General features: G+C 35.0%; 6 protein-coding genes across 8 annotated transcripts; all 6 read right to left on the bottom strand.

Annotated features, from left to right (window-relative positions):
- Positions 1-1,095: 1,095 nt before the first annotated feature.
- Positions 1,096-5,659, bottom strand: LOC132697164 (glucose dehydrogenase [FAD, quinone]-like). Its single transcript, XM_060662458.1, has 7 exons — positions 5,469-5,659; positions 2,788-3,003; positions 2,473-2,735; positions 1,977-2,419; positions 1,735-1,914; positions 1,351-1,675; positions 1,096-1,302 (listed from the first exon to the last, which is right to left on the bottom strand). The coding sequence occupies exons 1-7, from the start codon at positions 5,647-5,649 to the stop codon at positions 1,096-1,098; spliced, it is 1,815 nt and encodes a 604-aa protein (XP_060518441.1). The 5' UTR covers positions 5,650-5,659.
- Positions 5,660-8,068: 2,409 nt separating this feature from the next.
- On the bottom strand, positions 8,069-12,968 carry LOC132697163 (glucose dehydrogenase [FAD, quinone]-like). The gene is made up of 7 exons (XM_060662457.1): positions 12,774-12,968; positions 9,762-9,977; positions 9,447-9,709; positions 8,951-9,393; positions 8,708-8,887; positions 8,324-8,648; positions 8,069-8,275 (listed from the first exon to the last, which is right to left on the bottom strand). The coding sequence occupies exons 1-7, from the start codon at positions 12,952-12,954 to the stop codon at positions 8,069-8,071; spliced, it is 1,815 nt and encodes a 604-aa protein (XP_060518440.1). The 5' UTR covers positions 12,955-12,968.
- Positions 12,969-15,855: 2,887 nt separating this feature from the next.
- LOC132696942 (glucose dehydrogenase [FAD, quinone]-like) lies at positions 15,856-23,895 on the bottom strand. The gene is made up of 7 exons (XM_060662099.1): positions 23,715-23,895; positions 19,348-19,563; positions 19,027-19,289; positions 18,524-18,966; positions 18,042-18,227; positions 16,138-16,462; positions 15,856-16,082 (listed from the first exon to the last, which is right to left on the bottom strand). The coding sequence occupies exons 1-7, from the start codon at positions 23,878-23,880 to the stop codon at positions 15,867-15,869; spliced, it is 1,815 nt and encodes a 604-aa protein (XP_060518082.1). The 5' UTR covers positions 23,881-23,895; the 3' UTR covers positions 15,856-15,866.
- Positions 23,896-25,503: 1,608 nt separating this feature from the next.
- Positions 25,504-32,598, bottom strand: LOC132697162 (glucose dehydrogenase [FAD, quinone]-like). The gene is made up of 7 exons (XM_060662456.1): positions 32,430-32,598; positions 29,678-29,893; positions 29,357-29,619; positions 28,843-29,285; positions 28,452-28,631; positions 25,905-26,229; positions 25,504-25,852 (listed from the first exon to the last, which is right to left on the bottom strand). The coding sequence occupies exons 1-7, from the start codon at positions 32,596-32,598 to the stop codon at positions 25,637-25,639; spliced, it is 1,812 nt and encodes a 603-aa protein (XP_060518439.1). The 3' UTR covers positions 25,504-25,636.
- Positions 32,599-32,990: 392 nt separating this feature from the next.
- Positions 32,991-38,164, bottom strand: LOC132696866 (glucose dehydrogenase [FAD, quinone]-like). Its single transcript, XM_060661958.1, has 8 exons — positions 38,099-38,164; positions 37,775-37,982; positions 36,942-37,157; positions 36,618-36,880; positions 36,123-36,565; positions 33,808-33,987; positions 33,425-33,749; positions 32,991-33,366 (listed from the first exon to the last, which is right to left on the bottom strand). The coding sequence occupies exons 2-8, from the start codon at positions 37,950-37,952 to the stop codon at positions 33,157-33,159; spliced, it is 1,815 nt and encodes a 604-aa protein (XP_060517941.1). The 5' UTR covers positions 37,953-37,982; positions 38,099-38,164; the 3' UTR covers positions 32,991-33,156.
- A 7,781-nt stretch (positions 38,165-45,945) lies between these two features.
- On the bottom strand, positions 45,946-70,910 carry LOC132696623 (uncharacterized). Of its 3 annotated transcripts, none has more exons than XM_060661561.1 (13): positions 70,836-70,910; positions 62,542-63,970; positions 56,318-56,403; positions 56,053-56,265; positions 55,835-55,999; positions 53,077-53,146; positions 49,879-49,967; positions 49,683-49,818; positions 48,873-49,037; positions 48,657-48,809; positions 47,158-47,310; positions 46,503-46,674; positions 45,946-46,443 (listed from the first exon to the last, which is right to left on the bottom strand). In XM_060661561.1, exons 2-13 carry the CDS (start codon positions 63,949-63,951, stop codon positions 46,202-46,204), a joined length of 3,054 nt encoding a protein of 1,017 aa, XP_060517544.1. In that variant the 5' UTR covers positions 63,952-63,970; positions 70,836-70,910; the 3' UTR covers positions 45,946-46,201. The 3 variants fall into 3 exon arrangements, with proteins under 3 accessions (XP_060517544.1, XP_060517543.1, XP_060517542.1); XM_060661560.1 differs by lacking the exon at positions 70,836-70,910 and adding an exon at positions 70,666-70,769; XM_060661559.1 differs by lacking the exon at positions 70,836-70,910 and adding an exon at positions 70,666-70,766 and having other exon boundaries at positions 62,542-64,042.
- Positions 70,911-71,267: the final 357 nt, after the last annotated feature.

Here is a 71,267-nt window from a genome sequence, read left to right as displayed (position 1 = left end):
AAGAACAGACTTGTTAACGCCGTGTTTGTTGTTGTCCGAGTAATTAGATGTATCGAATCTGTCCAAATTCTCTCTCATGTCATAGTAGAAATTTTCGTAAAAAATTGAGGCTGTCGGTATCAGTGTAGGCTTTGTCAGCGTATTCGGCTTTTAGCTGTAAAAATGCAAAATCCGGCGTAGATAGGCTTATCATATACTTTAGTACTCTACATTTTTCCGTATGGCGCCATTTTTAAAATTAGGTCTCGCGACTAACGCTTCTGCCCTCAACCTTTCACCAATATTGTCCCGATGGGAAACGAGCCCCACGTACACCCTTTTGTCGACGTTTTCCATCAATTTTAAAACACTGCATTATTCATAAGTTGGAAAAAATCTTTTTTCGGATCCGATCGAGCTTCAAACCATTTCTTATAACTTGTAGCAGATTTCTATAATGCAATACATAATTACGTTTGTTGTTTAAATCTGGAATAAGTTTATTGTTAACCAAGAAAAATGTTATTCGTAACAGTAAAAAGATAAAAGTGATGGGTGTTTCTATCAACCTTATAATTTCATTGATACTCTCAAAACGCAAGGTGATCTTGCTCTTTTTGCTCACCTCTGTAAAAATTGTAATCGTATTCCTCTTCTGATTATCCCTGTCCTTTTTGCTCCTTCCCTTTGGAGGTAGTGGGTTATACCTACTTCTTTCATCGGGAGTTTGAATTCTACAGCCAAATTATAACGGATGTTGGGATAATACTTCAGTTTTAACTAATAGAGTTCCTGATAAATATTAGTATAGTGCCGTTTCCACAGCCTACATATGACGTCTTCGACAACGCTTCCAAAGTTTTTTTAGATGGCACTGCCCTATCAGGAATTCTATCAGAGTATCCTTATTCGGTATTGACATCTCTCGGCGAGATATTCGTCTTTGGAAATTCCATATCGTATCGACATGGAATAATTACAAATTTTAATACTCAAAAATAGTGAACCTCCTTAGCGAAAGACCTGATTAAGGGAGCAATTGAACACAGCATTTTTCATAAACTTCTTTAATGCAGAAGCTAGACCAAAATTATTCAACAAAAATATATAATTGACTTAGATGTTATAATCCTGTTTTATTAAATCGGCCGCTTTTTCTGCTACCATAATTGTAGGAGCGTTCGTGTGTCCCGATATCATAACCGGCATCACTCCAGCATCGACAACCCTCAATCCTCCAATACCGTGGACCTTTAACTTAGCATCCACCACTGAATCAACGGTAGAATTCCCCATGCGTGTTGTTCCCACCGAATGGTACGTCTGAAATCAGGACGGTCTATTCCAATATCATATCAAGTGATCACTTACTGCGGCGGCGAAGTTTTTAATCGCGCAGTACCACCAATCGTCAGAGAACCGTTCGAACTGTCCATCGCACGGTTCCGCGGGAGGATGGTCCATCCAAGCATGGAACTCTCGAAAGGCTTTTGTTTCGTTCAGCCGTTGTACATATTTGAAACCTTTCAGAAAGGTTTCGATGTCTTGTCCTTGAGCGTCGCTTAGGTAGTTTGGGTCGATCAATGGTCTATCGATGGGATCCTTAGATCGCAGCCGCAGCGTTCCTTTGGAAATCGGGTTCAATAAACATACGTAAACTCTAATGTCGTGCACTACATCCAGATCTTGTGAAAGACTGTAATATCACATTATCACTTAATATAAGCAGTAGCAATAAAGAATTTATAATTTTACTTGCTATTCAATGTAGGCGCATCAACAATGGTATAGATTTCAATATCTGGTCTAGAGGAAGTCGTCTCATCGGGATTTACGAAAGCCACGATATCAGAAATAGCTGTTAAGGGTCGTTCGTTGTCGAGGTAGAGTTGTAGTTGCTCCCTCAGCGATATATTGTAAAATGTGTGGTTGGTTCTATATAAAAAATATGAAAACATTCAACACCATGGAACATGTTTTTGTTAGTTGTATGCTACCTGAATATTAAACTGAAATATGTAACCTGGTCCTGGAAAGTATTCCCTACTGGTAAATCTTCGACCACTTCAATGCCCAAGTCATTTAAATGATCGCTCGGTCCTATTCCGGACAACATCAAAATCTGCGGCGAACCGATCACGCCAGCTGAGAGAATCACTTCTTTCGTTGCAGCGCTAAAGAAACGCTTTCCATTTTTCACAAACTCCAATCCGTACACCGTTTTAGTAGAGTTGTCGACGTATAGCTTAGTGACGAAACTACGCAAACTGACCGCTAGGTTGGTTCGCTCCAGTACAGGGTCTAGGAAAGCTCTGGCAGTGCTCGCTCTCTGGTTATTGTTTAAGCTGTACTGTAGTTTGGAGACTCCAAGCTGTCGTTTTCCATTGTAGTCTACTTTTTCCACTCCAAGTTCAGCGAACGCCTCGAAGAAAAGTTCGTCCTGAAATTATTATGCAGAATATCATATCGAATACACTAATTTCTAAAACTCACAAATCCAGGCGTCTGCTCAGTAACATTGACGACCAAGGGACCATCGCGACCATGGTAATCCTCATCATCGACTTCAAACGCAACGTTTTCAGACTTTTTAAAGTAGGGCAGTACTTCTTCGTAAGACCATCCCGGATTTCCCAATTCCGCCCATTGGTCGAAATTTAGCGGATTACCTCTGGTATAAAACAATCCATTAATGGAGCTTGATCCACCGATCACCTTTCCTGCGTGATGCCTGCAGCGATTGCCAGTTCCATATCCTAGAGCGATGCTATCTCTAATTCAATACATTTTTCGAAATGTTGGAGTTACCTTGGCACACATTGTCCTGTGGAGTAGTTAAATGTCCCCAGTTCATGTCAGAAGTAGGTAAATAATTTATCATTCCTGGAATTATGTTGAAGTCGTTGTCATCACCTCCGGCCTCCAATAATAGAACGTTCCACTCGTTAATTTCTGAAAGGCGACTTGCTAAAACTGCCCCCGCCGAACCACCTCCAACTACTATGAAGTCGTAAGTTCCATAATCTAGAACAAATGTGTAAATTGTTTCGATGTATGTAAAACATATTTCTACAGGGTAAACCCAACATCCAATAATTTATTCATTGTATGTTGTTAATTTATTTATTTAATATCCATTTGACAAAATAATTAATTGGGTAGGTAAAATTACCATGTTAACATTAACAAAAAATGAAAGTAAAAATACCGAATATGTACCAATAAAGTAAAGACCAACACTCTCAAGAACAACCATATAAAGAAATTTTTTCTTTATAAAAAAAACAAAACAGCACCAAAAAAAACAGTGCTGAAAATAATTACCTGAACCGCAATTGACATGTATATCACTACAAATGCAATTAAAAATATCCATTGATGAAAAGAGTTTAATTATAACCAAAAAGTTTGTGGAGGGAGTTGGTGGGTGGAAAATTGGAGATGTTTCGACTGCATTCGAAGTAACGAGAAAACCCGGTAGGCGAAAACAAATTAGAGCCTCCTATCAGAGATCTACCCAAATTATATAAAAATGTAACTAATGCATAGTTCCTACGATTACTTAAAGGCGGTAATTCGAATCGCCTTAGTATAGAACAATATGATCAAAGCGGGGTACACTTAAATTTGAAAATGTCAAAAATTTACTTTGAATTACTATTTTACTGAGCGTTTTGAAAATCACTTGTCACTAGATGGAAAACAAGGTGTTAAAAAGGCATATGAATGTTTAATAAGTAGAGAGTATTCATTAAACAAAAATCTGTAAAAGTAACAATTTCCTCGATACAGGATATTAACAGTGAATTAAAATGATTTTCAATATCACCGTGTAGACAATAGGAGATAATATGTGATAAGAAGATATTCCCTTCATCAAAATCAGATTGTTTGGGTGCTTTGGGTACGCTGACACGGAATCTAGAAGAAAATGAACTCAATATAATAATCAGCACTGCCGCCCCTCCATAGAGACCCGCCAGTTAGGTGGCTGATGAATTTTCGTTGTCGATGCATGTCATGGGTCTGTGCTCGTGTAGTAGTGTTGGATGGACAGGGGATGTAAGGGGGAGTTGAAAGTAAAAATCGGTCCCTCCTTCCCACTATGCCGTTGGAAGATTATTTAGATAGTTGCAGTCAAAGTCCCTAGAGTATTGTCATATTAATTGCCAATTGTCTTATTTAATTTCCGAAATATGAAATAAATGAAAAAGAATGGAACTAAAATTTAGTATTGTATTTCTAATATTTATAAGATTCTATTTAATAAAGGGTAGACAGTAATCAGTAAAAGTCCATACTTTTTCTTTTGTGGCTCAGATTCGATGAAACAAGAAAACGCGGTCATGTTCGTATAGAGGCGACAACATCGTAACCTTCAAAATATTTTAATATATAAAATATTGAATTGAAAATAAATATCTTATCGATGATGATTATTATTATTATGAATCAAATAAAATCTGTATTACCAAAAAAGCAGAAAATATAAATATGTAAAAAAGAACTAATTTTTTTGTATCCATTTTTGAAATAATATTCATAACTTTACTTCGGTTTAATTACCAGACACACAGATTACAGATTTAACAGTGATGAGGTGAGTGATAAGTTTATCTGAAATTACGTAACAATACTCGAGGAAATATTTTGCCCTAGAAAATGTGTTAAAAACTGATTGGGGCAATTTTCAAAGGATAAATCGATTTATTAAAAAATGGTTATTGGTGGTCTGCAATATGTAGAAATGACAATTTCAAGGTAATCGTCTACTTAGTAGCTCTTTTAATAATTTCAATTTCTCTCATTGCCTAGGATTTTATGCAAACAAATTCGCACCGACTACAATAAATTCGAAAAACTAAAATGAATAAGAAAATATTTTTCAACGCAGAATTAATTTTTTTTTCATTTCTCTTAGCTAAGTCACCCTATAGCCTTTTCTATAAAAAATAACGTGATAGTTCTTTTATACCCAAAGTAACAAACCATACTTGTTTGATTGAATTGAATTTTGATAGAAAATACGAAATAGCAAGAAAACCAGTGAAAATAGGCATGGAAATGCACATAGAAATAAATTGTCCATCACTTTTGCATCTCTGTATATAATATATAAGTATATAATTTGTTGATAAATTCTTGGCATTAAGTATCGGGAGACCTGAAGAAATTTATTGTGAAGTTCATAAATGGAAGAAATATGCAGGGTATTCGAATGGAGTGTGAGATACTTATTAAATTCGCTGTATAAAAGCGGCTATTTTTATTTCTCGGTAAAATAAATTCTTATTGAAATGTACAAGCCTACCCTGAATATATAAATATAAAATGGGCGATGCAAATTCTTCTGGTTATTTATTGAGGCTGATATGAACCATATCTTTGATTTTCTTAGTCGCTTGGCATAGTATATGGAAAAATAATGTGGCTATTGCCGCACAATTTGTAATCTTAAGAAATGAAAAAATTGTAAAATTGTTACTTACCGTGGATTACCGTATCGGTGATATTAAGTAATTCGCTATTGTCCCTCGGCACGGTATAATTCTGCGAATAGGTAATATTATCCACAACCATCTCGTAATAATCATCAAAGCTGGCATAGTCGCCGAAGTCTGCGGCTACCAGCCGCATTAAGTACACCAAAAATCCTAACCTGGAGATCATGCTAACCTGGTGGTTTTTTCGATATTCTAAGCAACTAAGTAACCGAACTTGCCTTTAAATCAAAATATTTCACTCTTATCTCACGATCCTAATTTTATCAGAATTTTATTTTTCTTAGGTCTCAGCAGACTAAGTACATTTTTTTGTATGTTTTTAGAGTGGTATCACTGTTATGAGACAGTCATTAAAGGAAAAAACTTACCAGTACCACTTGAAGTTTGAGTGTCTAATATTATGTAATTATGTTCTTAAAACACTTTTAAAATTACATAGAACTTCGTTATTTTGAAATTATCTCTAACCTAAATCGCCGTTAAGTTGACAAAATCCGTATGGTACAACATCCAGCTCTGGCACTGAAGCAATTTAACAAAGTAAAAATACACGGATGAGTTTGACAACTTGCTTGATACTTTTTTAATTTTTCAAAGAAACTTCCACAGGCTACTGTAATACTTTTTATAAAACTTCTGGACTCATCCTGCATCGGTTTTTGTTGAGTAGAACTTACTAACGTTTCGCCAATCATCCTGTTGGCTTCTTCAGAGCTTGACTGAAACTCAAACTCTGCAAAAGCCATTTCCACAGTCCTCTCTCTCTCTCTCTCTCTCTCTCATATCGCTATCAATGCCTTCTCTCCAACTCCTTCTTGCTCTTCCTCTCTTCGTTCTTCCCGCTGCTTTCCAAGTGAGTACTTGTTTTGGGAGTCGCCACTATTCCATACCACCTAGCTGTTTTGTTCTTATTTCGTCTGTTATTGTGTGGCTCACTCTCATGATTGAGCGAATTGTTTTGTTTAGGGTTTTTTCGAGTCTCGATTTTCCTGCCGCTCTCCTCCAGAAATCCGTCTCTGTTGCTTATAGTGTTCTCACGGTCTTTTCTTTGAGTTGCCAAACTTCACAACTATATGTGACTATGTTTTTTATAATGGAATTATATAATGAATGCTTATTGCGTCTTGTGATTTTTTGGTCCCACAGGATGCTATTTAGCATAGCAATAGTTTTTCTGCCTTGAGTATTCCGGTCTCTGATTGTGCAGTCTAGGGTTCGACCGTCTGATATATTCATTCCCAGGTATTTGTAGCTTTGGTAAGATTTCATGACTCGTCCGTTTTCTAGGTCAAGTTCTTCGTCTTTGAGATGTTCGGTTCTAGCCCCATTTCTTGTACTCTTCAATTAGCTTTCGAGTCATGTATTCTATATCGTCGTTGTCTTGGGCCAATTGTTGACTTTGACTTTAATGTAAGATACAGATTTTATTAGGTTGGCGTTTAGATTTGTTCGATCTAGTGCCTGCCATAGTTTTGATAATGGTATGCCATCGTACGCTTTCTTTAAATCCATGTATTTTCCGAAAAAGGGTGGCATTTTCTCAATAATTTGGGTGACACAGAAGAGAAGGTCAACACTACATCTCCCTGTTCCAAAACCCGCTTGTTCTTCTAGTTCGCTGTCTGTTTCTCTGAAAAATTAACTTTACTTTTGATTTTGAACAGATCGTCCTAAATCTCACAAGATGCTGAAAAGATAAAGGCAGCTTTGGCTTTGGCTTTGTCACCGTATTTAGCTTTTAGCAGTAAAAAAGTCGTATATGAGAGTCTTGGATATGTCCACATGCAAAATCCGGTTTAGATAGGCTTACCATATACGTCTTTAGTACTCTCCATTTGGAGAGCGATTATATTTTCGCCAAATATGGCGACATTTTCAAAATTAGGTCTCGCGATTAACGCTTCTGTCCCCAACCTTCTACCAATATTTTCCCAATGGGAAACGAACCGCACGTCCACCCATAAGTTTGAAAAAAAATCTTTTTCGAAGTTATTTTTAGCTTACAAAATTACGTTTGTTGTTTAAATTTGGAAGACGTTTTCTGTTAACCAACAAAATAAATATAAAACATTTAATCCAGTAAAAAGTAAATAGCATTTCATTTCATTGACACTCTCGAAACCCAAGGTTCTTATGATTGTCCCTGTCTTTTTTGAGGTCCCTTTAGAGGTAGAGGGTTATACCTACTTCTTTCATGGAGAGTTTGAATACTATCGCCAAATGACAAGGGATGTTAGGATAATAGTTCAGCTTATATAGTATATAGTAGTAGTATATAGTATATATAGTAGTATAGTGCAGTTTCCACAGCCTACAAATGACGTCTTCGAAAACGCTTCCAATGTTTTTTTACATGGCACTGCCCTGTCAGGATTTCTATCAGCGTAGCCTTATTCAGAATCGACATCTCGCGGCGAGATATTCGTCTTTGCAAATTCCATATCATATCGACAATCAATAATTGCAAAATTTAACCTTCATAGATAGCGAAGCTTCTTAAGGGAGCAATTTAACACAGCATTTTTCATAAACTTCTTTAATGCAGAAGCTAGACCAAAATTATTCAACAAAAATATATAAATGACTTAGACGTTATAATCCTGTTTAATTAAATCGGCCGCTTTTTCTGCTACCATAATTGTAGGAGCGTTCGTGTGTCCCGATATCATAACCGGCATCACTCCAGCATCGACAACCCTCAATCCTCCAATACCGTGGACCTTTAACTTAGCATCCACCACTGAATCAACGGTAGAATTCCCCATGCGTGTTGTTCCCACCGAATGGTACGTCTGAAATCAGGACGGTCTATTCCAATATCATATCAAGTGATCACTTACTGCGGCGGCGAAGTTTTTAATCGCGCAGTACCACCAATCGTCAGAGAACCGTTCGAACTGTCCATCGCACGGTTCGGCTGGAGGATGATCTATCCAAGCTTGGAAGTCTCGAAAGGCTTTTGTTTCGTTCAGCCGTTGAACATATTTGAAACCTTTCAAATAGGTTTCGACGTCTTGTCCTTGAGGGTCGCCTAGGTAGTTTGGATCGATCAATGGTCTGTCGATGGGATCGTTAGATCGCAGCCGCAGCGTTCCTTTGGAGATCGGGTTCAGTAAGCATACGAAAACTGTGATGTCGTGTACTATGTCAGGATCTTGTGAAAGACTGTAACATTACATTATCGCTTAATAAAGTGGGAACAATAGAAAATTTGATATTTTTACTTGGTATTCAATGTAGGCGAAGTCACAACGGTGTAGATTTCGATCTCTGGGAGAGAGGAAGTCGTTTCATCGGGATTTATGAAAGCCACGATATCAGAGACTGCTGTTAAGGGTCGTTGATTATCGAGGTAGAGTTTTAGTTGCTCCCTCAGCGATATATTGTAAAATGTGTGGTTGGTTCTATATAAAAAATATGAAAACATTCAACACCATGGGACATGTTGTTGTTAGGTTGTATGCTACCTGAATGTGAAACTGAAATATGTAACCTGGTCCTGGAAAGTATTCCCTACTGGTAAATCTTCGACCACTTCAATGCCCAAATCATTTAAATGATCGCTCGGTCCTATTCCGGACAACATCAAAATCTGCGGCGAACCGATCACGCCAGCTGAGAGAATCACTTCTTTCGTTGCAGTGCTAACGAAACGCTTTCCATTTTTCACAAACTCCACTCCGTACGCCGTTTTAGTAGAACTGTCGACGTATAGCTTAGTGACGAAACTACGCAAACTGACCGCTAGGTTAGTTCGCTCCAGTACAGGGTCTAGGAACGCTCTAGCAGTGCTCGCTCTCTGGTTATTGTTTAGGGTGTACTGTACTTTCGAGACTCCTAGCTGTTGTTTTCCATTGTAGTCGACTTTTTCTACTCCAAGTTCAGCGAACGCCTCGAAGAAAAGTTCGTCCTGAAATTATTATGCAAAATATCTTTTCGAATACACTAATTTTTGAAACTCACTAATCCAGGCGTCTGGTCAGTAACATTGACGGCCAAGGGACCATCCCGGCCATGGTAATCTTCATCATCGACTTCAAACCCGACGTTTTCAGACTTTTTAAAGTAGGGCAGTACTTCTTCGTAAGACCATCCCGGATTTCCCAATTCCGCCCATTGGTCGAAATTTAACGGGTTACCTCTGGTATAAAACAATCCATTAATGGAGCTTGATCCACCGATCACCTTTCCTGCGTGATGCCTGCAGCGATTGCCAGTTCCATATCCTAGAGCGATGCTATTTCTAATTCAATACATTTTTCGAAATGTTGGAGTTACCTTGGCACACCTTGTCCTGTGAAGTAGTTAAATGTCCCCAGTTCATGTCAGAAGTAGGTAAATAATTTATCATTCCTGGAATTATGTTGAAGTCGTTGTCATCACCTCCGGCCTCCAATAATAGAACGTTCCACTCGTTAATTTCTGAAAGGCGACTTGCTAAAACTGCCCCAGCTGAACCACCTCCAACTATTATGAAGTCGTAAGTTCCATAATCTATAACAAGTGTGTAAAGGGTTTCGATGTATGTAGAACATATTGCTACCCTCATTAGCGCCCCTCTCAAACAATATATAAGCAGGTACAGAGTAAAATACGAGCCAGTTTCAGTCAAGCTCCGAAGAAGCCAAGAGGATGGCAAAACGTCAGCAATTTCGACTAAGCAAAACCCGCCGCAGGAAAAATCCAGTTTTATAAAAAGCAAGAAATTTTTTTTAATGAAAAAAAAACAAAACAGAACCAAAAAAAACAGTGCTGAAAATAATCACCTGAACCGCAATTGATTGATGTATCAGTACAAATACAATTAAAAATATTCATCGATGGAAAGAATGGAATTCTAGCCAAAAAGTTTGTGGGGGGAGTTGGTAGGTGGAAAATTGGAGATGTTTCGACTGCATTCGAAGCAACGAGAAAACCTGTTATGGGAAGACAAATTACATAAAAATGTAACTAATGCATAATTCCTACGATTACTTAAAGGCGGTAATTCGAATCGCCTTAATATATAACATTATGATCAAAGCGCGGATGCTTTGGGTACGCTGCAACAGAATTTAAAAGAAAAAGAAAATGAAACCAATATAATAATCAGCCCTCCATAGAGACCCGGCAGTTAAGTGGTCTATCAATTTTCGTTGTCGATGCATGTCAAGGGTCTGTGCTGTGGTAGTGTGGGAAGGACAGGGGACGTAAGGAAGGTAAAGTTAGGTAAGTTGGGAGGTTAAGGTGGAACGAATAGCAATGAGGTCGCCGTGAGGTTAAGGTATTTGTGCGTTGCAGTAATTATACGTTTACAAATTTACTCATAAATACCTCAAAGTAAAAAAAAACGAATTGTAATGGAATTAAAATGATTGCGCACTTTTAATTACTATCCAGGAAATTAAAAATAGAGATCCGATAATAGGTGTATAATTTAGCACACTATATTATATTCAAGGGATGGGTTGATTCCAGTAAAAACTGTCAGACAAAGGTACCTTCAATTAACGGAATCCGCATCGCCATAATTTATTTCAAACTGTTATCTGCGAAGAATATTAAGTGCCCTATCCTTCCCTACCAGGTACAAACACATATTTGTTACAAGTTGAAATTAAAAATCCGTCCCTCATACTTCCTACTATACCGTTGGAAGATTATTTGGATAATTGCAGTCAGAGTACCTCGAGTATTGTCATATTAATTGCCAATGGTCTAATTAAAATTGTGAAAATTGAAATAAATCAAACAGCGTGGAACTAAAAGTTGGTCTTTTATTTATAATATTTGTTTTTATCATATCGAATTACATTGATTGAATTTTAGCAAGTACCATAAAATTTCGAGTTTACCACTTTAAAAATCTTTTTTTTTTATGAAGGACGATTGCTTTTGCACTTTATGTGTTAAATAGTTCAGCTCATCAATTAACAAAATATTTTTCAGGCCCCTCATTTTAAAAGTAATGTTTTAAAGTTTGGTTTTGTGTTGAAGGAAGGAAGGAAAAATTACTAATTACTCAAATTTACCGAAATCAAAAAAACGCGGTCAGGTTCGTATAGACACGACAACACCGTAACCTTCAAAATATTTTAATTTATAAAATATTGAATTGAAAATAATTATCTTATCGATGATGATTATTATTATTAAGAATCAAATTAAATCTGCATAACTAAAAGATCAGATTCATATAAGAAAATTTAAATATATAAAAAAGAACTAATTTTTTGTATCTATTTTTGAATTAATATTCATAATTTTACTTCGGTTTAATTACCAGACGCGCAGATTGCAGATTTAACAGTGATGAGGTAAGTGATAAGTTTATCTCAAATTTCGTAACAACACTCGAGGAAATATTTTGCCCTTGAAAATATATTTGTTAAAAACTGATTGGGGCAATTTTCAAAGCAGATATCGATTTATTAAAAAACTGTTATTGGTGGTATTGAGTATGTAGGAATGACAATGTCAAGGTAATCGTCTAGCTAATAGCCTTTTTAATAATTTCCCTGAACAGCAACAAATATATCTTCCTTCGCAATCATTACAATAAATTCCAAAACGCGAAATGGATAACAAAATATTTTTCAACCCAAAATTAAAATTATTCGATCATATTGTGTATGGTACGTATACAGAATGTCCAAAATTTGATTATAGATGATATGATTTTCAAAGTTTTTTATTTCTTTTAGATAAGTCATACATATTTTCAACCGTTTTTTAAAACAAATAACATGATAGTTCTTTTATACCAATGTAGTGGAAAATGCAATGGCTTTAACTCTTTTAAAGTAACAAACTATACTGTTTGACTGAGTTGAATTTTGATAGAAAATACGAAATAGCAAGAAAACCAGTGAACATAGGCATGGAAATGCACATAGAAATAAATTGTCCATCACTTTTGCATCTCTCTATATAATATATAAGTATATAATTTGTTGATAAATTCTTGGCATTAAGTATCGGGAGACCTGAAGGAATCTATTGTGAAGTTCATAAATGGAAGAAATATGCAGGGTATTCGAATGGAGTGTGAGATACTTATTAAATTCGCTGTATAAAAGCGGCTATTTTTATTTCTTGGTAAAATAAATTCTTATTGAAATATACAAGCCTACCCTGAATATATAAATATAAAATGGGCGATGCAAATTCTTCTGGTTATTTATTGAGGCTGATATGAACCATATCTATGACTTTCTTAGTCGCTTGGCATTGTATATGGAAAAATAATGTGGCTATTGCCGCACAATTTGTAATTTTAAGAAATGAAAAAATTGTAAAATTGTTACTTACCGTGGATTACCGTATCGGTGATATTAAGTAATTCGCTATTGTTCCTCGGCACGGTATAATTCTGCGAATAGGTAATATTATCCACAACCATCTCGTAATAATCATCAAAGCTGGCATAGTCGCCGAAGTCTCCGGCTACCAGCCGCATTAAGTACACCAAAAATCCCAACCTGGAGATCATGCTGACCTGGTAGTTTTTTCGATATTCTAAGCAACTAAGCACCCGAACTTGCCTTTAAATAAAATTATTTCATTCTTATCTAACGATCCTAATTTTATCAGAATTTTATTTTTCTTAGCTCTCAGCAGACTAAGTACATTTTTTTGTATGTTTTTAGAGTAATATCACTTTTATGAGACAGTCATTAAAAGAAAAAGCTATCACTTACCAGTACCACTTGGAGTTTGAGTGTCTAATCTTATGTGATTATGTTTATAAAATGCTTTTAAAATTACATAGAACTTCGTTATTTTGAAATTATCTCTAACCTAAATCACCAAGCTCCAGCTCAGCAAAATTTTACAGCTCACAATTAACGCAATTTTAATAAAGCTAACAGGTATTGTGCTATTAGCGGACGAGCTTGTTGTAATGATTGACATGGATATAAACCTTTTAAAGAACTGCAATGTTACTGATGAATTTGACAACTTGCTTGATACTTTTTTAATTTTTCAAAGAAACTTCCACAGGCTGCTGTAATACTTTTTATAAAACTTCTGGACTCCTCCTACGTCGGTTTTTGTTGAGTAAAACTTGCTAACGTTTCGCCAATCATCCTGTTGGTTTCTTTAGAGCTTGACTGAAACTCAAGCTCTGCAGAAGCCAACAGGAAGATTGGCGAAACATTTGTAAGACTAAACAACAACCGACGCAGGAGGAATCCAGAAAATTCGTAAATAGTATTACTGTGGCCTGTGGAAGTTATTCTCAGTCTCCATTACTCCCTGTCATTCCACAGGTCTTCCTCCAGTCCTCTCTCTCTCTCATCTCGCTATCAATGCCTTCTCTCCAACTCCTTCCTGCTCTTCCTCTCTTCCTTCTTCCCGCTGCCATCCAAGTGAGTACTTGTTTTGGGAGTCGCCGCTCTTCCATCCTTTGAACATGTCCATACCACCTTAGTTGTTTTGTTTTTATTCCGTCCGTTATTACGTGGCTCACTCTCATGATTGCGCGCATTGTTTCGCTTGGGGGTTTTTCGTGTCTCGATCTTCCTGCCGCTCTCCTCCAGAAATGCGTATCTATTGCCCATAGTGTTCTCACGGTCTTTTCTTTGAGTTGCCAAACTTCACAACTATATGTGACTATGCTTTTTATAATGGAATTATGTAATAAATGCTTGTTGCGTTTTGTGATTTTTTGGTCCCACAAGATGCTATTTAGCATAGCAATAGTTTTTCTGCCTTGAGTATTCACAACCAGGAGATGTATTTCCCGACCAAAGACTGACATTTTCTCAATAACTTGGTTGACACAGAAGAGATGGTCAACCGTAGATCTTCCTGTTCTAAAACTCGCTGGTTCTTCTGCTTCGCTGTCTGTTTCTCTGAAAAATTAACTTGCTCTACACTTTCGATTTTGAACAGATCTTCCTAAATCTCACAGGATGTTCAAAAGCTAAAGCCAGCTTGATTGACATTATCATTTTGTCTAATATTGGTCTTTTAATTAATTTAAAAATTCCACAAATACCAGAAAGGTTCGTTAAGTAAGCCTAAGTAAGTCTAAAGCGTCTTGGTAGAGAACGCTTCAATGCTAACCTACTCGATATGGACTGAGATTAGGTTTTTTATGAGGTAAAAGTGACGAGGGTAATGCCTTTTGATTCCTTTGTTCCTATTTGCGCCTAAACGGTTAACGAAACCTAAATCAACAATTTACAGATACTTTAAAACTAATGAAGTATCATCCCAACAGACTTCTTTCTAAATATAAACAATCCAAAAATTTACAAGATTAGGAAGCTTATAAAGAAATTAGAAACTTATTTCCTTTTGCGGTACGACAATAAAATAAGCCTATATTGACTTCACTAATCTCACGGAGGCTTAAAAAAATATGACGCACTCTTGATCATTTAAATCTGTACAAAATATCAAAGAACTCCAATGAGATGCCTTAGAAATCCAAACTTAATTAAAGTTTTATGTGTTATTTAAGTGCAACGTGTTCAAATAAAGAATTTGAGTTGGCATTGGTAGGTAATGATGACGTAGCCTGGACCCTAAATGGTGGATTATCTCTTTTTAATTCTCGATGATGTTCTGCTGGTTGCTGATAAAGGAGAATCGACAGACCTTTGTTCCTTTTTACATTGAGCAGTGTAACATACCTCAGTACGCTGATTACACAGAAATTATATGCAAGTTTCCCAAGATCTTAGGCTGTTGAAGTTATAGAAAAGTTAAATGGAAGTTTAGAAAAGTCGGCCATTATTTACTTCGAACCTTTTAAAGTTTGGGCTGGTAAACCCTGGTATTTCAATCAACATGTTTTTCAAATTATGCAAAAAGGTTTTTGAAAAGCTGAAAGAATTACGTTGGCTTAACGTCGCCGGTAGACAAAAACTTAAGTTAGCGCAATGCTCAAAACTGGATACACGGAATATTTGACGGAATTACGACCCGGAGTACTGGTGGTAATCGTCGTATACGTTTCAACAATATTTATGAGATACCGAAAATGCAGAAAGCTATGTCTATTCAATTCATTTTCTTGTGTGCCCGCTAAGTTGCTAAACCGATACCACGAGCTAAGCCTATTCGGAAACTCATCGATACCGTCTTTTAAACAACATTTTAAAAAGAAACTGTTAATGTAGATTAGCCGTGTCAATTTTATTGTTTTAAATATTGTTCTATTTTTTTTGCAGTTCAGTATTACTTTGTTATTGTTAGCTTATTTACTTAGTTATTTATGATATTTGTTGTAAAATTTGCCTTATTATAAGTTAATTTATGGAATTTTTTTTGCTCGGTTGAGTTAGCAGCCCAGCTGCCCTTTGTCGAGTGAAAAAAAGTAACGTTTTTTTTTTAATTGTTTATTTATTTTCTCCACTGACGAATGATTTACAATCAATCATCTATGACAGGTCATGAAGTGGGTAACCCGTAATCTTGTTTTATCAAATCGGCCGTTTTTTCTGCGATCATTATTGTAGGTGCGTTCGTGTGCCCAGATACAATAACCGGCATTATTCCCGCATCCACAACTCTCAGGCTTTTAATGCCGTGGACTTTGAGTCTAGAGTCCACCACTGAAGAATTTGTAGAATTTCCCATACGGGTCGTTCCCATCGAATGGTACGTCTGAAATGAATCAAAAAGGGGTACTGTATACTAGACACGTTAACACTCCACTAACTGCAGATCCGAAGTTCTTGATGGCGCAGTACCACCAATCGTCGGAGTATCTCTCAAATTGTCCATCGCAAGGTTCGGCTGGTGGGTGTTCAACCCAAGCTCGGTACTCCTGAAACGTCTTGGTTTCGTTAAGTTTAAATATGTATTTCATCCCTTTCAACAGAGTGGAAATGTCTCGTCCATTTGGATCGTTTAAATAATTTGGATCGACCAATGGTCGATCGATGGGGCTGTTCGATTGCAACCTCAACGTTCCTTGCGAGATCGGGTTTAGTAGACATACGACAACGTTAATGTCGTGTAGAACTTCTAGATCTGGTGAAATACTGAAATGTAATACAATTTTCCGTAGAAGTAAACTAATTTTAGGCATATACAGAGTGAATATCCTATTTATTAAAAGTTCTTTTCTAAAATTAAGTTCCTTAGAATCTAGCAACATTGGAATTTTAAACAGAAATGAATGTCTAAAAAAATATTTGTACGAGACGGAAATTGTAAATTTTTCATTTCAGATTCTTATTTCAAAATAAAAAAAATTAGGTAAATATTATTTTAAGTAAGCTTGTTCTACGAAAAGGTCTACTTATTAAGTAACACCTATACATGTTTTGCCATTTTTCAACTCATGCAAAATTCTAGGATTATTGGTAGACAATAACATGCGCCTCATAGAGCTAGTCTACAAACTAACAGCAGAGTGAAATTCCTCTATAGCAACAGACATTTATTTAAAGAAACTCGTAAACCGCTTTATGAAACACCCGTCCTTTCCTATTTTAGTCCAATTAATATTAATATTATTTCTCTATATTGATTCTATAGTCTTCGATGAACCCAGTGGGAGCTTCATATCCTTTTGCTCAACAAACCACCCTCAAAAGTGTCCTCATGGCGCTTTTCAGGGTTTTGCTGCTTAACCGTAACTTTCTATCTTCTCCATTAAATTCTACATAAAATTGTCATATAAGTTCTAAAAGAGTGAGCAAAAAAAGAACACAACTGATACAAATGATCTTTTTATAGCTGTGATTTTGTACTTTAAACTCATTTTCACACCACCCTTGAAGTACATTCGAGTTCAAGTTTCTCCTCAAGGCACGAATTAATCGACGACACCGACGGCATTTAAACAACTCTGTCGATATCTATTTTTGCAGCCACAAAAAGAAGGGGTTTGTTAAAACTGCTACAAGCAGAAATAATTTCCGAGGAAGACACCCCAATTAGTGATTCGCATAAGAATTTGTTGATTAATCTTTCCAATAAAGATCGTTTTACCCAAATGATGAACATATGAGGATTTTAATCAGTTATACTCAATATTGGAAGGAAATATTGAGGAAAGGGAGTAAATTTTCGACGACTTGGACTTGGAAATGACTTGGCATTTTTTTAATTTGTTCTTGCTTTAAGTGGCTGCCATACTTGTTCTGCCTTTTTTGGGAAAGAAAATTACCTGGGAAATTTACACTTGCCTTATACAGGGCACCCCCAAAATGAGTTCTTTATATCACTATCGGTTTATTTCGGATTTGTATTTGGTTTCGTAGTTCAGTAACATTTTCTTAAAATCTTATAAATTTTTTATTCTAATAAGTCTAATTTTACTGTACAGTCTACCCAAAAATATTTAAATTCGTTATTCATTCATAACATGCTCAATATGCAGTGGGTTTGAGGATTGAATTATTCCTATGGCATTGCCTCCATTCGTCTGTTTAATTTATAACTTAATCTTCTTTTTCATTGATTTGTGAATGCACGTATCTTTCTCTCATATTTTATTTAGTTTAACTACTTAAATATAATATTATTTTATTAATGTGATCCATGACGAGGATCTTAATAAATATTTTTCTCGACTTAAATATTGCTTCCCTCAAATATTCATCATAATCTTACCTGTCATTCAATGTCGGTGCTGTTACGCCCATCATGATCTCGATTTCTGGCAGAGTAGGAGTTGTCTCTTCTGGATTAACGAAAGCCAGGATATCAGTTAGTCCTGTTGCTGTCAGCGGTCGTTTGTTTTGTAAGTAAAGTTGCAATTGCTCCTTGAAGGATACGTTAAAATATGTCCTGTTTGTTCTGGGAAAAAATGGCAACAGAAAGGAATTTCAACGAATTTGAAAAAGTAATCTGCAAAATTTGGGAGTTTTGGTTAGTTTCATCGCTGGATCAAATCTTTAGACGTTTCTACTGAGCCCTAATATTTGACTTAGTTAGCTTCTGTCACTAGGACTGAGTGAAAAAAAAAAGATCAAACCAAAAACAATACTTTTCCAAGAACTTTTATTCTTTTTATTTACTCTACAAATTCGAATCCCTCCACCATTTACTCGAGCAATGGAAACTACAGTGGCAAAGCCAACATCGAGCCTTACTTGAATTTTAAAACGGTGTACATAACTTGATCCTGAAGTCCTATTCCGACGGGCAAGCTTTTCACGACATTAATTCCCAATTCATTCAAATGATCCTTTGGTCCGATCCCAGATAACATCAGAATTTGCGGCGAACTCATCACGCCAGCCGATAGAATCACCTCTTTCCTTGCCTTACTGATAAAACGCTTTCCACCTTTAACAAACTCCACGCCGTACGCGCTCTTGGAAAAGTCGTTGATCAGGATTTTTGTTACGAAACTCCGCAGGCTGACTGCTAGGTTAGCCCTACGCAATACGGGATCTAGGAATGCTCTGGCAGTGCTGGCCCTTTTATTATAATTTATAGTGAACTGGGTCGAACCTACGCCTAGCTGTCGTTTCCCGTTGTAGTCAATGTTGTGAACTCCTAGTTCAGCAAACGCTTCAAAGAGCGCCGGTAGCTGCAAAGTGTTTTTTTCATCTAAAATTTCCGCATCAAATTATAACTTTGGATAACATACCAATTCAGGTGTCTCGGACGTGTAATCAACGGACAATGGACCTCCAACTCCGTGGAAACCGTCCTCCCCCACTCCAGCCGCCGCGTTTTCGGATTTTTTAAAGTAGGGCAGTACTTCTTCGTAAGACCATCCCGGATTGCCGAGTTCCGCCCATTGATCGAAGTTTAAAGCGTTACCTCTATTATATATCAGAGCATTAATGGAACTGGAACCGCCAATTACTTTTCCAGCATGATGCAGGCAACGATTCCCCGTGCCATATCCTGGAATCATCGTTTCGTCAGTTAGATATCTCAGTACGAGGAGCTAGCGGTGTTGTACCTAGACACAGGCTAGTCTGAGGAGTGGTGGAAAAGGCCCAGTTCATGTCAGAATTCCATAAATAATTCCACATTGCCGGAATAATACTGAAATCGCTGTCATTTCCACCAGCCTCTAACAGCAAGACGTTCCATTGGTTTATTTCCGACAGGCGACTCGCCAAAACTGCCCCTGCCGAACCTCCCCCAACTATTATGAAGTCGTATGTTCCATAATCTGAAATCGAAAGGTGGCATCGTTATTTTTAGAAAGTTTTTTTTTTTCAAACAATAAGCGGAAGGAGATGACATGAGTTCAAAAGACCTTGGAAGATGAATTTTGTAATGATGCAAAATCTTAAGAGGTTTTGCTTCCCTGGTAAAGCGCACTCACTCAAACTCGCTTGTTCCCCTAACTGTTAGGTGTTTGTATTTTTGTAAACTAGAGAACCTAAATAGTGGTATTTGCTATAAAGCTGGTAAAGACTTCTAGATGACATTTTTCAACAACAACAAAACTAATTCTGTAGGCGATGTAAAAAGACGTCTGACAAAATACATTCCCTGATGTCATGGAGATCGCGAATGTTGTTCCCGTTCCTAATGCTTCAAATCTTACTCAATTTCACACTGTCAGCATCCTTCCAATATTTTCAAAAGTTCTTGAAATAATCTTCTAGATGATAAACACTTGATTTTTTCATCAATACGCCGACTATACTCATATTTATTATTCGTTTCCTACCAATACTGTACACAAAGTGGTGAATAAGATTAATGAAGACTTGGGACTTATATCAAACGTCTCCAAAGCACATAGATTGTTACTTAATGGGAGGAAAGTCAATCCATTTTATTTGGTGCTAATAGAGATAATGTCCTCCTGTTTATAGTACATTTGAACAATACTGCGTGACTGATTGTGTAGATTTATTTTTGACATGAGATATTCGATTCTTGTTTCTTTACTTGGAACCTTGGAAACTGGTTCTAAACTATTACTAACATGTTATTTATTTTATCTCATATTGCTTACTGTGACATAATTTTTTGGTCCGTTTTGTTGAAAGCAATTAGAAAAAGTTACTTGTCTTAGACTTGTCTATGGTGTGCTCAAATATGACCATTTTGCAACCGACTTACGTTAAGCGTTTACGTTTGGCAACTCTGTGGGTGTCCTGAATATCTTGCAAAAAATATGTTACACAGCGTCTTCAATTAAAACTAAAAAGCCATCATTTGAACCAAGCTTGCACTAGAACTCTAAATTTTCCATAATGCTATTCCAATTATTTATGTTTCTCCGAAACTTTTAGCCTTGTCCTTCCAGTTAATTAGTTATATATTTTTAGTAGTATTATGGGGTTTCTTTACATTGAGGTGCTTGTATAATGGCAGTCTCAGCACTCATTAAGTAGTAATATTTTCAGAACTACCATTTAACTAAATACAGACATTTTTATTTATTTATTTTCTTCAGAATATCAAATCAAAAACTAAAAAAAATCATTTTTTCTACTTTTGGTAGTTTCTCAAAGCATTCACCACCAAACTGTGTATAGAAGTAGTAGCTTAATGGTATTTTATACAATGAGATTTTTAAAGGAAACATTGCGTTTTGCTCCCTAGATTTTTTTACGACCGTCGCTAAAAGCGCGAATGCACTGATGATTGCGGACGTGCGTAGAGTAGGAAATAGAACAAAATTGTTAAGTTTATTTTATATTTATATTTTTTTTTCCGTAGCGTCACAACCCTTCGTGGGTCTTAGCTGCATCTACGACTCGTCTCCATCTGTCCCTGTCCAACACAACCTCCTTCCAGTTCCGTACTCCCAAGATTTTTACATCATCTTCGATATTGTCCCTCCATCTGAGCCTTGGTCTTCCTAAGGGTCTCTTTCCTGCTGGGTTTTCTTCCCATATCCTCTTTACAAGACGTTCATTCGGCGATCTCTGCACGTGTCCAGCCCACCTGAGCCTTTGTGCTTTTATTTCGTTTACTAAACTCGGTCTTTTGTACATGTCGTTAAGCTCCGCATTCGTTCTTATTCGATATTGACCCGTTCTCTCATCTATTGTTGGTCCAAAGATTTTCCGCAACATCCTTCGTTCAAAGCGTCTTAACACTAGTTCGTTCTGCTTTGTCATTGTCCATGTTTCCGAGCCATACATTACGATTGGCTTGATTACTGCCGAATATATCCGTAGTTTTGAGTTCCTAGATATCAGTCGGGACTTAAACAGGTTCTGCAAGGCGAAAAAACATTTATTGCCCTTTTGTATTCTTGCTTTTATTTCGCTGGTGATATCGTTATCCGAAGTTATAACTGCTCCTAGGTACTGAAATTGGTTTACGCATTCAAAATTGTGGGTGTCCATGGTTATGTTCTGTCCTATTCTGCCCCTTCCTGCTCTCCGTCCGGCCCACATATATTTGGTCTTGTCCTCGTTGATCATGAGTCCTACCTTCTTGGTCTCCTTCTCTATGTTCATGAACATTTCTTTTGTTTTAATCGTACTGCTTCCTACCGTATCAATGTCATCGGCATATGCCAAAATCATTTCTGGGCCCTTATTTGTAAATATTTCCAAGCCAATATTCGCTTCTTTGATGGCCATGTCTAGCACTATGTTGAAAAGCAATGGTGAAAGTCCATCGCCCTGTTTTAGGCCATTGTTAATGGAGAAAGCCTCGGTGTTGTTCTTTCCTACCCTAACTTTGGCTTTAGAGTTTTCTATGCACATCTTGGTTAGCCTTATGATCTTTTTTGGTACCCCTATGCCTTCCAACGCTTGCCAGACACTTTCACTGGTGATGCTATCATATGCTTAGCGGAAATCTACGAACAGTTGGTGAACCTCTCTGTTAAACTCCCAGCTTTTCTCTAGGAGCTGTCTTATGGTGAATATTTGATCTGTTGTTGATCTCTTGGGTCGAAACCCGCATTGGTAGTCCCCTAAGTTGTCTTCTGCGTATGGGGATATGCGTCCTCTTAGTACATTTGACAGAACCTTGTATGTTATATTTAGCAAGGTTATTCCTCTATAGTTTTTACAGGCCATCCGGTCTCCTTTCTTATGAATGGGGACCACTCCTTTGGTAGGGCTTCTGTTTTCCATATGTTTTTCAACAGCTCTAGTATGGCAGTATCTAGATGTTCCCCTCCATATTTTATGCATTCCGCCGTAATGGAGTCCTCACCCGGGGCCTTGTTATTCTTTAATTGGTTTATTGCCCTTTTAATCTCCTCTAGCGTGGGTTCTGGCACGTGCTCCTCCGCACTTTGGTATACCTTCTTCGTGTTCCCTATGTTTAACAGGTTTTCAAAGAATTGTTTCCATGCTTGCATTACTTCTTTTATATCCGTTATGAGCTCGTTGTTTTCATTTCTTAAAATGTTGGTCTTTGGTGTGTAACCTTTCCTTATACTTTTCACTTGATTGAAAAAGTTCCGGCTGTTTGTTAGCCCAGCTTCCTTTTCTACATTCTCTATTGTTTTGTTGTAAGCTTCTCTTTTTTTCCTTCTTATCTTTCTTTTTGCCTCCGCTCTGAGGTCGTTGAATCTTTGGACGTTTCCGTCACTTGGACACTGCAACATTTGTTGTGTTCTCGCCTAAGGCTCTTTGTGCAGCGTTGATTACTGATGTTCTGATCTGTTTCCAGTGCTCCTCTACATCCGACGCCTCTTGGGTGACATTTTTCTGTAGTTGTGTATTTATATTATAAGAAAATAAATATAATGACCTTAGTATCGTCTTACAAAATTACTATTAAAACGAATCTGTAAAAAATTGCATTTTTTAATGTGTAAGGGTCAACGTTCTTGGAGTGTCCAAACAAGTTTATCGAGACGTTTAAGATAATTTAAAGAATCTGTGCAATCACTTTTATATAAAATTCGGAGTTTTAACAATAGAGAATAATTTAGGCGTACGCATCTTAATCCAGTCAATAGAGATTTCCATTTGACAAACATACCACATACCAGATTATTTGTTTGTACAAATTCCATTCGCAGCTGCCACTTGTTAATTTTTTATTAACAATTAAGCGAGAACTATTGAAAAAATCACAGTGCTGTAAAGGGATAAAAGGTGGTAGAAAATCAAAATGTCTCTCGAATGATTTGACAATTTTTAAAGTATTATCTATTTAATAAAATTGCAAACATTATTACGCCGTATTTAATTTACTGCAATGAAAACAACTCATTAGCAATTAGCAATTCATCTAAGTTGACATATTTGCGGCCCTCTTCTCCAAAATATAAACTACTCCAGATATTTGAGGAAAATGGGCAAGTAATAAAAGCTTATTTTCTCGAGACTACCATATATCGTTGCAGATAAACCTTCATAAAGTAATTATCATGGAAATCAGACTTACCATATATTACAGAATCGGTCACATTGACCAATTCGCTATTATCTTGTGGCACTACATATTGCTGCGAGTATGTAATGTTATCCACGATCATATTATAATATTCGTCAAAGCCATAATTCGCGTAGGTGGTGGATAATAAAAATAGCAGGAAATACGATGAGTCCATTACACTACCACTACTGCAGAGATGACGGCAAATCGCCTACGCACACTGATGAATTTAATTTTGGCCAAATTTTAAATGCGTTATCTCGTCGACTAAAATTTATCAGTTCTAAACCAGTGGCCGACAACTAACCTTTCGTACAAAATTTTAGCATGTCAATCAAATTGTCTTCTGCTTATCATTATTGAAAAAAGATATATTTTCCTGAAGGGGTTTTTTTAAAAGAGATTTTAAACTCACACCCTTCGAATCGCTTTTAAAATATCCTTTGATGATTGGGATGAGGGCCACTCGAAAATCACCAAAATGTCCTAAATTTGAGGGAATTGTTTTTTTCAGAAGGCATAATACATATAATAACAAGGGCTTTATTGCAACAAATTTATTTACAAATAATTGTATAGTAATATCAAAACATCCACGTCATGTAAATATGAATGTAATTGTAAAAACCAAGGCCAAGATCACAACAAATTACAAGAAATTAAGTTTTATTTTTAACGCAGCTTTGCAATAGTTGAAAGAAATGCGAAATTTTCACGTTTTATCACGAGAGTTGGATAGTGTACTTTCTTAAACGCCTTAAGTTGTTCAATTTTTTTTTCTAATTACAAGTATTGTGCCATTCAAGTAATTCGTCCATATTTTTTGAGTTTGAATTTTGTTTAAACTTGTCAAATGTGTTCCATTTTGCATACACAGTGCTCGGAAAGTGATTCGGCAATGTAAGTTTTTGATCGAAATACACGCCCTTAGTCTATGCAAGATATTCGTGAATCACATTTGAAATTCGATGTTGAAAACCAATAATTTCATCTTTTCGACTGAAGCGCAGAATCTTTCATCTCCCTATTTTAGGGTGTAAGTCCTTATAGTAGACCAGTGTATTGACTAGACTCTGCAAAGGAACGGCAAACAGATACGGAAAGGGAGGAATACATTTTAAAGTCGTCCACAAATATCAAGGTTCAATCGTCAAAATCGGAAGCAAGAGTGGACCTAATATTAGAACTCCTTGGCACCCGAAACCGATGCCATTCAAGTAATTCATCCAAATTTTTTGTGTTTACAGTGATAGCTGCAATAGAGTTTGAGTTTTGTTTAAACTTGTCAAATGTTTCCCATTTTGCATACATCTTCAAAGGGTACCGACTATTAATAATATACTTTGCAGTCATTTCCTTGATCTTCTTCCAAAACGTTCCGTTTAAAGTTGCCCTGTTGTAGGCGAACGTCCAAAGGGTAATCTTACTGAAGGAACTTTAACATACCTTTTGCAAATGGACTTTTTAGGATTCCGTTTAGTATAAAGGTCTAAAACATGAGGGTGTGACTTCATTAGTAGCTTTGATGTCGTTACTGGCACTGGAGTTACTCAAAGCAGCCCTTTCGTACCAATTTGGAAATGTTTTTGACTATCCACTTCAAAATGTTCGTCGAAATTTTTTCACTGTCACTATCTTGCCACTTTTGAATAACACCGCAGGGAAGCACTTTATTTTTACAGCTTTTAGTATTTAGAGTATTGGAAATTGACAAACGTTTATTGGAAGAAAATCACTAGAAAATGATTAAAATTTTATTAGTTCTAGACTATCGTCAAAGTAGATTATGTAGGTGACATCTATGGAATCTAGAAGGTATATGAGTCGAAAGTAAAACTAATAAGTAACGCAATTTTAATAAAAGGAATAATGTGTCGTCCTCGAATGTCAAATGTAAAGCTTTTAAAAATTGCACCATTCGGGTGCACAGATCATGAAATATGTATTTTGTACTCTTGTTTTATAAAATCGGCGGCTTTTTCTGCGATCATTATTGTAGGAGCGTTCGTGTGCCCTGAAATCATGATCGGCATCACTCCTGCGTCCACGACCCTCAGGTTCTCAACTCCATGGACTCGCAGTCTACAGTCCACTACCGAAGTATCGGTAGAATTTCCCATACGGGTCGTGCCTATGGAATGATATGTCTAAAATTAATCATAGGTAAATGCTTGCTCCCTTCTTCAATTGATTACTAACCGAAGAGCCGAAGTACTTGATGGCACAGTACCACCAATCGTCAGAGAATTGCTCGAATTGCCCATCGCATGGCTCGGCTGGCGGGTGTTCGACCCAAGCCCGATACTCCTGAAACGTCTTAGTTTCGTTAAGTCTAAGTATATACTTAACCCCTTTCAAAAGAGTATTAACGTCTCGTCCGTTGGGGTCGCTTAAATAATTTGGATCGATCAGTGGTCGATCGATGGGGCTGTTCGATTTCAACCTCAATGTCCCTTGCGAAACAGGGTTCAATAGGCATACGATAATGTTAATATCGTGCAAGGCTTCTAGATCGGGCGAAATGCTGAAAAACGTAAAGCAGTTTTAATCGTGAAAAGAGTGGTTAATGTTAAAATTTTATATACGGTCAAAAAATGCTGAAATACTGATCAAAGACGCAGATGAGAACGGTACGCTGTTGCCACGTTATGTCAAATATTTCGCATGCTGCTAGCTGCAGGTAAATATTATTTCCATTCAAACAGCAAGTGAAAAAAAATCAATGTAATGCCAGAATACGAGCATGAGCATGAGACAGTAGGTTGTGTCACAATTTATTTCAGGTGATTTGAACATTACGTACAATCGATCAAGTCTACGGCACGCGGAAAACTGTACTCTGTTTACCATCTTTCTCTGCCTGCTATTACATCTGCGAAGGAATTTTATACAAATTTTTCAATCATCTGGCGAGCAAGTTGTGTCACAGAATCAGAAGTTTAGTGAACAACACCTTCTCCTACTCCTGCTTAAATATTATCATTTTATCATTGTTATATAATAGCCACCAGCTATTCCACATCAAAAAAATTATTTGCTGAACACTCGACATATTCTATATTAAAATTATATATTGTTTTAAAGTTGCGATCGCACGTATATTTTTTCAAAAGAAATTAAGCACGAACCTAGTCATAGCACTGCTGCTATCAAACCGAAGACTGCTCTCCAAAATTACGGAGTAGATTCTCATGATAAGGAAAATAGACATAGTTTTATTAATATCAAAAAGGAAGAATGTATTCACAACAAATTTATGCAATTTATCTTGATAACATGTTAATTGGCTTCAATTTTTTTGTATTTTTGGAGATATCAAGGTAAACAAAAAAACAAAATGTAGGGTAAGTAGTAAGTAGTAGGGTAAGAGGTATAAAACAAAATACTATCAATTTTCTGACATACAAGCCTACATCAAATATTTTTTAATGGAACACCCTATATATTATATATGTATTTTATAGAATATCTTATTCCGATTACAATGATGTAACACACTTTATATTTTAGTCCACTCGTTTTTGACAAATCGGTAAAAATAGGAAATTTTTATGTAATAATTTAATTTCAAAGAGTGCCGTGACTGACTGCAACAAATTGACAAATTAAAGTAGAACAAAAACATCAAAAATGACAAGTCACACTAAAGTAAAAAATTCTTTAACTATTCTGCTGTATGTGACAACCATTTTCCTAAACCCATTTCTGATACACTGTAATTGTATGACGTCTTGCTTTTAGTAAAGTTTGCCGATTGTCTCTGAACTGATTGATTGCCGAAGTTCCACGACATTATTGCAAGGAGTTTTAACTTGCATAACATTGCGAGGAGGGGCACAGTTTGCCATATAATCACCGCTCATATATTTAGGGGTAAATCATCTATATATTGTTCTATTTGGTGCTCTAAGTGTGTGTGGTCTAATATCGAACCCAAAATATGCCGATCTATGACACTACATCATACATTAATTGATTGGTACTCATGGGTTTTTATTTGGTGTATTTGTCTAGGATTATTTAAAGACAATTATTGGTATTTTGTCCGTTACATCCCTTTCTTGTAGCGAACGAACGTGTTTTTCAAAAAATTATTATTCTCATTATGTCCTTTTAAAAAATCTAAACAAAACTTCATCCTCCTTTGACATTGTTCTGCACTTAGTTTTTGGAGTTTTACGTAATTTAAATACGTTATATTTATATTCTTTCAAAACTCTGGTAATAGAGGAAACTGGCTGTGCTTATACTACTTCATTTAAAACATTTTTAGCATTTGATACGTTACCGTTTTCTGGAAATTTCTCTGCCAGCCTTGGAAATATCTGTTTCGAAGAAGCTTCGCGATCTGGATAAAGTCTAATATACTAACGACGAACTGCGGTTACACTTTAAATATTCAAAAAGTATACTTAAAGCATATCACTCCTTTCTCTGGTGGTAAATTCACGAAAACCCATTTTAACAATGACGACATGGACGTTGTTTACTACTATGTCAAACATAAACATATTTTTTTTGTCAGTCAGGTCACTCTTTGGAATCATAAAAAAAATTTCTATTTTCGCCGATTTGTCAAAAACGAGTGGACTAAAATATAAAGTGTGCTGCATCGTTGTAAGCGGAAAACAAACAACAAGAAAGTTACAGCTAATTAAAATGTTATCCAGATAAATTAAACGCACGGTACCTATTCAGGCAGAATATCTCTTCTAATTTCTATTCATAAAGTAATGAAAATCTTACCTGTCGTTCAATGTCGGCGCTGTTACACCCAAAATGATCTCGATTTCTGGCAGTGTGGGAGTTGTCTCTTCCGGGTTGACGAAAGCCAGGATATCAGAAAAACCCGTCAGCGGCCGTTTGTTTTTTAAGTAAAGTTTCAATTGCTCTTCGAAGGATACGTTGAAAAAGGTCCGATTTGTTCTGGAAAAGACAAAGACTTACTCAGGGGAAGAATAATCGAGCCTTTGGTGGAGGAAATCGAATCTTGCCACTGGGTCCAATATTTAGAGTTATGCTTTATTAGATACTAGTAGCAAAAGATTTTAAAGAAGACGTTTTTTTCTTTTTCTTTTATAAATAGCATGCTTTGCTTCTTCGTTTGCTCGACAGCTAATATATTTGCGAGACTCACTTGAACTTTAAGACGCTATATATAACCTGGTCCTGAAGTGATTTTCCAACCGGTAAGTTTTTGACGACATTAATTCCCAATTCTTTCAAATGATCCTTTGGTCCGATTCCAGATAACATCAAAATCTGCGGGGAACCGATAACGCCAGCTGATAGAATAACCTCTTTGCTTGCCTTACTAATAAAACGCTTTCCACTTTTAACAAACTCCACTCCGTACGCCCTCTTGGAAAACTTGTTAATGTGGAGTTTAGTTACGAAACTCCGCAAGCTGACCGCTAGGTTAGTCCGATGCAGTACGGGATCTAGGAAAGCTCTGGCGGTGCTGGCTCTTTGGTTATAATTCAGAGTGTACTGAGTTGTACCTACGCCTATTTGTCGTTTACCATTGTAATCGATTTCTTGTACTCCTAGTTCGGCGAACGCTTCAAAAAGTGCTGGCTGCTGCAAAGTGAGTTTTTCATCATATGCAGACTTTGACGCTTATGTGATTATAAAAAACAATCGACCCATACCAATTCAGGTGTCTTTGAAGTGATGTCAACAGCCAACGGACCTCCGACTCCGTGGAACCTGTCCTTCCCCGGTCCAAACGCCACATTCTCGGATTTTTTAAAGTACGGCAGTACTTCTTCATAAGACCAGCCCGGATTGCCGAGTTCTGCCCATCGATCGAAGTTTAGAGGGTTGCCTCTATTATATATCATACCATTAATGGAGCTTGAACCGCCTATTACCTTTCCCGCAGGATGTGGACAACGATTCCCAGTGCCAAATCCTGCAATTATCAGTTCATGGGTTATTTATCTTAGATTGACAAACAATCGGTTGTGTACCTAGGCACAGGTTACTCTGAGGAGTGGTGGAGTATGCCCAGTTCATTTCAGAGTTCCACAAATAGTTCATCATGGCTGGAATAATACTGAAATCGCTGTCGTTTCCACCAGCCTCTAACAGCAAGACGTTCCATTGGTTTATTTCCGACAGGCGATTCGCCAAAACTGCCCCTGCCGAACCTCCCCCGACTATTATGAAATCGTATGTTCCATAATCTGAAATCGAAAATATGTTAGCCGTGTTTTATGCAGTTTCCAAAAAATATAATTTAAGGACACAAAAAATACTTCGCTTTGGATATTAAGTGCAAGCAGCAGTGGATATATTGAATTGAATTCGACGCAATATGACCACCAATAGTACGCAATAAAATTATCTGTTCTAGTTTCGAATATATTTTGAAAAAACCAAAGTTTTTTTGTTTGTATATTTCATAAATTTGTAATCTTTGAAATAAATTAAAAGCAAAGAAGTAGATTAGATTAGATTTTTTAAAAAATTGAGGGAACGATTTTGAGTCTATTTTAAAAAGAAAACTTCACATAAATATATGTCCTAACGTCTTAATTTTTGAGCTTCTGAGTGGTAAAGTTTTCAGGAATAAAATGCATTTTTTTAATATCTGTAATACCATGTTCTATGTTTTAATGCAATTTGGCACCATGTATCAAGAGTGATTATTTAGTGTACTACAATTTTTTTTAAAGTCGTGGGCGTATGCAATTTCACATGTCTATTTTTGCGGACATTGATGGTACGCCACTGATTTCTCTTAAAATAAAAATCGTTCTTACAAATCTCCAATCATTTCTAAATAAAGTTTTTATTGATTTTTTTTTAATCGGATATACGGTTTTCGCTTAATGTCGTTAATATGGCAGCAGGCAGAGAATTAGTGGCGTGCCACTTACTGTTTATGAATATATGAATATTTTGGTTAATTGGGTCGCCACTGCACTGGTTAAGACGAGAATTTTTTTGCCAAAAACAAAAAAAAATAGCTACACATAACCTAATAACAAGATAAATAATAAACGACTCTTATTTAAATTTATTTTATTTATTTATGTTTACGTAGTTTATTTACTTAAGTAGGAAATAAAAGTTATAATGATTCTCTTCATCGTTTCATATTAACGATATTGTTATGACTATGGGGGAAGAGGTTTTTATTCTACTAAAACCGTACATCGGATTGAAAACAATCAAGTAATTTAATCAGTGGCGTACCATGAACGTCTGCCAAAATAGAAACGTGAAATTTCGTACATCCGCCGCTCGCGTTTTTCAAAAAAATTATGGCACATACATAATACAAGTATGGCAAATTTTATTTATAATCTCTATAGGGTTAGTACAGATATTAAAAATATATATTATATTTTTGAAAACTTTACCACCCTGTATCTCAAATGTTAAGACGTTTAGGACATGTGTTCATATGAAGTTTTTTTTTTTCAATTGACATTCAATTAGAAACAAACCAACAAAAATCAGAAGAACCAAGCTTTATATTACCAACAACATTTCAAAAGTATTTCATTTAAAATAATATCTCTTACGGGGAACTAACTACATTGTTAATCAGTCCTCTTTTTTTAATATTGTTTTTTGTCGTTTTCCTTTTTTGATGTATTGCCTATTTCATGTCTTTTTATATAGAATTGGTATAATAAATGAAGTTTGCATTGTCTTGTTATATTCTCGGTTAAGATAACAGCTCAGCTGACCTGCGCCGAGTTTAAAATAAAGGCGGTTTTATTTATTTATTTTATTTATTTATTTGTCTATCTTTTATGGCTCCCGATCTATTTCACAGCTATTTCGGGATACAGGAGATAAAATTACTCAAAGCTGTTTATATTCTTAAAACCTTTATTCGTCTAAAATGATAATTAGTAATACCTTAATATCTAAACAACTTCCATATATGGAGTTAAATAAATCAAATTAAACACAAATTTTTTTTGTGTTGAAATTTTAAAAAGAAGACAAGCTACATGTTTCAACTATACATAATTATCATTATCGGGGTCCGACTGAAACTCATATATGAAGAACTAAAATAGGAGCAAAATTTAAAATGTTTAGTAAGAATCTAATAACGAAAACGCATAATACAAAAAAAAGAAAATTATAAAAAAAAAGAATATTTTATTAATTCTAATCTATTGAAACCCTGATGCTGACAATTTTCTATTATTGAAACATATCAGTCCCTTTGAAAAAATAAATAATAATTAATTCCTTTTGATTCTCTTTAATTTCAGAAATAAAAAATTACCACGTTGCAAAATATAAGTCAACGTTCTTGGAATATACATGTAATCTTTTTTACGTAAAACTTGGAATTTTAACAATGGGTCCTAATCTAGGCTACGCACCTTAAGTCAGTCAATAAAGATTTCGGCGTGACAAAAATATTACCAGGATAGCCTATTGTGCACTCAAAAGAAAGGTCTGTAGTTAAATACGTTTTCATAAATCCCACTGAATATTTTCGGTCGAATTCTGGTAAAGGAATAAATTATAGATCAAACTGCAGTCTATTTAATAAAAAATTCTCGTCATAGAATTTAAAGGAAATATTTCTGAAAACGATTTTATTTAGGTAAGCATTCATTATTTACCTGCTTATTATTTAGCACTGTTTGGTCAATTGAGCTATTGCTTTAAGCTCTGTCACTAATTGTAAAATATCGTTGAGAACAAATTATTATTAAAAAATGTAAAATATTCGTGGAAACTTACCGTAAAGTGTAGAATCGGTTACGTTGACCAATTCGCTATTATCTTGCGGCAAAACATATCGTTGCCAGTAAGTAATATTATTGACAATCATATTGTAATAATCGTCCAAGCCATAATTCGCGCAGATGGGAGATATAAAAAATATCAAGAAACACGCCTTTATGTGCATAGCTATTATCACTATTTCAGTAACGTTGAATCAAAATTATTTAAAATCGCTTATATACCGTCAAATTTAAATTTTGCGAAATTGTAAATCCGTTATCTCATCTACCAAAAATTATCAGATTTGCGAGTGTGGCTGACAGCATTTTGTTCAACTGATATTTTCTGCAGCCGAATCATCTAGTTACGTTCACAGGCAAATCAAATTCATTATGAAACTTGATGTCTTGCTGTCTGGAAAAGTATGAAACATGATAAAATTTGGAAGGGTTTGATGGGAGCATATTGAAGCCGGACAAGATCAAGCAGTTTTTTTGCAGGTGTGGTTTTTCAATTTGACACAGATTTAGACAAACAAACAATCATTGTGATAACAAAAAATACTTCGTTGCAAAATATTTTATTAACCATTAACCACAAGAACGTTCAACCACAGTAGAGATATATAGTATTTACAGAAAGCAAAATCAGATTTGGAGATTTTATATTTTGGCATTGAAATAAGCATATTTCTTCTGTTTTTAAACTAACATTAACAATAAAAGGTATAATTGATAATAAGTTAAACAAAGTTGTAATCTTCTTTTATCATATCGGCAGCTTTCTCTGCGACCATTATCGTAGCTGCGTTCGTATGCCCGGAAATCATTACAGGCATCACTCCAGCATCGACAACCCTCAGACCGTTAATTCCATGGACTTTTAGCCTGGAGTTCACCACTGATGATTCCGTGGAGTTTCCCATTCGCGTCGTGCCTATTGAATGATAAGTCTGGAACAAACAACTCTATCAAAATGAATTGTTCTCTCCGAAAAAGATGGCGACTCACCGATGAGCCAAAATTTTTGATGGCGCAGTACCACCAATCGTCAGAGAATCGTTCGAATTGCCCGTCGCATGGTTCTGCTGGAGGATGGTCCACCCAAGCTCGGAACTCCCGGAACGCTTTCGTCTCGTTCAGTCGCAACACGTACTTGAGGCCTTTTAGAAGAGTGGCCAGGTCTTGACCTTCCGGATCGTTTAAATAGTTTGGGTTTATCAATGGTCTGTCAATAGGACTTCTGGACTGAAGTCGCAGCGTTCCTTTCGAGATGGGGTTCACTAAGCAAATTACGAACTGGATGTCGTGCAGAACGTCCAAATCAGGGGAAATACTGCAAAGTGATTCGAATAACAAACAGTTCCGACACAATCAGGAAGTGATGATCTCACGTGTCGTTAAGCGTTGGTGCTGTCACAGCAATAATTATCTCGATATCTGGACGGCTGGTAATTGTTTCGTTTAAATTTATGAAAGCCAAAATTTCGGAATGGCCCGTCAGAGGTCGTTTGTTCTGTACGTAAAGCTCCAATTGATCTTTAAAGGTGATATTAAAAAATGTCCGGTTGGTCCTATAAAAAGTGTATTAATGTAAAAATTACTATTTACAAAACTTTTGTATTTCTCCTGAGTCGGTTTTTTTTAGTCGAACTTACTAACGTTTCGTCAAACATCCTATTGGCTTTTTGAGACCTTAACTGACCATAACGTTATCCCCAATTTTCATAAAATGTCTTATCATGTCAAAACCTCATGCGTTTATAAAATCCTTAGAAAATCTATTTTCGCTTCATTTCGAGAAAGAATTCCTTATACCCGTAAGGAAATAGACCAAATCAATAAGACTCCTTGGTCTCTACATCTTGAAATTGCTTCCATCTTGTCCCCATCCGAGTTCGATACTCTTTTAAAGACGATTCATGACAAAGCTTTAAATCTTCGTTTATCTTCTACCCAAAATCACAAACTAACATCGAAGTCAACTTCTGAACACTGTGATAAATGTATCATCACACCAATTGTAGGATATGGAAAAAATATTACAACTTCGTCTTTGCCTCACGCATTATCCCAAAAGAGGAAATCATTTCAAATGTCGAGTCTATCCTAAACAATGTACCATCTCAACTAATGAAAATCGATTTGAAACCGCAAAAATCCTTAGAAAACTAAAACACCTTAAATCTAATATTCGAAAGCCTGAACGCATTGCCCTAAAATCTCTAAAATCTAATCCCGATATCGTAATCCTAAAAGCAGTTAAAGGAAATGCTCTGGTGGTCATGAACACAAATGAATATTTGGAAAAGGTTCAAAATATTCTTCCAAACGGATCATATCGTCAACTTAAAAAAGATTTTACGTCAAGTCTGTTATGAACCCTTCTTCTCTATCAGACTCCTTGAAAAGTCTTTCACTCCTCATGACTCTAAAATTCCATGTTTTTACGGACTTCCTAAGATTCACAAACCAGGATTACCCCTCGACCTGTTGTTGGTTGTCCAACATATTCTCTTGCTTTTTTATTAAAAGCTTTTACAGGGAAAACTGACATTTTCGTACTTAGTTCCTTTCACTTCATTGACAATTAAAAAACATTACATTAGATACACAACATATTCTGGTTGATTTCGACGTAGAATTCATTTTTATTAAAGAAAAATGCTTGAATGGAACACATTTTTCTTACAACAGTCAAATTTTTCAACAAACGTCGGGAGTAGCTATGTGTTCTGCATTAAAAAGAAACCTCTCTACACCTTCTATCTAAAACTATATACACCCTAACATGCGTTTTACCATAAAATTAGAAACTAATAATAACCTCCCATTCTTAGATACTCTTATTAATAGAAAAATCAGACCTAACATTGCGTCATTGTGTTTACAGAAAACCTATGCACACAGACGGATACCTTAATGCATTGTCACATCACCATTCGTCTCAAAAATCATCGGTTACTGAACCTAGAATTAAAACACTTCACCCCTAATCTTCTCACTAGTAATTTCCACATTAAAGATATTAAGAGTACCATCACAAAATACACCTTCCAATAGCAATGGGCCCAAAAGCAATCCCACACTTGCCACTGTGGTCCTTCCTTACATTCAAAACATTATTGACCACATATCAAAAGTTCTAAAGAAATATAACGTCGAAGCCAGATGTACCACTTGTCCAAAAATCCCTCAACATCTTGGATCCGTCAAAGACAAAATTCCATTTGAGATGCCAGAGGCCGGACGAAAAATATCAACTAAGTTCAAAGAACATAAAAAAGCCTTAATATCAGTAATCTCATCAGCAGTTGCCGAACCCAATCAGGAAACCGAACATAAATTTCATTCGATAACACTAAAATTTCTTGCATGTAATCAATTCTTCTACCAACCAAAAATCCGAGAATGTATAGAAATCTATAAGCAATCTAACAATCTTAACCGCAACTGAGGTCTTCGCCTGTCACCAATATGGGAACCAGTCACACGAGACGATGTTTATGCCGCTCATTTAGATCCGCCCCCTCAAACAGTGCATAAGCAGGTTTCAGTCAAGCTCTGAAGAAGCCAACAGGAGGATTGACCAAACGTTAGCAAGTGAGACTCAATAACAACTGATGGAGAAATCCAGAAGTTCTGTAAATAGTGGCCTGTGAAAGTTTCTTGGAAAAATGTAAAAATTGTTCATCGTCATCAGTGGTACCTGTAGACTAAAGTGCTGAAAATCACTTGATCCTGAAATGTCGAGCCAACTGGTAAGTCTTCGATAACATCAATGCCCAACTCATTCAAATGATCTCTCGGTCCGATTCCGGACAACATCAGTATCTGCGGCGAACCGATCACCCCTGCTGATAGAATCACTTCTTTTCTTGCCCTAGTGATAAAGCGCTTTCCGTTTTTAACAAATTCCACGGCGTACACCCGTTTAGAAAAAGTGTTGATGTGTAACTTAGTGATGAAACTGCGCAGACTGACTGCTAAGTTAGTCCTATACAATACGGGATCTAGGAAAGCTCTGGCAGTGCTGGCTCTTTTATTGTAATTTAGTGTATACTGAGTTTTTCCAATTCCTAGCTGTTGTTTCCCATTGTAATCCGTTTCCTCTACGCCAAGCTCCTCGAATGCTTCAAATACGGCAGGTTGCTGCAAATTAATTTCATTATACCACATCACAAACTCCAAAGTGAACACTTACCAATCCGGGCGTCTCGCTGGTTACGTCGACTGACAAAAAACCTGCTGTGCCATGATAATCATCTTCCTTGACTCCAAAAGCGACGTTTTCAGATTTTTTGAAGTACGGCAATAAATCTTCATACGACCATCCGGCGTTGCCCAGTTCTGCCCATTGGTCAAAATTTACGGGATTGCCTCTGGTGTAAACTAATCCGTTGGTGGAGCTTGTGCCTCCGATTACCTTTCCCGCGGGATGAGGACAGCGATTCTCATTTCCCAATCCTATAAGGTTTTTCACTTATCACTTAGTATCGTACAGTATTTGAAGCTAGACGTGTTAAACCTTGGCAGATATTTTCTTGAGGTGTGGTGGAATATGCCCAGTTCATTTCAGAATTGGCCAAATAGTTTCCCATGGTTGGAATTATGGTAAAGTCATTGTCATCTCCTCCGGCTTCCAATAGCAATACCCTCCAGGTGTAAATTTCTGATAAGCGGTTTGCCAGGACTGCCCCAGCCGAACCGCCCCCTACTATTATGAAATCGTAAACTCCATAATCTGAAATGAGATCATACACTAGATATTTGTCACACTGTCGTGAATGTTTCTAAGGATTTTATCAAAACATTATAAGTTCAATTTACCAACTGTCAAATAGTGGCAAACAAATAATCAAAACAAAAAAATAATGTATCAAGGAAATTTCTTCTTTTAAAATTATGCTCATTCCACTGCTATAGTTGTTTTTATTCCTATATAGAGGCCAACTTTCCAACTTCTTTGGAAAGAAACCAGAGCTAACAGACTGCAAGGGGCAGATACCTAAAATATTTGCGAGCAACCTAACGAATTGATAGTTACCTATTATCATTACAACTCAAAATTCAAGAGAATTATGGCATTGATTCTAATCTTTAAAAATGATACTAGTGGGACAAAAATCGAGGAAGTTTAAAAATAAAATTATATCTAGGTTCATTTGACCCAGCAATCCTTAAACTGTGACACATTCTTAAAGTGCCTCCAACTAGTTTCATGTAGCACTATGTCCAAGTCTAAGACAATTCGGAATCTTCAACAACTATTTGAATATCCATTTTGTGATTTAGTCGCAAAATGGATATTCAGAATATTAGGAGTATCAAAGCAATAAACTAAAGTCAGCATAGACTTACCATAGAGGTGAGAATCAGTCACATTCGCCAGTTCGCTATTCTCTTGAGACAAAACATAGTTTTGAGTGTAGGTAATGTTGCCTACTACCATATCGTAGTAATCTTCGAAGCTGTCATAATAAGCGGGAGACACCAACTGAATAGAAATCGCCAGAAAACATATCACTATAGCATGCATTGCCGGTCAATCCAAACCACTGCAATCTACCTAAAGATGTTATTGAATATATACCAAAATTTCAACCTTCAAAATTTCAATTATCTTACGCAACGAAATTTATATAATTTGAGTTGTGGCTTTCGATTAGTTGCTAGTATACTTACTGGAATTAAAATTTCGGAGGAGTAGAACCCAAAGTGATTCATTTTTTCCGGGAGCACTGAGACCACAGTGCTAACGAGTTGCGAAAGTTGTAAGAACTAAAAACAAAATCAGTGAGCTTCGGTTCATCTTCATTTTTTTGTATAAATATTGGCAGTGGTCGCGATGAGTTTATTTTGAGCACTAAAGTTGAATTGTGCCACACTGCATGTCTATTTTCTGAGTTTGAAGGGAAAAAAAATCGAAGAAGTGATTACGTGGGGATTTCACCTTATGGTGTGAGCTTTTGAAAATGTAGAAAATTTTGGAAATGACGGCGGACAGCGGGTATATTGCATAATTCCACTTAATACAGCGAACTCGAAAATTAAGGGTCAATGAATCAGGTTTGTACCATTGAGATGCAGTTCAAGGCTTCCTGTTATCTGGATAATAGTGGGTTATTAACCCCGATCTTGCCAACAAATTGCGATTCACGTCAAATTGTCGGGGATAACAATCATCTGAAAAAATCACGTAGCCTGCGCTTAACGCTGACGTCATTATAGATACGAGGATGGTATTGCGAGTCTGCAATTAAATTTGCATTGTTCAAAATGTGAATGCACTGTTTTTTGTTTTGTTTTATTTGTTCCGAGTTAATTTTGACTGAATTATTGACTATCTTCAATGTGAAATTTGGATCAACTAGTTAACTTCCAGTTTGTTGAAACATTAAAAAACATTGATATAATATATTCAACGAAAAACGAAGAGACGCATATTTCAGATTTTCTATCATAAATAATGTGATGTGATATGTCGTTTTCAGTTCTCAGTCAAAATAAATCACTTTAGTTTGAACATTAAAAGACGTAGTAAATATGATATAAAAGTTTTAAACTTTTCTTTTTCAGATATTTAATATTTTCTTTAAAAAATAACATTTTCAGGAATATTTCCATTTAAGTTTAACACATTGTCTTAAATATTAATACATGATTGTTCCAAATATAAAAATATAGTTTTAGTTTTCTAGTTTTCAGATATTTTATTTATTTTATTTGGTATAATATTTCCATTCCTTTAGGCAAAATTGACACACTTTTTCCATAATTTTGGCTGCCAATTTGCCAATTATATCAATTAAAGTCATCGAAAACTCCAAATCACATGTCACATTGACATTATCATAATCGCTGTGTAATTATATCGTAAATTAAATACGGACTAACAGTATTCGATGACTTCAAGTGGGTCAAATTTTTATGATACACATGGCGCAGATAGTATTTACTAAAAATATTTAAGATTAAAATACATTTAAATCAATATCAGTCATTGACTTGGCGGCTCTACGTATTTTAATTCATACTGAAAATTTATGGGATTGTTATTATTATCTCAAACCACTCTATAGGTGCCGGAAGCTCTGTATCAAGGTTCGAATTTTTATTAAGTTAGAAGCTGAACTTAAACTTCAACTTCTAACAAATTATTCAGCGTTGTCGTCGTGGACAAATTGCCCGTCCGTCCTACCCTCTAGAAAATTGGTTTGCAACGTGGGTGTGTCACTTTCAAAAAGGGTGCCGACTGCAACGACCGGCAAATCGTCTTAAGCTCTGTGATTTTGCCAGGTCGCGTGGCCCCATCACGTGCCGTACACGAGAGGCCCCACTTACATGTGTCAAACATGGTTTGGTTAGCGCGTATGGCCAATGGCGTTATCTGGATGCTTTGGATTGCACCAACAACACGAGCTCCAGCTCATTCATTAAGCCTTATAATGTCAACCATCAAAAGACATTTTTTGATGCCAAACATTTTTTAAAAAAATACCAGTGACGTTCGTACCAGAAAAAATGCTAAGACACTGCTCTTTGCTAAAATAAAAATAAGTTTTTAAATCCCCATCAATTCATTTTTAACTAAAAAAATAAATCAACGTTTTAATAGAAGTCTCGTAAATTTATAAACATGTCAATGAAACATCTACATTAGTTTGAAAATTAAGTTTAAAAAAATGTTTTTTTTTAGAATTTCAACACTATATACTACAAAGCGCAAAATTATTTAACCCAGACCGCTTATACAGGGTGAATCCTTCAGCGATTGGAAATATGTAAACCGTAGAATCCTGTGCTGACTTACTTTAAAATCACTTAAATGAAGTGTAGCTTATTGCTGATTGACTAGGTGTTTTAGTTAAAAATTAGAAAAAAATTGTCCACTACCTTAAAACTATTCAACCCATGCTTGTCAGACTTATCGGGAAGTATAGGTGTACTAAATAAACCCTTTTGGCTAATATCAGAGCAGTACAACAGAGAGAAACGATTGGTTTACGCTCCCCAAATATTTACGCAATTGGGTAATATCTTTTTTTGATATTCTAATGTTTTATATCTTTTAACATACTCTTTCTTTGTAGTGATAAAAACATTATTTTTTGAGAAAATTTAAACATTTCCAATTATTTCTGTCAGACTTATTAATTATTTCTGCAATTTTGCCACATTTTTGCATCTCCAATGATCATTGCTATAAGGCATATGAAACTCCATACAATGTAATATAATATTATTTATTGCATTTTTATAACGAGCAGTTGAGTTCAACATTTAAATACGAATTTTGGCTCCCAAAGAAAAAAATTGTTATAATCTAAACAAAAGTGCAGTCTAATAATACATTTACAAAATTTTACAATGCAATTGTTAAAATGACGGATTCTTCCAAATTGTCTATCTTACTGAAAAGTAACGAATGAGTATTATCCATACGGATTTTCTCTAGGATGTTTGAGATTTATATTGCATTCTATTAAAACCAAAACCGATATATTTTTTTTGATCTTGCAATAGCAACGTAAATGAGTTGTCGCTTTCGAACATAATAGAATGAAGAAAACAGACACACGCATCTATGACGTCAGGCCAATGAAAATGTTATCCAAAAATATCATTTTTCTTTAACATTATTCAATAACTGCAAAGCAGACAATGAAATCGGTTGGTGCGTTCCTGCCTTGTCCTGCCCTGACGTTTGTACCTCATTCAATTGTCAAAGTTCGACGCTCAATTGTTCGGAAAGATAAGCCATTGGATTTAGTTTTCCGCTAAGCTGTTTTCTGGTTTACTTTTCGGTTTTGTTTGCGGGTCGTGAATTATTTATTTGCTATGAGCACGTTTGTTCGAGTGCGCGCTATCTTTATTTAATTTTTTTAAGCCTATTTAAGGGAGTTTTTATTTGGTTTGATACTGGGGGAGAATAATAATTTGTCTTTCACATGATACGGTGGTGGGAAATAATTATGTTGTATGCGGAACCTGCAATTATGACCGTACAGTTTCATTAAATTCTCCAAAAGAATTTTTAGATCTTCTTGCAGTCACTAAGCTTTAAAGCTATAGGTAAAAGGACTTTCTGATGGAGTATTCAACAATTTTTTTTGCTATTTGGGCAAGGGTCATTTGGAATCTTTGGATTTAAAACATCCTATCGCTTCCAAGCCGTAACTAAGGTACCGGAAACGTCCTAAGTGGCTCGCGACCGTGCCTAACGAGGTTGACGCTTTGAAAGTGACACTTTGCTCAATTGGGTATATTAATGTAGCAAGTAAAAAAATATATAATACAAACCCAAAATTAAAAAGTTTCCCATATTTTTATAAGCTCCGGCCAGTTATCATCGCTACCATTAAAATGACATAATCGGCCACACTTAAATATGTTGCCAAACAATCGAGACAATGAATAACAAAAGAGCTTTGCGCCGGTTCCCAGGGGGTTAAAACGGGGGTCTTCCTTCCCGTACGTGGGGCTATATTTTCCGGAGAGGTCGCCTATAACCGCCGACACAATGGGCGGAAACATATTGCTGTAGATGACAGAAGTGTGGCCTACTAATTAAGATGAATTAATGATGGAAATTGATTGTACGGGGGTTCTTCGATAAGTTTACGTTAAAAAGAAAATTATATTTTGTCACCAGTTTTATTTTTTAAAGAAAACTGATACAGATCCGCCATGTAATAGGTCCCAAATGTTATGATTTTGTGGAAAAATACTTTTTCCGTTAAGAAAACCTTATTTTTGCTGTTTTGTGCTTAAAACTAATCTGTCAACATTTTTAAGAACAAAAAAAATTTTACTGTTTATTTATTCATTTATTTGGTAATCAACGAGATACTGCAGGTTTGCACAACAATAGTACTTTAAAAACATAGCTAGCTATAACTAAAGTTAAAATATTAAGCTAGAAATATTGCTTGTAACAAATCCTTATAATAATAAATAATCTTATTGACATTATTTACGTTGTTGACCTTTGAAAGTTTTTCTAACTTGCACAGGAGACATTGAGAAAATATCAATAGAACACTAGTTGCGACTTCGTAGAATTCTACATAACGAATTTTTTGCGTTTGATTTTCTAAAAGGAATATTAAAAATAAAATAATAATAATAATAATAATAATAATAATGATGATGATGATGATGATGATGATGATGATGATGATGATAAATGCCTTTTATGCTGAATGCCAACTACCTTCAGGTTGCCTCCATACTTCAGCCGCATTATGAAGGACTACATGCGGGACCGTACACTTACGTACCAAATGGAGACAGGCACAAGGACGAGACGGCTTACGGCTGGAATGGCGCAGGGTTCGATCTTGGGCCCGGACTTGTGGAACATTGACTACGACGGGATCCTGAGAATCCCGATGGCACCGGGAGTGCACCTAGTAGCATACACGGACGATGTCGTCATCGTGATAGTTGCACGGGACGGTCGTTAGGCGCAGCTCCGGCTGAATCGAGCTCTGGGACAGATTACAGACTGGTTACGGGGACGAGGGCTAGACCTAGCCATACAGAAGACCGAACTGACGTACCTGACACGAAAGCACATTGACACGAATGTGCAAATGACAGTAGGCGGGACCCAGATGGCGACCAGAGGCGAGGTCAGGTATCTCGGTGTCTACCTGGATACGAGGCTGAGGTTCCGGTCGTACATCAGGCGCGGCGTAGACAAGGCAGCTTCAAAAACTGCAGCACTCAGTCGCCTTATGGCAAACACGAGAGGACCAAAACAGAAGACGCGACAACTACTGATGACAGTAACCCATTCGATTCTCCTGTACGGAGCCGAGATATGGGGAGACGCGATGGAAGTAAAGAAATACCGACAGGCCATGCTGTCGGTGCAAAGACGTGGGGCTCTTCGTATCGCGTGCGCGTACCTAACAGTCCCCGAATCGGCGGTGTTCGTTATCGCCGGTGTGATTCCCATAGACCTCTTAGCTCTTGATCGAAAGAGTGTCTGCGAGCGTAATATGGAACTGGGCAGGGCAAGGGTGTCCAAAGAAGCACGCAACGTGACGATGGATGACTGGCAGACTCGATGGACTAACGGCACGGACTCCACTTGAACGAGGAGACTAATCAGAGACGTGCGACGGTGGAAGGAGAGGGACGGGGGTGAGGTGAATTTTTACCTCACTGGATACTTCCGGCATTGCCTCTGCCGCATGGGTAAGGTAACGAGCCCATGCTGTAAGTACTGCGGAGAAACTGACAACGCGGAACATACGTTTTTCGACTGCTCACGATGGACGGTAGAAAGACAAAGACTCGAGACGTTAACTGGACCGATTACGCTAGACAACGTGATTGACCTGATGACGTCGACAACGGAAAACTGGGACCTTGTGGACAAGTTCATAAGGGACACACTATTAAGAAAGAAGGCAGACGGCTGCCTAGAAGACTAACGAGACAACACGTGACGTGTTGACTGATACTGCACGGAGAAATACAGGAACGACAGATACGAACGCCACGTGGCACAGACACGCCCCCTAGTTGGAAGTAATGTGAACAACAGTTCCCAGGTAGGTGGTAAAGACGAAGGGTTTGCTGGGTTTAGCCGGTAAGAATCCGGCACTCCCGACGGGTACGCATCCCTGTCGGGGTCTTCCCATTATGTGGGACAATCAGCACGCTAGAAATGCTGTTTGGCTGATGTAAGATTCCCGGCGTTATCCCTCGAAAAAAAAAAATGCATTTTATTGAGTAATGTATCATCAACAATATTTAACCTTAGACATTAGGGTAAGTTATAAAAAAAATCTATAAAAACTTAAATTAAGTTGCGTAATTATCCTCAAGTTCCGGCTTTGTGGGGTCAGTATATCAGTATGTACTTATATTTCTGCCCTCGTAATTTCACACCCTCGGAAAGGGTGCCGGCGACGAAAGAATGTTCACCACGCGTCGCGACCATTCTCGATCCGCCACCACCCGGTTTGTTTAAAAGACAAATTTCACGGATCCCTAAGCAAATTGTGGTATTTACGCTCAGCCATTTGCTAATAGCCGTCAAAGTCACGGGCACTTTAACTAAGTTTGGAGTTAGTTCCCATGCATAAGATCGATGAGTGGCACTTTTTTTTTCAAAATTTATTATTATTATTATTATTATTAGGACAATGTGGTACTGATTTTTTTTCAAAATTTATTAATGTTTTACAATAAAATAAATATATAAAATCTTTCATGTGGAATTAGAATCTACATATTATGATATGTTTAAAGCCCAATACTGCGTCTTATTCAGTCAAATTTCGTTTAACTCCGAAAAAGTATCAATTAAATCATCGAAATCATCAAATATCAACATCCATATGAAAAATTGCCAAGGAATTTCTTTTATTCATCTGTCGTTTTCAAACAGCATCAAATTAAAATAAAAACAATGTATTTTGTCAAAATAAATAAGAACTAAAAGTTCAGATTTTCACGAAATTATATATTATGACATGACAATTGTTTCGACAACACCGAGTCTTTATCAAATGTAATATTTACAAACTACCTGCTACTATATATACCGAAAAATGACCATAAAACCTTAATTAATATTGTTGCGGGAATTTAAGTTCAACAAAGGAGAGATATTTAAATCTAATTGATCGTTAACATTTGAATGTGTCATTTTCTTAATCTCCATGGCTTCCAATAAATTTAATTTTCTACATTTTGTGGCTGTGTGTAATATATCAAAATTGTCGTCAAAAATGTGTTTTTCTGTGTTTAAGTGTGTAGCATAGTTAGAATCTAGACTATTGTTTTTAAACGCTCTTATATGTTCGTTAATGCGTTTCTTGAAAGATCTACCTGTTTGTCCAATATAAGTTTTAGGACAAGATCCACATTTCAACCTGTAGACACCTGATTTTTGGGATTTTGGACATTTAATTTAATAAATAAATTTAAAAAAACAAAGAGAAATGAGAAAAACCATCCTAACGGACGTAGAATGACCTCCCGAATTCAAAAATGCAAAAAAAAGTTTTAGAGTGTTCACACTTTCTTGTGTCATCGGTATTTTGGTGTTACAGAAACATACATTTTGAATATTTATTGTATTCGTTAATTTAGAACGTATTAGCTAGTGCCCTTCATATAAACTGATACACCTTGTATATCCTAAAGCTATTTTCTCTGGTAGTTTAAATTAGTAATTTTCGTAAAAAGACCTTGTTTACTTTTTCAAAAATATGAAAACTTACTGCATCAATCAACCTAACCTTAAAATACCGGCAATTTAAACTGACCAATGCATTTTTTATATTATTCTTCCCTATCATTGTAAATTACAGAAATCCAAGCCCGGTTACTTAAAAAAAAATCAAAATTACTGGATAAAACAACTTAACTTTAAAATGCCGCCTGTGTTCTGTTTTATTTAAACTGACCAATGGAATTTCTTCGCACTTATTTCCCCAAAATTGCTGGGAGTCCGGCATTTTGGATAGCTCGAAATGTCATCGGATTTAGGAGAAAAAAATAACCGCAAATGATTACAGAAATCGATTTTAATATTACGTTATTAAATGGATACATGTAGTTAGTTTATTTACAAGTAACAACATTATGAACAGTTCGCAGACAGGGTTTTCACGCGTCGATATTTTGTACAATATTAGAACAAAATAAGATCGAGACAAATTAATCTCCTATGTTAATACACCTGAATACAAAATTTTCCTTATTAGTTCGACAGACACGCCCGTTCCGTCCTGCTACAGGATGTTAAACGCCACCCAACTATCACGAAGGTACAATCTCGACGTATGTCGCAGGAAAAATGCCTACGCTACCGTTGCACTCTCCCAGCCACCAGCCGTCATCCTGCTGCCTGTACACTTGCAGGACGTCACCAGGCTTTAGCGACAACTCGTCGGGTAAATTGGGGGTGTAGGCGTAGATCGCCCGACACCTCGCAATCGGGTGTACCGGGTTTTCCGCTTCTGCGGGATTTCCGGAACTGCTGCATTGAGAGGAGAATTCATCTGGAAAACGAAAACGACGTAAACCGTTGTCTCTAATTTGACGGGCACAACGCGTCTACCGAAATCCGAAGAGTCGAGTTGATTCGAATTTCCGTCCGCAGCTCCTCTGTCGTTCCAATCGCCGTCGTCCGCCTCGTTCAAATGCGGATCCGAATGGTCCGACTTTAAAGACTTCTCACTCATCGGACTACGATCCGTTTCGATAAATTCTTCCCTAAGCCATTGCGGAACCTGCAAATACAGCGAAAACGCCCTATAGCAAAACCCTATATAATGCGAAACTGTGTTATCATCCAGTATAATACGACCAAAAATATAGCGCACTTATTCCTTTGACGTTTTGAGTATTTTACAGTACCTTCGCAATACCCTGGTAAAGTTCATCCCAACAGATGTTCATTCTGCATTAATCCTGAGGTGGACCGTAACGAATATTTGTTGAAAATTGAAATTTTTATTTGAAACGTAAATGTATCGTTCTTAAGAATTCAATCTAAATTGTAATATGTACGTATATATTACGGAGCTATTTGACTGTGACCTTTCGAGTAAATAAGTATTTATGTACCTGATTCTCGAGGTTTGATCTTTTTTGTCAAAAGCCGATGACTCATTATAACGAAAAAATTTCGCTATATAGAGTTTCGACTGTATATCCATCAAATAATTTTTGGCTGACACCAAGTGATTGGTGATGGTTATTATCATAATCACCTTTAACACGCTTTGCTGTAGGCCGGATTTGTCTCTCGTGATTGTTATGTGGGGCGCGAGTGGATGACCCGCTCTTGGTCTACTGTCGAGCTCCGCCAGAGCGCTTTGGACTTTGTAGCGCGCTCCTTCGAGGTAGGTGAGCATTGACTTCATCTAGAAGGTGTTAAGTTTACTAAAAATCTTTTTTGACAACACCTAATTTGGACAATATGTAATTTGGACAACATATAATATATTAATTTTCGATTTTTGATGATCAATTTTTTCAACGCTGAAAATAAAAGTAAGCACTCTCACGTATCAAATTATATCTGTTTAATAGCAGTGTTAATAAAAGAGGTAAAAAAAAGTGTAAGAAGCAAAACTTCAGTCATCAATTTAGCAGAAAGTGAGTGTCATAGAGATAGTCCATTTCACGTACGTCATCAAGTGCCTTACTTTTTTTCAACAATTTTGAAAGTTCAAAGAAAAGACCACGTGTCACTTAAAAGAGAACCTTCCCCGTTTGCCAAGCTTTAAAAGATGTTTTGCATGTAAAATGGGGTAAGGATACCAAATCTGCGATTCTAGACGGTGATATCTATCAAATGTCAAAGATAGGACGATCGTCGTACATCTCTCTGCGCAGATCTTTTCCATTCTAAATTCAAAAATATATAAGGTTTTTGTAGATTATTTACAAACCTTCTTTTGGCGAAAAGTCAGCAAGTTCAGTTCATCAAAAACCGACGCAGGAGGAATCCAGAAAATTTCTAAATTATTACAATAACCCGTGAGACTCTTTTAAAAAAATTAATGGTTTTTGTATTTAAAAATCGAAATTTGTTTGTTTTCTGTTCGAAACAACGAATAAAGGAATAAATTAAAAAATAATAACTTACAAATAAATGTGGCATTGTAAATACTCTAAAATATTTTATCTCCAATGGCTTTAAAAAACTAACTAGAACTAACCAAAAACTATTCACTAAAATGAGAGACGGTTTAGAGAATTTAAGTTGAAATTATTCATAAGGTCTAATACAAATATAGTGTCGTATCTTTGACATTTTACAGGTATCATAATTCTTAATCACCGAATAGGCTACCTGATGTCTTATACAATTTGCAAGTAGGGGACATTATATTTCGGGTGAAACAATTAAAATGATTCTTGGCTATTAGCGAACTAAACTACAACTTTATATCTTTAAATTAAGAATTGAAAAAAAAAACTTCATGGAGCTAAAAATATTCAATTACATCGAAAATCAAGACGTCAACGTAGCTTAGACATTTGGCACATTCTGACATTATTCTGAATCGAAGCTGCTTTAGGTTACTCTCCCAAATTTACATGGAAAACTTAATTAAAGGTTTGAAAATAGCGGGATAATATTTCAATTAAAATGATGTCGCTGTACATCACTTTGAAATAAGAATTATCTTTTTTTTACTGGAATGGTATATTGTATTGCGGCTAGCAGGAAAAACTACAAAATATTCGAATTTCTACTTACATGGTACATTTTTTCGGTGACACTCTGTTGGGAATCTTCATTGCCGAAACTTGGGGTTTGCTTTATGGCGTTTGAGAATTTTTCCAATCCGTTTTTGGATTTCCTTTCCCTTTCTATGTCCTGCCGAATGAGGTGCAACAGTTTGACCAGAGCCTGTGGGTTGAAAACGTACAATTACTTTCATTCTTTCAATGGGTTTTAGTTTTGGCATAATACCTGTTTTCTTCTCTCCCTGTTCATCGCCAACGTGATATGTTCGCAATAGAAATCTGGTAGGAGTTGTTCCGAAACCTGCTGCGATGTTTGCCTCAAATTCTGAAAGGTTATTAGGTCCCTCGAAGGATCGGCGTGAGTTGCCGGCGCTTTCAGTCTTTCAGTTGCCTGGTTTGTAATCACCCAATAAAAATATTACAAGTGGCAAAGTTTCAACCATCTATTACCCCCACATTTTGAAAAAATCATGTAAATTTAATTTCTTCCATTCGTCCAATCATGGGAACGTTAGAACCATATAGGTATTGGAGATTCAGGGACCCTGCCGATGCTGATAAAACAAGAACTTATGCAGCAACTATGAATACAAATTTTGAGAAAGTTCATTAAACACGCGCATGCGCGAGATTTAAGATTTCGTTTTAACTTAACTAACCGAAACTGACCAATGACCTTGCGGCATTTAACAAACAACATGGCCGGTGATAGATCATTAATAAGTTGGACGCGGCATGAATTTTCGCAAAATATGCCCAGATCTCGTTAAATTTTCTGTGAAAATGAATTAAGTGTGTGGAAATTTCTGTTTACAAAGATAATGGTGCAGGTTAGTGGACATTTGCAGAAAATCATCATCATCATCTTCACTATGAAAATATCAATGCCGCATCAATTTTTACCATAGTAGGGCCCCTACATTATCTAATATCTATATGGTTAAAACCAAAGAGCAAGCAAACGAGCGAAAAATTGTTGTTTATGTTAAATAGCGATAACGTTTGATAAAGTTTCACTTTTTACTTCTTTGCTTACCTCGATAAGTCTGGGGCCAAATTCGGCATTGTGCTTTAAATACGACGATAACGCCACTTTTAAATGATTCAGTCTCTCCTCTTCCAACGATTGGAATGTGCTCACACCGCGAAGAACGGCCGACTCCCATTCCAATCTAATAAAAAAGTTGCTAAGTACTGCTGAAATGTTTTTTTTTTGCGCAACAGTTTCTCACCTCGCTCTCTCGGCCCTCACGCAAAGAGTGTAATATTCGATGTCTGCTTTTTTTACCGCGTCCTCGGCTTTCTTTTTCTTTCCCTCCAGCTGAAAAATATAAAAATGTATGTAACCGTCATGTAACTTTAAAATGGGAGCTTTTAAATTAAATTAATTAAATTTTTAATTAAGTTACATTAAATTAATTAAATATTCCCTAATTAAATTTGATGTTTGACGAAAAAAGACTAAAAAAGAATAGAATAAATAACAACTAAAAGTTCAGATTTTCATACCATGAAATTCGAACGTTTAGTTCTTATTTATTTTGAAAAATGGATTTTTATTAAGTAAAAGCGACCTCAGTTCAATATTTAATGCTAAGCTTAAGTCGAGTGTTTCTGTTTAACGCTTTTTTACCTACAAATTTAAGATATAGTGGTAGGGTAATTGCTATAAATTAAATCGCTCTAACGTTTAAAGGATGTAATCGGTTTTGACAAACTTGATCTCGTTAGAAAACGCATCTCTTGATCAACCCAACCCAATTTAACTGTCACACGCCTAGTTGTTAGTGATGATGCTAGAGGCCGATTTTTGGTACAACAGCAAAAATTGCAACCTACCCTCTATAACATTAATACCTCAATATGCTGCTGAAAATCGTATTTCGCCATCTTATTAGTATATAATATCAAAGAAATAAAATTTAGTTTTTTTTTTAATTTTAAATTTTATTTTTTTTTTAGTTTTGAAAGACGCTAATTATAATAATATTTCCAATATTCCAATAACAATTATTTATTGCAATATAAAGTTTCCCCAACACATAACACTTAACATGAAAATATTTTTGCAAATCGATATAACTAACAGGTTACAAAACAATACAATACAATTCGTGGCGAAAATAGTTTTCCTATATTATGGACTATATATTAATCAAAATTATTTTTTGTTTTAAATATTATAACATTTTTTAAGGTTTTAATTTTTTTTTTTTTAATTTTCATCTGTAACTACTAGACTGGACTAGGAAGAGCGTTCTGTCTATATGAGGTTCTGCCCTTGCTTCTTGAACGTATTTTAGTTAGTTATTTTTTAAGAGTCATCTTTCGTGATTTCAACTTTATTTACATTTTGCATAGAGGCTAATCCTATAAGTTTATTAAAACAAACGCGCTGCGCCGACTTACACGCACAAATTCCGGAAAAAATAGCTGATAATTTTATACGTCAAATTTCTTTTAACTTGGTACTTTGCAATATGTACATGACACACTGCATCTTGTCCACCAGGCTTAAGAGGTGCAAACCGAATGAATTTTAAAGAACGCGTAACAATAATAGGCAGAGACTATACCCAGCGTGGTACTAGGTGTAGAACCAAGTTATAATATTATTGAACTTAGGTGGCTTTTACTTGATGAAAATCCATTTATCAAAATAAATAAGAACTAAAAGTTCAGATTCAGTTCAGTCTTTATCAAATGTTATATTATTGATTAGTATATTATTTTTTATTATATATCTTATAAAAAGTATATACAGTCATTATTTTGTGCTTGTCTCGTGATATTTGGTGCTGCTTTGTGCAAGTATTTTTGATTTTTTGCGGCAAATCTTACCGCTAATTTTATATACAAATGATTAATTTGTAATACTTGGGCATCATTAAATAAATCTATACTATTAGATCGATATTTATAGTTATTTATTTGTTTTTATTCAAGACTCAATGATCACGTTTCATAAATTTCAAATCATGAAAGTATTCCGGATTCATTTTTGAGTAACGATAAACATATGACAATAGACAATAAAATTATACGAGTGAAATATTTTGTACTCGTTTTCAAACAATCTTATCAAAGGAACACCCCGTAGCATTTCTTTAATTACCTTTCGCAATGGAGAACGTACCCAGCAGCTTAGCAGCAACGATTTTTGCTTTTGCGGAATTATTTTGACTAAAGCAAATGCCGAGGTAATAATAAACAGCGCTCAAATTGTACATAATTCTTAACTGGCGCAATCGAAATCGCTAGAATTGTATATCTTGATAAATTATATAGTCGTTCGATAATTTACAATACGCAGATGGTTATTGCACTTTCTACAACATTTGTGTGAATGCAAAGTTTCAAACGTTCAGAGACTACAGATTTTCCGTTTAAATTAAACATAATTTATAATATTTTCACACACAATGCGTTTTCATTTTTCATTGCGCCTTTTGCTGACCTTGACTTTCTTTCTTAAAATGGAGTTTACCGATATATAAAATTATGAGTCTGTGTGAAGCGACGTGTCTAATTTACAGACTTTAATATTTAAATTGCCAGAAATAAAATACAAAAGTTGGAGGTTTTTAAAAATATTGATTTTGCATACCGCATCATTTTCATTTTTTAAATGGTATATGCTTAACAAAAGATTATAGCCGTCCATAGATCAAATCTTCAGTGTAACAAGAATATGCGTGGATTATTAGAATCAACGAAGGACCCAACATGATAGGTTACTGTTATCTTTGTCTTTGCGACAAGCAACAAGCGTCTCGTTTCCGTTTTTCGTTATCTGTATATGCAAATTCAAAAACGCTACAAAGATGATGGCTCAGGAAAATTCTAAAATATCCTAAAGATAAACTTCAATATATCAAAAAGGGTCCTCGTTTAATTATTTGTCGACTGTAAAATTTCACGAAAATTAATACATATTACATATAATCCTCAGCTTTTTCAAGAAATGATGGAAAAGCTCTTATTTGAGAAAAAAATTAAGATTTGAAAAAATTAGATTTTCTTTCGTTTGCAAGCAGACTGGTTATGCCATCAAAGGTTAGTTCAAAAAACGAAGAAATTCGTCGGTGGTGTTGTATAGGGTGTTCCAATTTAAATATGTCAATTTTTTTTTCAGTTTTTACAGCTGAGAATATCCAAAAAAAGTCATATAAATGTCTAGCTGCAAATGCTTTCTTTGGTAGAATAACCGAGGCATAAAACTCTTATTTAACATCTTAAAACTTTTTTCTGTTTTTTTTTTCTTCAGTAATATGCCCGCCCGTGAGAGGTCGGCATTTTCAATAATAATATATTACCATGTTTGCTTTGCAATGTTATCAGACCGAATTTGTCACGTTCTTCGTGAAACCGCAATTAGTAATACACACTCGAAATACCCGTTAAATAATTGACTTTCGGTATCGACTAACCTTTGCGTTTTCCTTATCCACGGAATTCTGCCGCTGCGCTAAATGAATCAGGCTCGTGCTTTTCGATAATCTGAAAAAGAAAATGCTGTATCAAATATTCGAGCTTAGTAGCATTATTTAGCGATTTTTGGCAAATTGAAGAAGACGGATGAAATAATTTGAAACCAAAAAAGGAGAAACAAAAAATTAAAACTATTAAGCTAAGTTGTTCAGAAGAAGGCTTAGGAAATTAATAAACTTTGAACAATTGGAAACACATGTAGCATTTTGTATATATATATATATATATATATATATATATATATATATATATATATATATATATATATATATATATATATATATATATATATATATATATATATATATATATATATTGGGCTTTAATATATTACTCTCCTTAAAATAATTAGTAATTACTATTCTTATATAATATCTTACGTGGTATGTAACTAATTAATAATTTATTATATGACTAATCCTAAAGTTTATTAGCAGCACCCACGTAATAGATAGTTAAGAATTGTAATTAAATGAATGTTTTTTTATTGTATAAGATATCAATTGCAATTACTACTATGGTTCAATTAATTTCATTTTCAATTCATTTAATTTCACATAGAGTGTGAAGGCACTAGAAATAAGCAGTGACGTCAAGCAAGACGTCATCGGTTTCTGGTCAAAAGAATTGCTTATCTCTGTTAGAACCAGCTATTCTGTTCGAGCTTACCCTTTCACGTACAGCTCTACATTCTTTAGAAACAATTTTCGAGCTGGCGATAATTCTACCTCTATATTATTAGGTATTATTTTTCAATTTTCTAGAAGTAATTAAGCATTGATTATTATGATCATCATAAAACGTGCTCTTATCTTTAAGTAATTTATTTATGTATTTACTTCGGTACACAACATTACATTTACAAAAATTACAATTTACAAAAAAATTAAACAAATAAGAAAAAAATAATAGGAAATCAAAGTATGATTAATTATTTTGGGTACCATTATATCGTCCTTGGTCAACTTTTTTTTTATTATTTATATTAATGAACTTTTTAAGGTGATGGGTGGGGTAAGCGCTATATTTGCAGAAGATTCCTGTTTTTACTATGGGGCTGATACTTGGGAACATTAAAAAGACAAAATACAAGGTAATTTTATAGAATACATAAAATGGTTTAACAACAACAAACTTAGCATAAACTTCACAAAAACTGTTTTATGCCTTTTAGTTCGTATAACAATAAATTACCACTATGATTCCCTTACATTTCAAGTAAACTCGAGTACCTTTGACATCAAATCTTACAATAAATCACAGAATCTTGGAGTAATTTTTGGAAGTCATTTGAGATGGGACCACCACTTCGAATATATCACAAATAAACTTCATTTAGACCAACTTAAACAAACAGAACAAACAGATATTTCACAAAAAGGGATTTTAAAAATTATTTATAAAAGGAATACCTATTATCCAACAATACAAATGTTTAATGAATTTGGTATGCACGATGCGAACAAATCTATTTTCAAAATATTGCAGTCGAAATTTTTTAAAAAAAAATTCCTGATCATAATTTCAAATTTATTAATTTGATTCACTTATGCATTATTTGCTTCTGATTCTTTACTAGTTTTTGTATCTACATTTTCTGTGTATTCTTACTAGATTAAAATTAGTAATCTAAGAGTTATTATTGTTTTTACTAAAGACAAAATATAGAATTATTAATGTTTTTTCCTTTTTTTTTTCAGATTTTTTTTTTGGTTCTAGGAAGCTTGTTCAAGTTGTCTAAATAGTTTATAATTTAGCTAATAGTATCCTGGGAATAGATTCAGTATGTATAGTCTTTTTTTCCACCTGCGAGGTTACTCTAGTGGAATGAAAACTTTATCTATTGTCTTCATGGGATGTATTGAACTTATCTTATAACATTGTATTTGTATTTTGTAATAAAATTTTGTACTATATAATAAAAATAATAATAATAATAATCGATCATCAACGTTAAATCATAGAAAAACATCCACAGTTAGTTTTCTAATAGAATTAAAAGTGAAATATACGACTAAAGTAGTGATTGTAGTTCCTTGGAATTTGAGTTTTTGGCATTTAAAAAATATAAAATAAAAATAATCAACGCAAATTAAAAAATAAATAATTACAAAGTACAGCTAAAAGCTCTTGTACAAAGTGAAATAGAGACAGTGTCCAAATAGTAGACGATAATATTTTATTCAGTTATTCCACTCCCTAAAATAGACATAAAAATTGAAATACTAGGAGATTGTCATTATTTTGATTTAAATTACAAAACTTTTCGGGCAGTTGTATCATTATCAAAAATAGACGAGTCTGAACTATTATGGACTTTCTCTTAACTAAAGTATTAGCTACCACCTACTAGTCAAAGTTCCTATAAAAGAGGGTTCACAGCTTTTTGATTTTGAAGAAATAACTTAATCGAGGTGAGGACCCAATCGGGATTTTGAGTCAATAATTTCCAACCTATAAGTATTAGGAAATTCAAATGTTTTCATTATTTTTACATATAATGTGCAAAAATCTGTATTTTCAGGCTTAGACCGTGTGATTAAAATATTCCGGACACCAATATCCTTTTTAAAAGTCAGTCATATATGTTTTAAATTTTTTGTACTTTTAGACCAAACTTTAGGCTAACTTAAATTAAATGATCTATCAACAAGAGTTCCATTCTAGTCATTCCTTGTTAGAAAAAGTATTGCTTACGTTTGTTTTCCATATTTACTCGTATCGATAATGGCGGCGTCTTGCAGTTTTTCATTGTCCCTCGCGCAGGAGTGACTGTGCTTCTTTCCCTTGGCTTCAGCGGCCCTCCAATCTCCCAACAATCTAGCAGCTTTTTCCACGGCTGCCTCGCACTGTTTCCTGGTTCTACAACAACAGTAAATCATATATGTTGCTCTTGGGAACCATCCGAAGAGTACCTGTGTTGATTTTCAGTGAGATTCCTTAGCGGTTTCGCGGTTTCCTCCAAGAGCGCGGTACCAACGATCCTGTGAGCTTCCGCTTTATTTTCCAACTCGTTTGCCACCGCTTTCCAGGCTTCGTTTATGCCACCGACGCCGTCCCTACACGCCCTCGAAAGTTTGTTGCTCAGTTTCGACAAGTTTTTCGCGTACTGGGTCTCAGCGTCCGCTCTGTGAAAACGTCAGCGATCCAAGGCGCGCAAAGAAGCTTTAAATACGTTACCTCTCCTGCAGAATCGTGGCCAATTCCTTGCAGAAGTCGCCGCCCTGCTTCACATATCTGCGCAAGTCTTCAAACCCGTTTTGACCCTGCAATAAATCCTTGATATTTAGGACTTAGCTTCAGCGCACTGCAGAACAGTTGTGACGGTATAAAAGCCTTTTTTTTATATCCCCAATCAATTCGAAACAAACGGCGAACGCGGTTACCGCTATTAACACAAATTGTGACGTTAAATTAGCCGATTAGTGAAGCGCAAAAGAAAAAGTGAATTACCAGAGCATAACCGGACAAGTCCCAATTAGAATTATTCGTACCATCTGTGCACTGTGCCATTCTGAACGACGTAAACCAGGTTACGGCATATCTACTATATGGATGCAACAAACATCGAATATAAAATGGATATTGTTGCTACCAAATCATTTAAAAATTTCGCGATTATTTTTTCCTATTAAAAAATAAGAGAACACAATTTCTTCGTTGCAGAAACACGCGGTGTTGTGTTGAATGTTAAGAATTCTTCTTAAAATGAATTAGGGGAGTAATTTTTAAAATTCAAATGAAAAATAAATAAATAAAGATGACTTTTAAGTTTTATCAAAAAGTATTTATTTATTTATCAAAATTAATGTTGTCCCCTTCAAAGTAAACCCCTAACATATAATACACTGGTGGTAACATTTTTTCTAATCCTTGAAGGACTTCCTAGTATAGCGTTGCGTTCTTCCAGAGAATTTTTTTTATCTCTTCAATCGTTCCAAACCTCTTTCTGTCATGGGTTTCTTGAGTTTTGGAAACAGGAAAAAGTGGCGGGGGACTATACCCGGTGAAGAATATGGTAGGTGAGGCATGATTCTGGTTTTGTTTTTGGTCAAAAAGTTAGACACAAGCAACGTTCAGTGAGTACGATAATCAAAGAAAACAGTAGGCAAAACCTTGACATTTGATCAAACTTGACGTGCTTTTTTCGGTCTTGGCGATTCTGGTTGCTTCCATTTGGACGACTGATGACTCGTCACCAGTTATGACCTTTTCGAGCATATCATCATTGACGTCGTTTAATAACTCTTGAGCGATGCTGCTTCAACGATCCTTTTGTTTGAAATTATTCAGTCCAAAACTTCGGAAAAAATTGCATGACACCAGGCAACTTTTTTTTGCTCAAAGTAGATTCACCATATGCGGTTATCAATATTTCAAGTGTTTTGCAGCACTGTATTCCATTTTTTACACAAAATTTCATGCAAAATGTTTTTGACACACAAAACACGTCTAACGCTTCTGTGAAAACGTGCAAACTGGTTGTAACTATGAACATATGTTAAGGACGTGTGTACCAACATAACAAAAAAAAAATCGAAGATCTAATGAACGAAGCCCGCCCAATTGGAAAAGTCACCTTACTTTTTGAACACACCTTGTATTTAGTAAAAGAGATGTGTGGTTCAGTTAAATTTTAAAAATTACTTATTACGACGTAATGATACTCAATTGCTGGAAGAATTATACCCAGGCTTCCACAGACGACCTGTGGAAGTTTCTTACATGAGTCAACAATATTTTTAAATAACATATCGCAGGAAACCGAACTGCGTTATACCAAATCAGTGAATAGCCCGATTCTAAACTTCTTTCTCCTATAGACCGAACAAAACTGTTTAACTAGGTACCGGCCGGTAATAGGAAATTACCCTCTACATCCTTATTCTCTATGTTCTACTTAGTTAACTGCTTATTTAATATTTAACTGCTGCAGTAGTATTTACATACTGCATTTTATTTAATTTTTAAAATCAGCTACCTATTTGACAACTGCTAATTTTTTATAGGTTAAAAATTACTGCAATTTAAAAAATCTTTGACTTACCATAAATATTTAAGAAAAAAGAAAGGTCGAAGAAGATCCAAAACGGAAAAATGAGAAGAAAAGAAGGGTTGTGTTTGTATGTTAAAATTACCCAAAACTAACCAAACCAAATCAGAAATTTTACGTATTTTCCAAATATCAATATGCATACTTTTAAAACCACACTTGACATTTCGCCAGGATAAGTTTGTGGACAATAGGACAAAAATAATCATAAAAATTTAAATTAAGTTAAGAGTGTGCTCTGGCATTTATTTTACTAGAATGGTATTGGACCTGTGGAAGACAGATCAGCACTTAAGAACACGTGTTCAAGACAGACATCGCAGACTATGCCAGTTCCAAGACCGTTTTTTATTAGTCTCTGCTTTCAGGCAACAGCTGCTACAGGAAGCAGATAGACTGCAGAGTATCGTAGGCTAAGGTACAGAACACATGGATTGGGCTGATGAAGACTGGGAAAGAGTTCTTTGGTCAGATGTTGCTCATATTGTACAAAATTATCTTAATGAGGTTAGAATTGAAACCACAGAATGGACACCAACCAGTCCTGATCTTAACCCAATAGAGAATGTTTGGAACATGATCTACAGAAGTTATCAGGAACTACCTAACCTGCATAAAACTTACCGGAGATATTGTTTAAATATGGAATAATTCAAAATAATTATTTTTAACTAAAGTTAATTTTGTGATTTTTTGAATTTGCTTGTTTTTTTGTATTGTGAAATAAAAAATATTTTTCCAAATATAGTAGTGATGCGTTAATTTAACTGGCCAAGACAAGCAGACAAAGGAATATTATAAAATATATTTTATTTAAAATAAGCAACTTATAACATTTATGATATTTTCTACACAGGCACAGGCAACTAGAAGCCGGAATAAAAAATCTGACGCAATCGAACCGAATGTAAAAAATAAATTGACATCGATAATAACAATAATTACAGTTGCGTGGTGTGTATAACTTGACAGAAACAGGTTATTTCATTTAGAAAAATACATCCGGAGCTTCAGCCGGGAAAGCTATGTTTACCTCGGTGAAATAAGGAAATGCTTACAACGTATGATATTTTTCCACTATTTGTATATAGTTAACAGAGGCAATTTCAGATTTATCGTAGATTGTAAAAAATCAAAGGTTTTACTTTACGAGCTTTTAACGGCGCAGTTTGCTAAAACAATTTACACGCCGTACGTTTCGAAAACTGCACATTTACTTACTTAAAAGTCACGAATTTATTTTCGAACCCCGCGTATCATTTGCCTACGTTGAAAACAAAATAGTAAAATCTATCTATAAGATTATTTTATTTCTGTTTATCCGCTTGGCAAACAATCAAAAACATAATCCAAAAATATCGTCAAAAATTAAACTCACTTTTGATAATAGTCACGTTTATTAACAAAGTAAACTACTTTGGAACTTTTCGCTTAGTCGATGGAAAGGAAAGAAAAAAAAACAATCAACTCTCTTAATTGAATTACTTAATTAAAGCGCTGCAGTAATGACCCCCTTCACCCAAAAAGATAAATAAATTACACCCATTGTTTTGTTGACAAAAGTAAATTGAATCACTTAACTCCTTGACTTACTTAATTACTCTTGTCATGATCTGATTGACCCATGAGTAAAATTTGAACTTCCCGCCTACAAAATTTATAGCTTTGAAAGTTTAGAATTTAATGCGGATAATCTTTTAATTCACGACCCGGGCACCGAGAACTTCATCGATTTGCGTAAATCCGTCGCCATGATTTTTGCTAAGTTTACTTCACTGTGCACAAAATATATATCTTCAAAACTGAATAAATCTAATCTTGTTTCTTTCCGTTAAGCAGTTAATTAAGTATACACTATCAACTGACAAATTGTGATGTACACATAATTTACATATATCAAATAATTCGCGTAATTTATTCTCGAATTTTTATAACATTTTATATTATTTTAATTGTACACTGTAATCACAAAAACTATATAATTGAAATATCAGAAATAGGGAGACTGTAACTAAAAATAAATTTAATAATATTATCGCGACAAATGCCAGAGAAACAATTTTTAGAATTATTGAAAAATGGGTCAAATTATGTTGAAAAATAATTTTTGAACTTTGAACCACTTCAATTCGTTTAATCGAATTTTTACAAAAAAAAAACAAGACAAACGATAAAAATGGGATTAAATAAACAACAGAAGATTTTAACAAGAATGTACAGGAGACATTTTTTTTATAGAAAATAAGGCATCGATTTGAAAAAAGTTTGAACTAATTTAACCATTCACGTAAATATCATATCTCTGTATAAAAATTATCACCTTTTTTACAATAAAAAAAATCTTTCACTTGCCGAACTTGTTACCGAAAAAAGGAAGGAAGGGCCACCTCAATCATTTTTTATTTTCAAATATCGAGAAACCCCTGAACCTGGGGTTTTTTAGGAAAAACTTTAGATACCTTAAAAATCGAAATATTCAAATATCCAGATGCCAACCTATCAAGGAAATAAACTGTAGTGGACAGTTATGTTACTATACCTATTGATCAATATTTTGAGTACATTTTTAGTAAAATTTTTAAAGTTAATAACAAGTAATATATCCCCTATGTAATCATGGGGGAAGTCTAAATAATCAGCAACCTAAATAGCATATCTTTATTTAAAAATTATGACATTTTTACTATCATTGTGCTTTTTTCTTTGATATTTTACAAAAATTGTACGTAATGGATGTTATTACTAGTTCTTACAATACAATACAATACAAAAACATTTTTTTCGTCAATCATTTTTTTATTTTCAAATATCGAGAAAACATTTTATTTTAACTTTGGGGGAGCTAAGGAAAATTTCAAACTTTCAAGAATTGTTTCTATCATCCTGTGAAAAAATACATGTCCGGTGGAAAAAATGTCAGTGAGTTTTGCTGCGTTCTGAAGCAAGGGTTTCTTAAGAAAAACTTTAGACCCGTTAAAAATCGAAATATTCGAATATCCAAGTCCCCACCTGTCAAGAAAATACGTAATGAACGCTTACGTTTCAAATCGGAAAATCACAGATTTACAAATTTAAAACGCTATATACTTAAATAACGCATCCCCTATAATAAACAAGCAAAAGCGCGGTTGGAAAAAGATCAATTTTCCGGCGTTCTGAATTTGTAATTTTTTTATATTGCTTTAAATGACTCAAAAGCAGTTTTGGTTTATACAAATTTCACCTCGAATTTCGTTGCCTGATCTACAAAAATTTAAAACAATATACCCATAGGTGGAATTTTTTTTACATTTTTTAGTAACATTTTTAACTTGTTTTATATTTAAAGTTATTGATATGTAAAAAACTTGCAAAAATGCGGATGGAACCTGTTCTGAACCTGTAATCATTTTAGTAACGCTTTAGATATCTTAAAAATAGCTTAAATTTATACAAATTTCTCTTGAATTTTCTTGTGGGTGCCTGATTCAGAATATCCGGGTCAACCTATGCCAACCTATGACGGAAATATGGTGTAGTGGACACCTATGTTTGAACTCGGAAAGTCAGGGATTTCGAACGGGACATTCTTGCGAGACTGTGATCTGTGATGAATTTGTTGGGCCTGTCGATGACAATAGTTTTGTTTTGGCCTTTAGAAGAGCTTTTGAGACTGTCAATAAGGATAGTTTAATAGATAAGCTAGAAAATATTGGTATTCAGCACTTAGCCCTGGATTGCCTAGAATCTTACTTATATCTCGGTGGATCATGGGGTACAACAAGGGACTGTTTTGGGGCCATTATTGTTTCTTCTGTATATTAATGATCTAGCTGAAGTTGTGAAAAACAGCAAAATTACATTATTTGGCGACGATACCATGATATCAATGATGACCTGTATCGAGTGTTTGTATGGTTGTGCAATAATAACCTAAAAAATAAATAAAACCTAAATAATCAAAAAACATGGATTGAGTGCATTGGATCTGGAGAGTGTTAATATTAATATAAATGGCATTGATTTTCAGTATGAGAAACATATAAAATATTTGGGAACTGTATTAGATCCACAATTCGATTCAATTCAAATGACTATAACACTAGAAACCGTACTGATATTATTTTAGTAATGCTTTAGATATTTCAAAAATAGCTTAAGTTTATAAAAATTTCGCTTGTCATTCAACCTATGAAGGAAGAAGCAAAAATTTAACCTACATTTTTTTTGTATTTACATTTAATAATAAGTAACTTTTCCTGTGGAAAACGTGCAGAAATGAAAGTTAAAGCCCGGCACAATCGTTACCAAAACAAAGACACAAGCAACTTCGTAATCTTGCCGATCGAGCCGATGCGTTCTCAAAGCTTACCTCAGGGATAAACAACTTCTTTTTAAAGGCACTCTTGATCGTAGAAAAATCAAACTCTTCCCTCTTATCGTCCGGCGAACCGATATCGTTCGCCATATTGTCCTCGTTCTCACTCAAAACGTCGTGTTTCTCGTTTTGGTCGCTTATATTCAGTTTGTATTCTATATCACTAGCTTGTAGTCGCGGCCTAAACGGGAACCCATCAGATCTGATCCCCGACGAAGGCGAATTGTTGCAGCTGCTATCTGCGTCCGAATTTTCACTACTTTTCTTCCCGTGACTTTTCACGAACATTTTACCGGTGTTCTGGAAAACTTTCTTGCACTTGGTCTTCGAATTTTTGTACATTTCCTCGAAATTGATCGACAACTTTTCGCGATCGCTAAACGCGCCCACCCTCTGCTGCGCCGCCTGTTCCGATAACATGTTGCTAACTCTCGTGCGAAAGTGGTTCCAAGTGTCGACCGCCTTGTTCGGTTTCTTCAGCAATGTGGGCCGCCTGATCCGCAAAGGAAGTCTGCTTCGAGCCTTGCAGTAATCCAAATTTTCCGGATTATCTCGAGAAGTGTCGCCCAGCTGATTCGGTGACGTCACGGCAATCACCTGACTGCAGGATATGTGCTCGATACTCGAACGGTTCGACTCGTTCAATTTCTGAACGTCTTCCGATTCCGGATCGAAGTCGTTTAAAGACTGAGACAGTCTGTGCTTCACTTGAAGCGACCGGGGCACTTTGTAGAAACCTTCGTCTTCGTCCTGAGCACGCAGCACTATGTTCGGATCGCTGCCCGACTTCACCATACCGACCGGCAAATGTTCGTAACTCTTGCGCACCAAAATTTCCGTCTGACTTACGAACTTTTCCGACGGATGACATCTTATTTGCTCCTCACGTAGATCCCCACGCGTCTCCAATTCGATTTCGAACTCGCCCTTCGCAGTGTGCTCGATTAAAACCGGCTCCTCCTCGTTTTCGTAATGGTTTTCATCGGTATTCTTTTCGAAAAACTTAAAACTTATCCTGGGCACGTCATATTCGAACTGGCTATTGTTTTTGCTGATGTTTTTCGAGCCCAAGCTCTCCTCCGCGTCGGTGAATTGCTCCAAGTCGGTGTCGTTTTTGCTCGACCGTTTTTCGATCCCGCTCTCGTTGGCGTCTTCGTAGTGACCATCTTCGCTACACGAACTCGAAGCGCTGTCTATGTAGATGCTCGTCGGCAAACTCCTCGCCTTGTCGAACTCGAGCTGCGCCTCCTGGAGGTCGTAGAAACCCGAGGACCTCTTCGATCCTCTGTCCGGACTCTTGGACGTTTCGTCTTTGGATGGCGATTTTCGGAACATCGATGAGTTGATGTTAGGCACCGTGATCCTCCATTGCTGTTTGGTGATTTTGTCGCAGATCTTTTTCATGTTGTAACGCGCATGGTCGCTGCGGAAACGAGAACGCTACGTGTTTCGATACGCGCCGAATATAAAGTCGTCACATTTTGCCCGGTATTAACTAAAAAGGTACGAAGTACGAACAATAATGGCGACCCGGTTCGGTACAATAGACAAGGATGCGAAACCGAGTGCTATTCACAGGTAAATTAGTGCGGGGAAGGTCAACTGCAACGGTTTTATCAAACCGACTCTAATGATGATGTTTAGCAGGAAACGTGATTTTTAAGTTAAATAATATGCAAATCTATCGAACAATCTATATCGACGTCCAAAATTGAACACAATTTAGAACCAGAAATGTTCAGCCTTTCACAGTAATTTAATGATTTATGACCACTGTTTCGGCAACACCGTGCTTTTATCAAATACAAAATGTGACAACATTGCGACACCTAAACAGGTAGTAATAGATTTTTTAATAGCTGGTGTAGGGTTATAACTTTAAATTTAAGAGTGGCTTTCAATAAATTTAGTTTTTCGCTTTTTGATTCATTAAGTAAAATATCAAAATTATCTTCATACTTGTGCATGGTTAGAATCCGAACTTTTATTTTTATACGCCCTTTTATGTCCTCTACTGCGTTTCTTAAATGATCTACCTGTTTGTCTGATATAAATTTTGGGACATGATTCACGTATCAAGTTGTACACTCCGGTTTTTTGAGTTTTTCTTAATTTAGTTTTATTGGTTTTTACAAAGTTCCTATGGTGCTTTTAGTTTTAAAAACAATCTTATGACCAAGTTTCCATAGATGTTTCAAAATTTTCTTGGTAAGTTCTCCGATGTATTTTATTGATTTATAAATTTTTGGTTTCAGTGTTTAATATAGGATAGAGTTCAGAGTTATTTGAAACTGCTTTTAAAAGCTACTTGTTTTATAATATGATTAATATTAATATGATTCAGGACTGCAGTTGTCAGTGCCAGTGAAACAAGCAAAAGCATTACCTACGTATCAATACCACCAGAAAAATCCTTTTTATGATTGAAATTTTCTAAATTGTCCATGAAAATTTCTGCAACTAGTGGACAAAGTGCGTTTCCCATAATTAATCCTTCTTTAGCAATATAAAATTGACCTAATGTCCAAAGTAATTTTGGTTCAAACAAGCTATTAAGCTATCTAGCAAGTCTTATTTTATGATATAGTTGTCTCTGAGTGAGAATATTGTCTACCATGTTTATTACGTCAATTGGTAGGATGCTAGGAAATAGATTTTGAACGTCAAATGAAACTAGAATTGCCTTGGGAGGAATTTTAATATATTTAACCTTGTTAATTAGTTAGAACGAATTTTTGATAACATATCTAGGTTTAAAGGTAATGTGATTTTCTAAAATGTTTATTAATCTTGTTGAGAATTTAACTGATGGTGCTGTTAAATTAGAAACTAAGTGCCTCATTGGCATATCCTATTTGTGTAATTTAAACAGCTGTCATAAATCAATCATTAAATAACTGTTAAAATCTGACCATTTTTGTGTTAAACTAACAAAATTAAAGTTTGTTTTACCGGTAGGTGGAAGCTTATTGTCACGTTTATGCGCCTTTGTATACGACGCGGACATTTTTTAAATGTCTCATTCATGATAAGACACTAGAAAATGTTCAGTGAGTCAGGTGGAATTTTTATGTTTGATAGTGCTAAACGCGTAACGATATACATTTATAAGTTCAGAAGATCGAATAAAGGAAACATTTCCAAAGCTAAGTTTATAAGTGATAATCTGCATTTTTTAAATTTTTTTATAAATACAATGTTGCCAGGTCCACCCGAAAAACAATAATAACTCATGAATTTCAACCACTTATATAAAACGTACTAATTCAAGACCTGTATAGGTCGATAAATGACATTCAATTCTGGGTGGTAATTAAATATGCAGCTTAATTTTGATCAACAATACCATAGTTATTTTTAACACAAAAAGCTCATATAAATATGGGTCCTCAAGGCCTGCGTTTTTGAGATATTGAATTAGATTTTAGTATCTCTAACTTTTCTATGTATATGAATAACATTTATAAGCACAAAAATATTTTTTTTCAATCAATTTTTCCGTAAAACATTAGGAAAGTAGTTGCACTGCTTATGAATTAAATGGAAGTAATAATTTAATGTTTTAAATTTTATACTATTCAATTTAGTAGAACATCTTAGAGACGGCTGCTCATGACTATTTAGACATTTCCTTCATGTAAAAATGAGATGAATGTACTTATTTTTTAAATTCCAAATGATGTACAATACGTACCAAGAATGTATTCACGCACTCCTACAAGTTTAGTTTTGGTTAGTTTTTTTTAGAGACCTCCAAGGAACAATTGTAAATATCAGCATTACGTCAAATATTATTTAGAAAAAAATAAAACTAAAACTTTAACAAAAACGATCTTAAAACTACATATAGAAATATAAGAAATTGAAAAATGAAACTGCTACCTGTAAATCATAGCTTTAAAAAGGTTTTGTTAAAAATTCCTTACTTTTAATTCGCATATAGTGAGTGCAAAACATATTTTTTTTTGTGAGTAAAAAAGGTTAAAATAAAAATTACAATTTTTACAATTACAAAAATTATTTTTTTTTATTTATTGAACTAAATTGATAGAAAAAATTTAGCGTTGGTAATTTCCTAGATAACCCCGGGAATTCAAAAATATTTGAAAACTTTAATATCAATAGTTTAATTAACTTCCTTATTTCGTGAGTTTTAGTTTTTTGGAGGTATATATATATATATATATATATATATATATATATATATATATATATATATATATATATATATATATATATATATATATATATATATATATATATATATATATATATATATATATATATATATATATATATGATGACACTATATTCCGGGATATCATTCATTCGCTCGTTGAACTCCGACTGGAATCCTGCAGACGTTTCGCCAAAATCTCACTTGGCATCTTCAATGCTCGCGCTCCGAAAACACTTCGAACACTGGGGAGCGCGAGCATTCAAGATGCCAAGTGAGATTTTGGCGAAACGTCTGCAGGATTCCAGTCGGATGCAGGATTTGCAGGATTCCAGTCGGAGTTCAACGAGCGAACGGATGATATCCCGGAATATAGTGTCATCACATTTTTTCCATCCGTGAATCAATACGTGAGAATATATATATATATATATATATATATATATATATATATATATATATATATATATATATATATATATATATATATATATATATATATATATATATATATATATATATATATATATATATATATATATATATATATATATATATATATATATATATATATATATATATATATAATATATTTCAATTTATTTGCTTAAACGTTATGTTTGTGTTTTTCTCGGGTTTTCTGGACTTTTTTCTTTCCATCATTATTTTTATTGCACTTGTAAGAGAGATTCATAAATAAATAGAGAAATTAGTTTTGGCTATTTAGAAATTTTAAACGGCTTAATTCAGAACAAGAAAAAATTTGCTTTCAGGTAAATTAAAACCAGCAATCACTCAGAAAATGACATTATAAAAGAAAATGAAAACAGTTACCAAACTTGAACATCCTGTGTCTCAAAAATTATACAGAAATTCGAATGAAAAATTGAACTGCTGCCTTTAAATCACAGATTCAAAAAGTTTTAGTAGAAAAATTCAATACTTTTAATTTCTCTAAAGTGGGTACGAATAGAGTCTTTTTATGAGTAAAAAAAAAACAAAAATTACAGTTCGATGAGAACAAAATAAGTGTTGATGAAGCGCACAAATTTCCAAGATACCCTGAAGAATTCAAAAATTCGTGGAAACTTTAATATCAACAGTTTAATTTTCTGCAATTTCTGTTTAATTAACTTCTTTATTTTATTATATGTAAATATAGGGCTCTGGGAACCTGAGTTTCCAAACAAGGGTTAAAGAAATTCTGTAAAAATATTACTTATATTTTTACATGGAGTTAAAAATATATATATTTTATACGTTTTATTTTATTTGCTTAAACATTTTTTGTTTTTCTCTCGGTTTTTCTTGACTTATTTCTGTCCATATTTCTTCATGGCACTTTACAAGAGATTAGTGTTGGCTATTTAGAAATTTTAAACTGATTAATTCAAAAAAAAAATGCAACATGAAAACAGTTGTCGGTTAAATTTTATTGCAAACACACACAAATATTCAATTCAGTTATTATTTAATTGATTATTTCAAAGTCGATTAGTCATGGTACACCCTATAGAAGACATTCCGAAAAGTACAATTGACGGCGCATTGAAATCGATTAATAACGTAATACATTTTTTCCAAAAACTCTTGATTTATTTGTTTTGTATTGTCGATCGTGCGAGTCACTCTTCCGTTATGTATCGCCGGTATTTTTTTTTCTTAAAGTTACGAGAAATTTTGTTCGAAATTTGTCGTTTTCCTTCATATAATAAATCTAGAACTATATGTTGTTAAAGGCGTGATAAATTTGCGCCATCAAAGCGCCCAGTTTCCGGTTTTCAATCAGCAACGTTGTTGTTATCCTTTTTTGCTCGCTCCGCAATCGGTGTAGATACAAATTTAAATCGTTCTTTTTAGAAAATAATTCGGTTATGCGTTTTTAAATATTAAACTAGATCAAGTTTGTCTTTTTATCAGTGACACGGCGATTTTTTCCTTTAAGGCATTTAAAATGAAACCGATCACTTTCACATTCCAAACCCGATGATTATTAAAGAATGCTGATATTGCTGACAAATAAAGTGAGGAAAAACTTTCGAGCACGCTTAAAACCACGAGGGTTAGAAAGATGGGAGTAATATACAGGGTGGTACTAAATAAACGTAATAGAGAAGATAATTCGTGACAGGATTAGTCAAATGTCGCTTATTATTGAAATGTTTTTAATGTTTTTGTTTTACTGACAAGTCTGTGCCGTACGTTCAATCCTACATTTTGATTCGTTGTAACTACATAGTATGGGAATTTAAACCTTGTCCATAAGTTATTTAAAATTACAAGAATCTTTAATAAAGTACTTACTTTTCCAACTAATTTAGAAAATATAAATAAAAATTAAAAACATATTATAATTATTTTTATTTAATCTATTTTTTTATTATAAAAAAGGTTTTTAGTTTTTTATATATGCATATTTGTGTCACTAAGTAGTAATTACATTAACCATATCTGCTTTATTGAATCTTTTGCATCATTTGGTTTGTTTTTTAAATATTTACGCTCGCTTCACGACGGTGTTGAAATGAAACTTTATCTACAAAGGGGGTGGGGGCGTACATGCTTTACTATAATTAGTTCGCAATTTTGCAATTGATTTACACCCGACAGGCAAGTCATTGAAGTTTGTTTAATGGCGGTATATACTAGATAGCATTGTTTTAAAACTAAGCAATTCTTTTCGACGATAAATTCAAACTCAGAACTTAAATATTTACGTATTTCCAAGGCTTTACCTGTCGCATTTTTACTTGCCTGTGATATTATTTGGTACGTCGCACAATGGGACAAAACCAGAAAAAATAACAAGTTGCATATTTCGTAATTGAAAATTACACGAAGCAGTAAAGTAACCATTCCTTTAAAAATCCCTTCATTAAGTGTTTCTACAACATCTCAAAATTGATTGTTGAAGAAATCGGAATCAAGGCCCCCTGTATATTTATATTCTTTTTGAAAATTTAAACTAAGAAATATGTTTTGCAGGGAGCTTTTTTGAGCGTTTTGCTTTTTTGCTTTATTGAAAATATTTTGGGTTGACTGAACAAGTCCGAAAACCTAATCAACCACATATTTTCAGAACAATCAATCCTATGTCCTGTTTCGGTAAATACATATCTATAAATTTATTCATATTGAATCACCCTGTATATTAATACATCTCACGTCACGTACACGTTATACAAAGCTAATTTAAGGTATTTTTGTTAAAATATTTAATGGTACGTAAACTACGTAATATTTTCAGCATAACATCCTTTTTGCAAATTATTAGAAAAAAAAAGGATGATTTTTTTTCTTTTTGGAACGTTACTACCTGCAGCAGATGGGCAAATACTAAGTCTTAGGCGACCCGAGGATTGCCATTAACTCATAAACATTGCCGGAAACTATTTTTAAATCGACCGGAATTAAAAACAAAAACAGAACTAGTTTACCGATTCTGCTTATTTGCTTTATCCGCTTGCGTTTGTAAACTGAGCAGTCACGTACGCGATCAAGTGATAAAAAGCGTGGCTCAGTAAAATTTCGGTTTTTAATGCTGACAATAAAAAAATCATTAGTAATTTTTCGAAAATTTTTTACTCCATTGAAAGAACGCAGTTTATTTGTGACAATTATTATGTTTTTTATTCTACTTAAGCTAGAAGCAAGTCTTATTGCAATTTTAGATAAAAATATTTAGAATCCAGGTCAAATTCGCCGTTGTTTATTTTGCAAAGCAAAGGTGAAGGTCGCCGTAAAGGTAGAATTTGTTTTGGAATTTCGTGCGATTTGAGTCGGGGGCAAAGCCCCCGACAATGGAAGTTTCCGACGCTTTTTTCAAATTATCACATAATCCTCAGTTTTTTTGTTATCTCGTATGAGGTATTTCGAACGTACAACACACATATATTGAATAGGAATCGTTTGAATTGCTTCATTTCAACATAAACCTATACCTAGGCAAAAAGCAACAACTTCGTATTCAAAAAAAATCGCGGAAAGTCGAATTTTGCGCCACAAAAACGGTCACCACACGCACCAAGCACCTGCACAAATCTCTAGCACGTTGTTCACAAACCACGCGGTAGCGAGCGAGCGCACGTGATCTGCTTTTTTTCTAATTTACCGTGATTTTTCGAAAAAATTTTCGTCGATGCACAAGTCTGAGCCCAACGCGATGCGGTCGTAAGTTATATTAAGGCACTGTGGCGCTATTATTATCACATGTGGAGCTCCTCCTTTGCTAATAACAGATAATATATAGTTCACGGCCGGACACAGTTTGCACGACGCTATAGGTTTTGGATTACACCAAACGCCCGTCCAGGTTTTTCCAACGCAGTTTTCGCTTTCCTTCTGTACCAGATAGTTTTTAAACAAAATAAAAAAAGAAATTACGTTTCTGTTATTAATAAATAAATACATTTATAAATTCTGAAAATAGGCTGAATTAAGAAAAGATACCAAAAAAAAATCGATCAACTTTTTGACATCACAGAGATGCAGACTATTACAAATATAATGTATATATAACGATATTTTATGATGCTCAAAAATG

Source organism: Cylas formicarius, unplaced genomic scaffold (assembly GCF_029955315.1).
Source record: "Cylas formicarius isolate icCylForm1 unplaced genomic scaffold, icCylForm1.1 PGA_scaffold_1__22_contigs__length_36826433, whole genome shotgun sequence".
NCBI classification, from domain to species: domain Eukaryota; kingdom Metazoa; phylum Arthropoda; class Insecta; order Coleoptera; family Brentidae; genus Cylas; species Cylas formicarius.
The sequence above is the reverse complement of the archived record's forward strand: the minus strand, read 5'-3'. Positions and strand labels throughout refer to the sequence as shown.

Bases quoted from the DNA above. Each gene is read 5' to 3' on its own strand.
- LOC132697164 (XM_060662458.1), bottom strand. From the start codon at position 5,649: ATGATCTCCAGGTTAGGATTTTTGGTGTACTTAATGCGGCTGGTAGCC. The intron at 3,004-5,468 runs GTAAGTAACAAT...CATTTGTTCTAG, and splicing joins CACCGATACGGTAATCCACG to ATTATGGAACTTACGACTTC. The intron at 1,303-1,350 runs GTAAGTGATCAC...TCCTGATTTCAG, and splicing joins TTAAAAACTTCGCCGCCGCA to ACGTACCATTCGGTGGGAAC.
- LOC132697163 (XM_060662457.1), bottom strand. From the start codon at position 12,954: ATGATCTCCAGGTTGGGATTTTTGGTGTACTTAATGCGGCTGGTAGCC. The intron at 9,710-9,761 runs GTAACTCCAACA...GCATCGCTCTAG, and splicing joins ACAGGACAAGGTGTGCCAAG to GATATGGAACTGGCAATCGC. The intron at 8,276-8,323 runs GTAAGTGATCAC...TCCTGATTTCAG, and splicing joins TTAAAAACTTCGCCGCCGCA to ACGTACCATTCGGTGGGAAC.
- LOC132696942 (XM_060662099.1), bottom strand. From the start codon at position 23,880: ATGGACTCATCGTATTTCCTGCTATTTTTATTATCCACCACCTACGCG. The intron at 19,564-23,714 runs GTAAGTCTGATT...TTTCGATTTCAG, and splicing joins GACCGATTCTGTAATATATG to ATTATGGAACATACGACTTC. The intron at 16,463-18,041 runs GTAAGATTATGA...ATTACATTTCAG, and splicing joins GCACCGACATTGAATGACAG to TATTTCACCAGATCTAGAAG.
- LOC132697162 (XM_060662456.1), bottom strand. From the start codon at position 32,598: ATGCACATAAAGGCGTGTTTCTTGATATTTTTTATATCTCCCATCTGC. The intron at 29,894-32,429 runs GTAAGTTTCCAC...TTTCGATTTCAG, and splicing joins AACCGATTCTACACTTTACG to ATTATGGAACATACGATTTC. The intron at 29,620-29,677 runs GTACACAACCGA...TGATAATTGCAG, and splicing joins TCAGAGTAACCTGTGCCTAG to GATTTGGCACTGGGAATCGT.
- LOC132696866 (XM_060661958.1), bottom strand. From the start codon at position 37,952: ATGCATGCTATAGTGATATGTTTTCTGGCGATTTCTATTCAGTTGGTG. The intron at 36,566-36,617 runs GTAAGTGTTCAC...ATTAATTTGCAG, and splicing joins CCAGCGAGACGCCCGGATTG to CAACCTGCCGTATTTGAAGC. The intron at 33,988-36,122 runs GTACCACTGATG...CACTTTTTATAG, and splicing joins TTCAGCACTTTAGTCTACAG to GACCAACCGGACATTTTTTA.
- LOC132696623 (XM_060661561.1), bottom strand. From the start codon at position 63,951: ATGAAAAAGATCTGCGACAAAATCACCAAACAGCAATGGAGGATCACG. The intron at 49,038-49,682 runs GTAAGCAAAGAA...ATTACAAACCAG, and splicing joins TTGGCCCCAGACTTATCGAG to GCAACTGAAAGACTGAAAGC. The intron at 47,311-48,656 runs GTAAGTAGAAAT...AACACCTTCTAG, and splicing joins TCACCGAAAAAATGTACCAT to ATGAAGTCAATGCTCACCTA.